The 72,089-nt window shown below is 38.2% G+C and overlaps 3 protein-coding genes across 4 annotated transcripts; 1 reads left to right on the forward strand and 2 right to left on the reverse strand.

Moving 5' to 3' along the window:
• Positions 1–12,685: 12,685 nt before the first annotated feature.
• LOC149812556 (guanine nucleotide-binding protein alpha-2 subunit-like) lies at positions 12,686–25,207 on the reverse strand. The gene is made up of 15 exons (XM_089993080.1): positions 25,156–25,207; positions 20,043–20,094; positions 19,879–19,969; positions 19,614–19,686; positions 19,269–19,306; positions 19,085–19,174; positions 18,863–18,940; positions 17,135–17,242; positions 16,907–17,008; positions 15,070–15,125; positions 13,988–14,122; positions 13,818–13,911; positions 13,678–13,737; positions 13,525–13,604; positions 12,686–13,068 (listed from the first exon to the last, which is right to left on the reverse strand). Exons 1-15 carry the CDS (start codon positions 25,205–25,207, stop codon positions 12,891–12,893), a joined length of 1,287 nt encoding a protein of 428 aa, XP_089849206.1. The 3' UTR covers positions 12,686–12,890.
• Positions 25,208–33,276: 8,069 nt separating this feature from the next.
• On the reverse strand, positions 33,277–37,820 carry LOC149812557 (uncharacterized). 2 transcript variants are annotated; one of them, XM_089993419.1, is made up of 4 exons: positions 37,077–37,820; positions 34,489–34,584; positions 33,821–33,936; positions 33,277–33,673 (listed from the first exon to the last, which is right to left on the reverse strand). In XM_089993419.1, exons 1-4 carry the CDS (start codon positions 37,710–37,712, stop codon positions 33,508–33,510), a joined length of 1,014 nt encoding a protein of 337 aa, XP_089849545.1. In that variant the 5' UTR covers positions 37,713–37,820; the 3' UTR covers positions 33,277–33,507. The 2 variants fall into 2 exon arrangements, with proteins under 2 accessions (XP_089849545.1, XP_089849546.1); XM_089993420.1 differs by having other exon boundaries at positions 33,285–33,673; positions 33,821–33,888.
• A 32,265-nt stretch (positions 37,821–70,085) lies between these two features.
• Positions 70,086–71,332, forward strand: LOC149812558 (transcription factor bHLH30-like). Its single transcript, XM_089993081.1, has 2 exons — positions 70,086–70,220; positions 70,578–71,332. The coding sequence occupies exons 1-2, from the start codon at positions 70,086–70,088 to the stop codon at positions 70,995–70,997; spliced, it is 555 nt and encodes a 184-aa protein (XP_089849207.1). The 3' UTR covers positions 70,998–71,332.
• Positions 71,333–72,089: the final 757 nt, after the last annotated feature.

The raw sequence follows: 72,089 nt of genomic DNA on the forward strand, positions 1-72,089 counted from the left end.
CGCAGCGCGCGTGGCTGTGTGCTACCGCGTGCGATGGCATGCGGCAACATGCTTTTGCACTTGTGGGCATGCGGTTGCGGTGAGCACGGCAGGGGCATGACACGTGCAGCAACGTGCGTGGCGCGCGCACGGTTACGTGCGCAATCTTTTGAGACAATAATTCAGCGTGCACTTGGAGTTGTTTGGGGCTAAGATCAAAGATTCACCGTGTAAATGGACTATGGGGAACACATGGGTGAAGCCAGATTCGAAGAATTTTGAAGTTGAAAAATGTATGGTTTCCCAAGTGGTTTTCAGGTTCCTCCTACTGGTGGAGGCTCAGTTCCCAAAACACCTATATAGAGAACCTCATGTTTGAGCGGTTTGGCACGTCTTAGCATAGGCACCCCTTATATCGCACGGGCAGCACTGAGAGTGCATGGGGGTGTCTATGTGTAGTGCAAATCCCCAATGGGACGTAGGCAAAGGCTTTGGGTGCGCGGATAGGCGGCCCTTGGTGCGGCGGTGCGGTCCCAATCATGCATGGTGGCACGATGCAAGTGAGTGCACGGCACCCGCGAACGAGTTTGGGTGGTGATGTTAAATATGGCATGTAATAATCAACTGGTCTTCCGACCGTTAGTCGAAAGACCTTGTCCTTTTAGTGGTGAGGTTCTGCTTGGAACGTTCCCATGAGGTCGCTATCTGCTCCATGGCATGCGAGGATAAGACATTTATGCGTTGTTAGCTTGAGTGACCGAAATTAAGGAAAGGTAGCTCGGAATGATACTTGGAGGCTTGGCATGTGTCGGTAAAGGCTTTGGGATGCGCCATGCTCCTCATGACCCGCATTGGATGTTGGTTAAGTTGGCGGTGCTGCGAAGGCACGTTTCAGCCTATGTCAACGTACACTTGCTTGTGTGAACGGCAAGGCACATTTGACCCTCCGGTATGGGACGGCTATGCATGTAAGTGGTCATCGAATGCGCAATGACCATGTTACGAAAGGATTTCTTGAAAAGAAAGTTTGCTAAGTTGAAGTTTCACTGTGTACGTGTGGGAAAAACACATGCTTGACTAGGCTGTGAGGCCTAGTGCCACACAGGCGGGGTTCCTTGGCTTGAAAGGCGAAAATATTGCCCTTGAATTTAGCCTATGACGCATGTATTATAATGTATTATCATTTTCTTGGATATCAACGTAAGCTAGTAGTTGAAAAGTCCAAAAGAAAAAGCAACTTAAATGCAGTACTTACAAATTGTCAAATGGCGGTACAACAGCAGCAGCTACTGAAAACAAGGGAAATGGCTGAAACTGTTCACATTCACTCCACAGATGTTTAGCAGCAACACCAGCAATCTTACCAACATATACCGGAGTTGAATTTGATGCTGGTCTAAGATTGTTATGAGATCTAGAAAGACCGCCTCTACAAGATGTAGGGGGTTTCACTTCTGTACAAGATTGATTACTACCGGACCTTGAACTATGTGGGTGATTGGAGACATTACGGTGGAAAGTAGAATTAGGTTTTGACAACAAAAGGAAAAGAGCCCCAGCAAACTTAGATATGCAACCAAAGGCTTCCTTAATGGACAAACTTCCGGGAATACGTAAATATCCAGAAGGAAGGAGAGATAGATGGGACTCTGATGGAAGGATGAAAAGATAGTCACCATACGGATCCCAAATAGAGAATAACCGGCCGTTCCACATGTTTGTTTATGCGCAGATCCACCGCTGAAGCATTACACTACAACACCTTCAACCAGGAACAGACTGAATTATTGAAACAACCAGCGTAATTTGTGTGCCTAACCACAAAAACAATATGAAATTCCAAAGAGAAAGGAAAGGATGAGAAATACAAAAGGAACCGAACCCAGAAGGGTCTTTGATTTCAGATCGTTCAAAACTTTGAAAAGAAAAGATTAAGAGAGAGAGAGAGTAGAATTACAGAGAAGGGATAGATGCAAAGACCAAAGGGTAGCTGAAGGAGCTTCCAGAGAAGATGAAGACGTGCCTTGAACGTGAACAACGAGTCCCGAGTCGTTATGAAGGCAAAGAATGAGAGAGAGGTAAAAGAGTTGATGGTTTGATTTGTTGGGGGGCAAGAGAAGACGCACCAAACGTGGAAAATGGGGTGAGTCGATTTCCTTCTTCTTTTCCCAATGTCGGCGATAGAAGACGAGGGGAAGAAGGAGGAAATGGTGCGATTTTTCCCACCGATTACGAGAGGAAGAGAGAAAGGGAGGAAGCCGCCCGGAAGGCAAAAGGAGCAAAGGATATTCCAACCTTTGATTTGTCTCTCTTTTTATATCGCTTCGTGTTGGGACTCGAAGTATATCAGGTCATGTTGAATCTATGTTCGCCCCCCCATGATTCACTGAATCCCACGTCTATGTTCGGGGCTTTGAATGAGCACTACTTGTACAAGCATGGGACTTGTATTCCCGTGTATGTTGACATAACTTTGCATCGGACTTTAGTGTTGTTGCAAAGACTTAAGTACCCTTTCTTGCTATTCTTTTCATAAAGTGATGATTTGAGAAAATGACAAAAATGTCTTTTATTCAAAAAAAAAAACAAACAGTTCAAAAAAAGGACAAACATGTCCATCCAGAAAGTCGAGGATGATGTTGACTCTTCAAAGTCTTCTTTTTCTTTCTTTGTTCAAAAAAAGGACAAACATGTCCTCCATCCAGAAAGTCGATGATGATGTTGACTCTTCAAAGTCTTCTTCTTTCTCTGTTCAAAAAAATGACAAACATATCCTTTATCCAGAAAGTCGAGGATGATGTTGACTCTTCAAAGTCTTCTTCTTCTTTCTCCGTAAAACACTGTAAAACCCCCTCTCTCTCTCTCTAAAGAAGAAATCAAGAGAGGCAAAGAGTTCTTCTTGGAGAAGGTCATGAACATCAACCCTCTCACTCTCTCTTTGCCTTCTCTCTCTACTTCTGTGCACATCCAACAGACGATCTTACATTGCTTGATCGTCATCTTCTTCTTCTTTCTTCTCCGTAAAACACTGTAAAACCCTCTCTCTATTTCTAAAGAAGAAATCAAGGGAGGCAAAGAGTTCTTCCTGGAGAAGGCTATGAACATCAACCCTCTCACTCTCTCTCTTATCTCTCTAGTTCTGTGTCTGATTTAGAGTTTTTGCCCTTACAGGAGGGGGGTCCGGGGGCTCCCCCCCCGGCGCGGATTCCGCTGCGCAGTCAGCGAGCGGGGGTCCAGGGGGGGCGCCCCTGGCGGGGGGCTCGGAGGGCAGCGCCCTCCGGACCAAATTTTTTTGGGCCTTCTAACAATGATTTGTAGTATTATCGGGCTTTCTTACAACAATTTTTAGTATTTTCGGGTCTCCAACGAAACACTATAGTGATTTGCGGAAGACACTACAAATCGCAAATCGCTATAGCGATTCGTAGTGTCTTCCGTAAATCGCTATAGCGATTTATAAATTCTTCCGCAAATCGCTATAGCGATTTGTAGTGTCTTCCGCAAATCGCTATAACGATTTTTAGTGTTATTCAGTAAGCAAATCGTTGTAAATCGCTACCCGAATTAGGACCAACTTGTCAGGGTCATATCTCCCTAACCGGAGATCATATTTCAAATCCGTAAAAAGTGGTGTCTTCGTTATTAAGTCTATTTTATTTATGTAAATTTTCAGTGATTTCTATTATCATTTCATTCCCCATTTTAACTTCAATGATACATTACAACCACAATCATCAAAAGAAAGATTGTCCAAGTTAAGAGTCTTGAGAGAGTAGAGGAGGGCGTCACCACCCACCGAACAACAAAAAATACAACGACTCAACTTCAAGTGCAGTAAGGACCCAGAGTCGAATAAATTTAGAGGCAGCTCATCAGTAAGGACCCACAATAGTCAATGTGCAGGTCAGTCGGTACTTGATGGAGCAATGTAGGATCTTCTGATGGATGTGCACAGAAGCAGAAATAGAAGGGAGAGAGAGAGTGAGAGGGTTGATGAGCCCCCGGACCCTCCTCCTGTAAGGGCAAAAGGCCATGAACACGCTGGGAGGAGCCCTCAGACCCCCCTTCTGTAAGGGTAAAAACTCTAAATCAGACTCCATAACTCTTTAAGTTGAATGATGCTACCCACACTGGGAGGAGCTCTCAAACCCCCCTTTCTGTAAGGGTAAATACTTTAAATCAGACTCCACAACTCTTCAAGTTGAATGATGCTACCCACGTTGGGAGGAGCCCTCAAACCCCTCTCCTGTAAAGGTAAAAACTCTGAATCAGGATCTATAACTCATTTAGTTAAATGATGCTACCCACGCTGGGATGAGCCCCCAAACCCTCCTCCTGTAAGGGTAAAAACTCTGAATGAGGCTCCATAACAGTCAATGTGCAGATCAGTCGGTGCTTGATAGAACAATGTATGATCTTCTAATGGATGTGCACAGAAGCAGAAATAGAAGGGAGAGAGAGAGTGAGAGGGTTGATGTTCATGGCCTCCTCCACGGGAGATTTCTTTCTTGGATAATCTTGCAGTGAAGAGACTGGGTCTTAAATAATCATCTTCGGGGCACTTAAGTCTTTACAACCACTCCTTTTCAAGAATCGTCATTTTTTTTTTCACCAATGGAGGAGAGGGTACTTAAGTCTTTGCAATCGCATCAAACTCCAATGCTAATTAATGCTAACAAACATGGGGATACGAGACGCACATGCTTACATACGTGGTGCTCTTTGGGATCCCGAACATGAGATGTAGCTAACTGCCCTGTTCGGAGGGAACATATAACCTGCTTTGCTGAACATGAACTTTTTACTCATGCCAACATCTGCTTGCATTTTGGATGAACGCCACGTAGCATATAAGTGTTCTATTGACTTTTTTTAACTTTTTTCAAAATACAAAACGGACAGCCAAGCTCATGTTCAGCCTGACCTGATCCGCTTCCGTTGAGAACGCTTTTCCTCTGCTGGCATGATGCAGCGGCAGTTATTTTTTTTTACGCATGTGAGAATGGATCGCTTGTCTAAAAACCAGTCTGACAGGTGTAAAGCCCCGGCAGGGATTCGTTGCCACGTGTCACAAAAGTTTCTTTTGTCTCCTCCAAAGTCTAAGCACCGTCCGCCAGTTACGGTAAACCGGACCAGAGCCTATATCCGGGTCTAGGGTGGGATGGTAAAAATACAGACCCAGTAAAATCTTTTCATTTTTTTGTTTTTAATAGTGCATACACTAGCTAAGGCTGTCATACTAACTAACTGTAGCTTTCCTAACCGTGTAAAACCCGTGGGGGCCACACCTCTTTGTCCTATAAAGTGGTTCACTTTTGGCTTTATCCCTATGCAAGGAAGGCCCTCCCCTGTGCCAAACCCATTGGCCTAATGTCGGTATCATGATTGACTTTGCAATCTAAAATATAGGGGATAAATTAAGATTTTTTTAGAAAAAAAATAATAATTAAAAAACCATAAAATAAAAAAATTATGAAAAGCATTACAAAGTTTTAAAGTGTTGACAGCACAGGTCGGGTTCTTTCTTGGGTTAGGGTTAGGGTTAGGGTTAGGGTCAGGCTGGGCAGGCCCTTTTAAGCCCGACTAGCTAAGCGTGTTGCGCGGGGTCCAAAAGATTGGGCCCATTTAGGTAAGTCAGGCCAGTTCAAGCTCTACTCTTTCCAGGCTTGGGTCCGGCCCCTTTTGGGCTGAGCACCTGAAAGCTCGATAAGTACCTCGTCCACTCTATTGGGCACTCCATAGAATAGACGGAACCGTTATGGGAAAGAACCTCCCCAAGTGCTAATTGTTTCTTTTTTTATGAAAGGCAAGCTAAGCTGGGTTAGGCAGAACCCCTACCAGAGCCCCCATGTGGCGGATTCGAACTGGGCCTTCAGCTTGGCACAGAACCCGGCTTACCACATGGGATACCCTCAAGTTCTGATTGTTTTACCACCAAGGTCATGTGTCAAGCTGATGATGGCCCAGGATCGAATCCTTCTGCCACATGGGGCGGCTGTTGTTCCGGTAGGGGTACGCTTAACCCCAGCTTGCCTTTAAAAAAAAAAAAAAGTTCTGATTGTTTCACGGTGGATCAGCAAGTCGAGGACCAGTAATCTGGCTCGGTAGTCATGTATGACATAACAATTATAATTTTGTTTTTTTAGACAGAAAAAGGCAGACCCCTACTAGTTATAAGACCATACAACTGGGATTCGAACTTGCAACGTCCCAACACCGTTTCTAACACAATGGGTGGTGGTACAGTTGGTTAGCGCATAGGTCTCATAGCAACAATTATAATTTTCTTACAAATGCATAACGTGACTCCTGTTTATTAGCTCGTAAGTGGTGATTATGGAGAGAGGATTATGTCCAAGGGACGTGTAAAGGTATAAGCACGGGTAATGGCAAACACTATACAGCAAGAAAACAATCACACGTGGTTCGGTTAACTTGCCTACATCCAAATAAAGGTAATTATCTTTCTATAAACCACATAATTTCAGACGGTTTATATTTTTTCAAGCACCCTTTTATTTGGTGGGTTTCTGAATGCATTTTTATGTCGGTGACAGACTTGGACACTGACCCTCTCGTGATTGTGATTATGAACGGAGGTAGAGAGTAACACAAAGCATGCCCGCAATTATGATTGAAACAATAGACGCAATAGCCCATAAGCGCACACACATATGTACGTGAAGGCCCAACTGACAGTCGGGTATGTTTATAGCTTTCAGTGGGGCAGGGTAGTCGTAGGGCCCACCCAAGGTTTTCCTCTCTTCGGTGAGAGTTCCTTGTCATCACCATTAGAAAAACAAACAAACGTCCAAACAGTTTGTCAGCTGGACAGTCAACCACGCCAAAATAGGGGTCTTACACTCCCGTTGATGTCTGACATTAGTTTTGGAGAACAAAAATCAGCCCCAACTCACAAGGTTTTTCAAAAAGGAAAAAAAAAAAAAAAAACAACGCAACTACAAGCGATCAGATAAAGACACAGGGTAACAACCAATAACAGTTTTGAGTTTAGCTTCACGCGCAGAGTACACTGTGATAAGAGTTCCAGGGAGTCCGAGTTCTTCATGAGCTAAGAGTCCCTGATCAAATATAAGATATACCAAGAGGAGTTCACGATAACCAGAGTCCTGGTCAAATACAGGATATACCAAGAGAAGTCCATGATAATGAGAGACTTGATCAAATACCAAGAGGACTTCAGGATAAGCTCAAGAATAGAGACTCCAAATACGTCATTTGTTTTATAAAAAAACTATATAAAGGCTGTCAATAGAACCTGCTCAATCATCAAATTGAGTAGTGACTTTGCACCATGGATGTCAGTGTTCATAAACACCGAACCACCACGTAAATCATGTTTCTCTTTCTTCTTGCTTCTTCTTGATTTTTTGTTTTCATGGTATCAAAGCACGTTGCCTGGTGAGGGGTTTTTCTTTGTCTTATTGCTTTCTTCTTGTTTATTATGGCTGTCATTTCATTTGAGTCAACCTCTTCAGTAAAATACATATATCCTTTTAACCTAAATGTCACTAACTTTGTGACAATCAAACTCAACCATAACACTTTTCTGTTATGACAAACTCAGTTCCTTGGTCTTGTTGAAAGCCAAGATATGACAAGCTTTCTTGACGAAGAATACCCTATGCCACCTCAATTCATGTAGACTCCTATGGGTGCTGCTTTGAATCATGAATACTTGGCATGGAAGAAATCAAACTGTCTGTTGCGATGATGGATTACTGGTACTTTTGCAGAAGAAGTTCTTGACATTGCTGTCGGCCTTCAAACTTCTCGAGAGGTATGAAACGCCTTAATAACCTCCTTAATTCATGTTTCTAAAGAACGAGAATTTCTACTCGTTTAAAAATTGCAACTTCATCGGAATAATGAAGTGCCAATGGTTGATTATATCAAAAACTTTAAAAATATATGTGATGAGTTGGCTGCCATAGGCAAGCCTATTGATGACGACACCAAGGTGTTTTGGTTATTGAATGGTCTTGGAGCTGGTTATGAATCATTTGTTACTATCATGCTCAAATCGCCAATTTCGTCTTACGAACAAGTTGTCGAGTTATTGCAAAGTCATCAAACCAAATGCGATTTATATGAAGGAGTGAACAATCACTCAACCTTTTTTAATCAAAAGACTTGAAACCAAAAAAACCGATTTTTCAACAAAAGGCAACAGTTTTCTTCAAAAGGGTGTGAGTTTACTCAGACAGGTCAAACTATAAACCGTGAAAATAATTTTGTTCAGAAGAAACCTTCCGGTCAGATAGAAAATCAGGCTTAAGCAAAAAATAAGGAAAAGGGTGTGATTTGTCAGATTTGTTCAAAATCGAATCACAATGCTATAAATTGTTGGCATCTGTTCAATCAGGCATTTCAGGCTGAAGACGTTCTTCAAGCTTTTGCAGCGTTGAAGCTTTCTAATAATCAAGATGATGCAAGCTTCCCAAACACAGAAGCAACTGCTCACGTCACTTCAGATGCAGGTAAACTTAACAATCCTTGTAAGTATCATGGGCCAGAAAAAAATTATGATTGGTGATGGATCCAAACTTGCTATTACTCACACGGAAACAACCAACTTAAAAGTTGGAAGAAAAAATTTGGTTCTTGAGAATGTTATTGTTGTTCCTGAAATTAAAAAGAATATGATCTTTGTTAGTCAGTTAACCTTTGATATGCCTTGTTTATTTGAGTTTTCATCTAATGGTTTCTTAGTGAAGGACAAAACCAACAAAAAAATGCTAGTGACAAGCAATATGGTTGACAACCTACATGAAGTCATGCAAGAAAAAAGTAGATCTTCTTCTCTACACCGTTTTGGTTTGTTAGTAGGGATGTCTGGCATGCGAGACTCGGTCATCCTAATATGCAGCTAGTAAATTTTTTAATAAAAAATAGGTCTATCAAGGTAACTGCACAAAATAAGTTTTCTTTGTCTGCCCAAGCTGTCAAATGGGCAAAATGTGTAGGTTACTGTTTCTTCAAGTTGATGAACATTGCTCTCAGTTGTTTGATAAGGTTCATTGTGATCCATGGGGACCATCACCCATAACTTCTTTCCAACAGTTTAAATTTTATGCAATTTTTTTTATGAATATTCTAGATTCATATGGTTTTATCAATTAAAAGCTAAATCCGAACTCACAGAAAAGTTTATTGAATTTCATAATTTGGTGGTGACTCAATTTGAGAAAAAATTAAAAAGTTTCAAACTAATGAAGGAGGTGAGTTCCATAGTCATATGCTAGAAAAGTTTCTAAAAGAAAAAGACATTAAGCATGTGAAAGTTTGTCTTAAGACTCCTGGACAAAATGGTATGGCAGAGCGTAAACACTGCTCTATTACTGAACTGAGATTAACTATGATCTTTCATAATAATATTTCTACATGGTTTTAGGTTGAAGCCTTCTCTATAGCAGTATGGCTGATTAACAAGCTTTCATCTCCAAATCTCCACATGAAGTCACCATTTGAGTTGTTAACTAGAAAACAACTAGACTTTTCTTGTCTCAGATCATTTGGTTGCAGATGCTTTTCATATATCAGAGAATATAACAAGAATAAGTTTGAACCACGATCTCTACCATGTGTATTCATGGGATACAGTAAGTTTCATAAATGATACAGTTGTCTCTGCCCACCTACTGGTCGTGTGTTTATATCTCGACATGTGTTTGATGAGCTTTTTTTTCCTTACCGATCTCTTGGTAAACTATTTGCATTCATAGCAGACAATAAAGAGTTAATCAACTTTATTGACTCTAACTACGGTCATCAGGATGCTAGTTTCAAGGAAGTGGGCGACAATGATAATTGTCCAAACAATACTTCCTCAGATAATATGATTAGCCCTTCTGTTGAATATTACAATGACTCTCAAACTCTAGATAATTATGAGACTCCCGAAACTATGATGCCTCCCGAGCCTGATTCTCAACCAGAAGAAGATTCTATTCAAGTCATGAATCCTGATTCTATCAACACAGATGTCCAAAACACTCACCCTATGGTTACTCAATCAAAAGAAACGATAATTAAACATAATCCCAAATATTGTTTATCTCTAATTGTTCTCCTTGAACAAAAAATGGTTAATGAAACCTTGAAAAATCCAGAGTGGCATCAAGCTATGGAAGAAGAGTTGCTTGCCTTGAAACAAAATGACACGTGGGTTTTAGTTCCTCGCAAACCTAGTATGAATGTGATTGGAAGCCGATGGGTGTTTAAAACAAAAATTAAAAGTGATGAAATTGTAGAACGACTTAAGGCACGTCTTGTAGCTAAAGAGTTCAGTCAAATACTAGAAGTCAATTTTGTTGAGACCTTTTCTCCTGTCATAAAACCTCCATCTATTAGAATAGTTCTGACAGTTGCTCTTGCCTATAATTGGGATATCAGACAGTTAGACGTTAAGAATGTGTTTTTGCATGGGTTCTTGACTCAAGATGTCTATATTGATCAACCCCTAGATACCATGTTAAAGACAATCCGGATTTTGTGTGCAAGCTAAATAGAGCCTTATACGGCTTAAAACAAGCTCCACGAGCCTTGTATGACAGGTTTGGAACATTCTTGTTTTCTATGGGTTTTTATTTCAGTGTTGCTCACTCATCCTTGTTTATCTATCAAAGTCATCATGGAATAATGCTTCTCCTACTCTATGTTGATGATATTATTCTCACATGAAGTAATCTCACTATGATAAATGAGTTTGTTACAAGAGTCAGTCATGTTCGCCATGAAATATCTGAGATATCTTCACTATTTCTTAGGAGTTGAGGTTCATCGTTTCTCTAAGGGATTATTTCTAAATAAAAAAAGGTATGCATATGCCTTATTGGATAGTGCTCAAACGCTTGGTGCCAAACTTGTCTCTGCTCCGATGGTGTCTAATCTTCGCCCCATCAAAGGAAGTGAAAAACTATTTTATGACTACACGTTGTACAAAAGTCTAGTTGGAGGCCTGCAATATTTGATGTTCACACGACCAAATATTTCTTTTAGCGTCAATTATGTTAGTCAATTCATGCAAAATCCCACTAAGTTTCACTTTCAAATGGTAAAAAGAATTTTGCGATATATTCATGGCACTATTGACTATGGTACTCATCTATTGGCCAACACTCCAATTATATGCTTTCTCTAATGCCGACTGGGCAAGATGTCTGCTTACTAGAAGGTCTACCACCGATTTTTGTACTTTTTTTGTGCCAATAGCATATCGTGGAGTACCAAGAAACAACATACAGTTGCCCGCTCCAGCACTGAGGCTGAATACAAGGCTATGGCTTCAACAACAGTTGAACTCACATGGTTATCGTTTATTCTTCGAGATATTAGGATATATTTGTCTAAACTGCCCATCATTTTTTGTAATAATCTTTCAGCTCTGCAAGTCACCATTAAACCGGTTTTTCATTCTCGCATGAAGCATGTTGATATTAACTTTCATTTCATTCGAGAAAAGGTAGCTCGTGGGAGTCTCATCACCAAACTTGTATCGTCATCTCAACGGGTTGTAGATATCTTAACTAAAGCCCTTCCTCATACTATTTTTGATCGACTTAGAAGCAAACTCGAGTTGTGGATTCACCCCAACTCGAGTTTGAGGGAGGAATGATAATAGTTCTAACTTGGAGAGTCTAGTTTGTCTTGGTCAAATGATGGAGCTTGAGAGTCCTGGTCAAATACAGGATATACCAAGAGGAGTCCACGATAATGAGAGTCCTGGTCAAATACAAGATATACCAAGAGGAGTCCATGATAAGCTCAAGAATAGAGAGAGTCCAAATACGTCATTTGTTTATAAAAAACTATATAAAGGCTCTCAATGGAACCTGCTCAATCATTGAATTGACTAGTGACTTGGGACCGTGGATGTAGGTGTTCATAAACACTGAACCACATAAATTGAATTCCCCTTCTGGCTTCTTCTCGATTTTTTGTTTTCATATTGTTCAGAACATTCTCCACAGCATGGTCGATCACATTACACCTCATTCAGGGCCAGAGGATGGGGCCCATGTCTCTCTAAGGGATGGCTTAAATGATGTGTGTGGCACCAACGTCAACACCACCATCAATCTCTCAAACTGACAATGCTGCTCACGTCCTAGACGATCTTGCACACACCATTATGAATAAAAACATGTCACAAGGTTTAATCTCCTGACAATTTGTTTTATTTCAGGAAACATTAGGAATCTCGGTACATTTATAGTGAAAAAAATTACAAGAACGAATAATAAAAACATGCAAGGCTATTAAAAAATTAGAAAATATGTAGAAACTGCACAAAATATTGTGATACACTAGAAATAGGAGGGATTTTGTCAATCAGGTGATCTGTAATTTTCAAATTGTTCGAACCAAGAAAGAATCATCTTTAGAAAAGACAACCATCTTACAGAAGCAACACAACCTTCAACTAGCCACGAATAGTGACTCGCCCAAACAGTCCGAGCGGCACAATTTGTGAAGGATTCAAGAAGGTTGACAGCGTAATCAACTGTCTCTTCAAAACTAGTAGAAATATACGGAAATCCAACAAAATATAAATTAACCTTTTAAGACTTTCCAACCTAAGTTCACTCAAATAAAAGCAAGCAGAAAACCAAAACACTTCAAAAACCTATTTATGCTTTGTAAGAACATAAAAGTCACATCCCTCACAGCAGAAAACAACAGGTTAAGAAGGAATTTCTGACATCTTTCATTTAGCAGAGTTCATTTACAGAACTATAAAGATCCCACCACAAAATTTGAAAATGAGAAAACAGAAAAAACAACAGAAATATGACCATAAACCAGTCGTCATTGCACATTGCACTATGCTCCTGGTGGAAATGACAGTTTTACAATGGATTTTGCATGTATATGTGCTCAATTCAATTTCATAGTAAACCTGCCTCGATTAAGTTCCTCCTCCTCAAAGTCTCATCCACCAATTTGAAAGTTTTCTTCACAAGCTTTTGATCCAGTGCTGTTGTCCTGTATATCTTAAAAATCCGATCCACACGGTCTGGGGTGCTACTCTGGAAGTACAACTCTTCGAATTTCTTCTTCACAAACCTAAGTAGAAGCCTAGCTCAGATATAAAAGCTCATCATAGAGACTGAAAATGGCAACAAGCATTTTCTTATCATATTGTCACTGTTTTACTTAATAAATTATTATAAAATGTAACAAGTCAACAGCCAACTTAATAAATTAAGCATCAGTTAATGTGAAATAGGATATTCACATATACAGCATGGTTTATCTTCATTTCTTTCTTCTTTTTCACTATTTATGGAATTGTTTGCTTAACTTTAAGAATTAATTAATGCAGGATCCCGAAACTTCATGGTGAGTTTTTCCATTCAGTTTTTGCAGAAACAAATTCATACATCAGCAAAATGGTTTCCAGAAAACAGGAGGCAGGCTTGTGCGGTTTCAAGACAAGTCCATCTCATATAATGCCATAGACTGACTCAACTATAAATAAAAGTTGATCAATGACTTTAGAAACATTAAGAATGCACTCACTCGTATGCATGTTCAATCTCTTGCTTCCCTGATGTAACGGGTCGATAATCTTTGAACCACTCACAAACGTTTAGAGGCACCTGCATAACATGAAAAATCAGTGAACTTGCATTGGCAGTACACATAATGAAACGTCTGAACAATAGAACTTACTTTTAAAATCTTCTTCTCAAATATATCTAGTTTGTTCAGGAATAATAAGAAGCATGTTTTCTGCACAAAAAGATGGGAGTTAAGTCAGAAGATTAAAATTCTCAAAGCTACAATATTGAAACTTGTTGTCTGAAGAAAACCTCAAAGCATGGCTGCTTCATAGCCCAATCAAAAAGTTCCTTTGTTTCCATCATACAGTTCTTATTTTCATCCTCAAAAAGTACCTGATCATACCTGGACCATCAAACAGACAAAATCAATAAAATGCAGCAATTTCAGATCTACATTACTTTTTGCATGAGATATTTACTCGCTAATAGCTGCACAAAAAATGACAGCTTTGACGCCTTCAAACAGATGAATCCACTTCCTTCTTTCATTTCTCTGTCCTCCAACATCAAAAAGCCGATAAACCTGACCACTCTTTTTATTCTCACCCACAGGACTGCAAAGAGACATTCTCATCAGCATTTTACATTTTCTGGCAAATCTCATGGACTTGCGAAGAATAAGAAGACAAGACGATGAAGACATAAACTTTGGTGCTGCAAAACACAAGGTTGAGTCTGAACATTCCAAGAATTGTTCAAAAAGGATTCCTAGCATGCCATTGAATATAAAATCACTAAGAAAAACACATTTCTCTACCAAATACACAATTTCAAGAATAACTCGAACAGCCTTTCTAGTTTATGGCATTGAATAGAAAACAAAGGAAAAAACTATAGAATATTCTACATCATATTAACCAGGAGAGAGAGATTTATCATTTTAAGGAAAAGAATCACAAATCATGAATGCAAAGTGCACCAAATAAGCCACACAAAGAAGAAGATTGACCAAGACATTCACTTCATGCAATCAGTTATCGACTAGCAAGGAAATTTCCTGTTATTCCTTCATTATTTGTGATACAACCATCCTCACCATATAATTTTGGACACATGAAATATGCCTTGTCCAGCGTGCAACTAACCTCATGTCATTGCAAAACCTTGTAGGTAAAAGCAAAGAACAAAACGAGTTTATTCCGACAATCCCTTTAAGCAAGCACCTATAGCAATACACTATTTTTTATTCTACAGTAGTAAAAAAGCCATTTGCCTTTACTTCTTCAAGTAAACCAATCTCATGCTGTTGAAGATTTACATTCAAGCAAACATATGTGGCAAATGGAGGCAAGCTCTTGTTCTGAAGAATGAATCATGCACTCTCGTAGCTACCTTGCAAGCCATGAATGCACTTCACATAATTGGTGAACTCCCAGTTGTTAGTGATGCATAACATGTTCAATTCCAAAAGTGATATTATAAGGCAATAGAAGGATAAATCAGAACGAATTTAAACCAATAAATAGAAATGGACCTGGAATGGTGCCAACTAGAAACTTACCTGAATTGTATTTCCACAACCCCTGTAGTTCGAACTCTAGCATGAAGAACATCCTCCTGCAAAGATAAAAAAAGTAGAGCCAAAAAGCTTAATATGACATGGTCACTAAGAGACATTATGCAATGGGAAGAAGAAACTAGTGGTTCTACATATGTTCACACACACTTTTGTATTATTATTGAGCATAAGCATTAACCAAGTGGAAATTTAATAACCTGGGAAACCAATATTTTTTTTACTGCATCTCTTAAAAACAAAATATGTGAGCTACATATCAGAAATATGAGTAACAAACTACTTTCTTATGTGGTAACACATGTTACAGTAAAATCTGCGAAGATAAAGTATGAAGGCTATGACATAAAAAAATAGAAAGTTCGCTGAATGAGAAAAACAGTAAGTTATGTAGTGTTCAAAGGTGAATTATTCCTACTTAAGTGTGTGCATGTGTGCATAAGGATTTTTTGCATGCCCATGCTAGCATATCATTGAGGATAAGAACTAGGTGGTCTCCAATGCTTAACATGGTCAGGTCCATGTTTGAGAACCTAAAGATCCAATATGTGATCATAGTTACAAATATTAGCACTAAATTGAATTTATCATCACTATTAATGCTTGTACGAGGTCACACACAGTCTGCAACAGGTTTCTATTTCCAAACAAAACCGCTTCTTTTTCTAGTCTCTTTTATGATGTTTTTCCCTTGCCCATTACTCTTTTGTTTTCCTTTTGATGAATAGAAAGCAAAAGAGAAAATGGTTAGCATGGCAAGAATTCTAGGATATTCAACCTGACAATCCCACAGGAAAGAAAGATTAATAACTTATATCTTTTGTTAAAACAAAAAGAAATATTGAGCATGTGGAAAGGAAAAGAAGACTTTGGATGTCAAGAATCTGTTTCATTGCAAAATGATTAGAGAACATGTTGAAGACAAAAAGGATATCAGAAGCATCCTTCATGCATAGGGGTGTTTAATGGTACTAGCATATATTCAGGTTGGATACCGCTCTGAGATAAATACATTTAGCTGGATTTGGCAAACCATCGCCATATCTGATGAGATAAATGATGAGATCCATTACAAGCTATGTCACATGGGTGCGGGTGCGGGTGCGGGTGCGGGTGCGGCGCAATTTAAAAAATTTTGGACATGGGGACTCGGCTATATATATATATATATAAAGACTCAGTCAAAGTTGTGCCCATTAGGAGACAGGTGATGAGTTGTGAAGCCTGATTCAGGGTTTTTTTTCCTTACAGGAGGGGGGGGGGGTTCCCCCCGGCGCCCCCCCCCCCCCAAGAATTTTTTTTTTTAAATTCTGTAGCCCAGAAAATTTCTTTAAAAAAATCCAAAAAATGGACCAAAATGACCCTGGGTGCGTTGACCGCACCCAGGGTCGGGTTGACCGAGCCGCACCCGTGTCGGTGCGTGTCAATGCGGGTGCATCGACCTTGGAGCCGAGTCCGTGTGACATAGATTACAAGGTGCTCAAATCCAAAAAACAAACTAAAATAAAAACAATACAAATCTAAATCAGATTAAGTTATTTTACATGTAAATTAGATCAACAAAAGGATTGGGAGTGAATCAAATTAGATACAGTAATAAGAATTGGCTTTGTGTACATCCAAACTGGACCCAGACCACTTACAGTCCTATTAAATAACCTGTCCTTATGCTACAACAGTTCTCGACAAATTGTTTTATCAGCCTAGGCACCACATTTCTATGCAAGCCACCTCATTGTAAACATACAAGAGTATCACTATTCATGCATTAAGCTCAAGCAAAAAATATTCAAGTTGGCAAGAAAGTTTTGATGACTGAAACCTTTGTTGGCACGTAATTAGCATCAGATAACCTCTGCAAGTTCTCCATAAAATATAATGTGCAATCTGGAACTTGAAGTTCATTTGCTCGGGCATAAGTTTCCTATAAAAATGTGACAGTAATAGTTAAAAGCAAAGACCCACTGTGAGAGAGCATGATTGGTGAAACGTGATTTGCATTGGCAGATTTCCAAAAACTGAAGCTAATTTAACGGGAAAAAATAGGAACCTGAATTGCAGAATCCTTCCATAAAGTCTCTATCTCCTGGGCAAGTTCCTTTGTCAAGAGAGGATAATCTAGCCTGCCACCAACTTCAGATAGTTTTTCTCCAAACTCCTATTCAACATTAAAAGCCCAATTTAGTACATAAACCAAAGGAAAAATAAATAAGTAAAATAAAATGAATCCAAAGATTCAAACTACAATGATTTAACCTCAAAAGCATTAAACTATGTAAGTAATCTAGAAGCATATGCACGGCACACTGATGAAAGTCAAACCAACCAAAAAAAAGGACAAAAACACCATTGACACATAATACATGTCTAACAAATAAAATTAGGCATGAAATCAAAAGCACATAAACTGCAAACTCAAGTAAAAAGCATTTGAAGTTCAGGACAAACCACATCGGACATTAATAAACTACAACATTCTGGACAGGCACCTAGAATTCTTGGGTATTCAAACTTCGATCTCAATTGCCCTATCTCAGAAATGATACTTCATGGTTTTGTTACTAATCACAAATATCACTCTTGTGATATGGCAAGGAGTTCTCTCGATTGAAATTAAAAATTACAAAAAATAATGGAAATTTGAAAAACTTAAAAAAAGTTGAAACGGAATCTCTTAAAATATCAAAAACCACAAAATTATAGAATGATTTTTTAATGTATTGTGATATTTTGGAGTTTTATCTTTCCTAAAGAAAGGGCCTTAGAAAGCAATCATTCAAAATATTGGAAATTATTGTGACCATAAAGACAGACACACATTCAATAGGGAATGTGTGAATATATGGTAGCACCTAGAAGCACTCAGTACCTGTGCAGAGGGGTACCATCATAGACACGAGTATGCTGCACTTGTGCAACTGGGTGTTGCCATATGTGCATATTACAAAATGTGCAGAGCCTTTATGCGATTAAACAAACAAAACACCGGCAAACCAAAATAATAATTTTGCAGCCCAGACACATCCATGTGACTGGATTCAAAATCAAATCAAATCAAAACAGTAGAAATTTTGAAAGAGAAATTTAAGTTGGACATAGATAAGCAACAAAGAGCATCAAAGATAAAAATCTGTGAAAGGAAGCTAAAAATCTAAATGAATGTGACTAGGTAGTTTTCTGAATCCAATAATGAAGTCCCTTGTCCCATAATAAGTCTGAAAGTCTCCAGCAATCTCATAGAGAAATCAAGCTGTTCTCAATTTCAAAAAAGATAAAGATGAATAACGAGAAACAAGGAGCAAAGCACTTCTTCTTTTCATTCTTTATGCACTCCACCATCCACCCAACCACTTCCCCATGAAAAATAAAAATTAAAATGCATGAATTACCAATAAAGAATCACTATGAATGCAGCAATCACCACCAAGAGGCATGCACCTCTCACCTATATGTGAGTCAGACCAACTATCACACAACCCGTCTAACTATTTAGCCATGAAGGTGTTGCAGCAGTAATTTTAATAACAATAAAGCACATAAGCATCAAAGCAATTTTGGGCAGGGAATATAGCAAAATAGAAAAGAATCAAAGGTAAATATGCCAAAAGCCATAGGATAATGCAGTTCGTGTGAATGACCATTCCAAGAATCAAATCACAAATAAATCAACACAAAGGATACCGAATAATTCACAAAATAAAAGGAGAAAGCATTTCCAAAGTAAACAAGGACATAAATGAGTAAAGGAGAAGAAGAGAAAAAGATAAGGCATCATAACCTTCTTTTCAAGAGGCAAATCATACTTTGAGGGGTCCTCAGTGCTCTGAGCAAATTCTTTTGAGCTCTCATACAATATCTGTGCAGAAGATCCCTGGTTAAACTATGATGGGAAGCTCATAGCTCATACCACAACAGGGAAAATTTTCCCACTTGGAACAGATACTAAAGTTATCACTTGTAAAAGGGAAACAACCAACAGACCCTTTTTAGTATTGCGTACTTTAATTGCCTGATATACATTTGCATGGATAACTGGTATATAACTCCTAAGTTCTGCCTCATCGAACCCTGTTTGAAACAAAAGCCTAATCTGCATGTAATAAAGATGTATTAAGGGATTGCTAATAATGGCCCTTTTATGTAACTTTACAACTTTTGAGGCAAAGAAGTGAAGCCTATCCAACCTGCTTGAAAATTGTAGACTTTCCTGACTCTCCAGCACCTGAAATCCAATATGTTTCTTCATCTTTAACATAAGTAACATTGTACTTTCAATAGAATGATAAAAACATGAACAAAGATTTTGGGGGAAAAAAATACTTAACAATCTACCACAGCCCTCACAAAACATAACCCCTTAAAGACTACGGCAGGTGGATAATGAAGTTTCAATATCTTTTGGGCACCACAACCATGATTACCAAGGTTCTGGGTCTCTAGGCATCCAGACACCGACAAAGCTGGTGTGTATGTGCCTGATGCACTACATTTCAATAGAAAAAGGGCATGGAAATGTCATATAATCTCACCTAGTAGTAGAATCTTCTGGATGTGCTTCTCAGCTTTTGTTTCCAGAGCAATCCGACGCTCTATTTCTGCAGCCTGAAGAAAGAACTCATTGTTCATCAAGAATACCAATTGGCATCAAATATACACACGCTAACATATAGAAGCATTCACAACTTAAAACCGCATCAGTCTGCTCAAGTAATCAAGATTTGAGATATCATCTTCCATTGCTTATAGACAAAAAGAAATACTGGATACATTTAGATACCGGATTCACAGTTAAACCTGAGCATTTTCTTCCACATCAGCTTCGGTGAGAGGTCGTTGTCTGCTGCAGAGTAGGCCCATATTCTCAATTGCAGTGGAAAGCATGGAACTATTACAGTCCGAAGCCACAGAACAGAAGAAGAGCACACAGAGAAGCCGGATAAATCTATTTTGAATCCCACCAATTCAGGATCACGTAACAATGGAGATTCATGCTGCCCTCACTGCAATAACCTGGAGAAACCCAAAAAGTAAGAATCATATGTAAACAATATACATTAGCGTGAGTTCAAAGGTGTGCATGTGTGTGTGAGCATATGGAAAGAGTTTGGCATACTATTAGTTCACAAGATAGATTACATATGAAATGTTTACTTTCGAAATAAAGATAGATTACATGTGAAATGTTTACTTTCGAAAAAAAGACAGATTACATATCATAATGCCATCTCTCTGTTTGCTAAAAAGAAGGGACCAATAGGATCCCAATTTCATTCTCAGTCCATTAAGTGACCCACATGCGGCTGAGTAAGCCATCCTGATGTCAAGGTACTTTCTAATGAATGACAGAATTTGGTGGTCCACATTGCACCAACATCAGCCCACCAATGAAATTGATAACCACCACCAACTACACATCCAACGTATATATACATGGACAATATGAGCCACCGAAATCGCGTGCTATGGGTGGGTCCAATCTGATACTTTATGACTACACCGATTGCTTCCTCAAGTGGGACGCAAATGCCGTGGCCTATTCAGCACACGCCGCGATCTCCATCAATTGAAATTGATGAGTCTTCATATTCGACTTAAAAAGACAATGGATTAGGTGAAAACGATACAAAACAACTTTTAAATTCATCAACGAATGCAACGGATACTGAAAAGTAGCTGAAAGCGATTGACCAAACTAGTCTACAAACAAAGATCAACTAATCAATCGAACAGAAACATGAGTCCCACAATTGACATCTATTTTCACACATTAATGACCACAAAAAACACGTTGTGCAGTTAAAGAATATTATACAAACAAATGCACTATAAATACACCTAAAAACAACACAGAAATCTTACGGCATTTTTCAACTTTGAAAAAAAAAAAACACAGAGAGAGAGTGAGGGTATAGGGTATGAAATCGCAAGCATCAAATCCGAATGACAGCAAGAGATGTTAAGATAAAAAACGCCGATAGTTCAGCGAAGGAAAAAAAAGTGAAACGAGGAAGAAGAAGACCTACATACAGCAGATGATGCGAAGGAGGAGAATAAGAATCAGATACCTGCGATAGAGCAACGACGCAGAGAAGTGTGTGTGAGAGAGAGAGAGAGAGAGATAGATGAAAGAGCGAACTTGCCCCTCGGCAGCCCTGGACCATCGAATTGAATCCAAGAGCTCCCCCCTCTTGTATATATATATATATATATATATATATATATATATATATATATATATATATATATATATATATATATATATATATATAAATATATGGGGAATGGTGGTGCTGGTGCTACTAAACACTAATCGAATGGAGAGAGGGAGAGGTCAGCCAAAACCAAAAGAGGTTCAGTCAGTCAAAGCTAAAAAGGGAGGCGGGGTCGTGCATTTCGATGTTTTGCAAAACCTGGAGAGAGAGAAGGGTCAAGGTCTCTATTGGGGGGCGTAATGTTTTGGGAGCAGATGTGCAGAAGCAGAAATACGAGCGCAGAGGGGTGTGTTTGTGCCACGTGGCGGCGTGATGCGGAGGGGAGCAGGCTTGCTGATGGGGGACCGTGCCACGTTTGATTGGTCGGGGCTGCCCTGTGAACAGGACAACCCCAGAATAGTCATGCGGCCCACCCGGAGTTTTCCGAGCTTCGAAAAGGGTTTCTGGTCATCAAAAAATCATATTTTACACCTAATAAACTAAAAACAAAGGTTTCCAATAATTTGAGCTTCTTGTCTTTTGTGGCACCATCAATACCAGCAGGTGAAACCTCTCTTCACCGTTAACCAAGTCAAGTTACCACGCCACCAACCGGGGCTCCGCTTGTCTGGTAGGAGCAGCTATGGGACGTTACATCTTCAAAACCCAATGGTAACTGGTAAGGGTCTGCCTAACCCAGCTTGCCTTTCAAAAAAAGTCAAGCCAGCGCTAGAAAAGATAGGTTGAGAGGTTACTCTTGGTGACGTGCTAGTTCACTTGTCTCCACAAAAATGTTCATTCATGTTGCTTCCAATGCCGAAAAGTTATAATTTAATAGCCTAAGAACACATTTGAAAGTAAGACAGATATAGAAAAAGTGATGCAAAATAAATAAAAAAACTTTTTACATCCTCTTCTAAGCGATAAACTTTTTTTTAGTACCCTTTTTTATAGGAAACATTCTTTCATAAAAAGTAGAAAAGTATTTTCTACCAAGAATTTTTTTTTTTTTACATTCCCTACTACCCCAAAGATGTTGGCTACGTATGATCAAGTTAATTTGTCATCCATATTTGATATTCTTGTTGAAATCAGATTACTTCTCATAGCACATATGATAAGGCTCAAGAAGATCACGTATTGATTCAGTACAAATCTCCTTCTGTTTTAAATATTCATAACAATAGGAAAGTTGCCTATATCATTTCTAATATTAAGAGACCATATCTACAAAACAAAGATCCTATAATTAGCAAGGCAGACACACATAACGTGTATAAAACATGCACTCAAGATCAAGAATTAATGGAGAATAAAGAAAGGCACAGGTTGATAACCTGTTTACAGTAGACGTAGGTCTACATTAATACCGAACCACTATAAAACTTTGAGTTTTGTGTTTGTGTTCCTGGTTTCTCTCTAGCTTATTACGTTTATGATATCAGAGCAAGGACAAAAATCTGTCGACATGGCTACTTCCTCACCAGTTGATTCAAAGACTCAATCGTTGGAATCAAGTGTGCATTCTTCAAGTGCATCTTCGTTATTTCAGTTCCCAAATACATTACAACATTTTCTCTCGATTAAATTAAGTATGAATAATTATTTACTATAGGAGTCTCAATTTCTCCTTATTCTTCATTCCTATGATCTTTTGAGGTACGCGGACATATCAAAGTCTTGTCCACCAAAGTTCATAACTATTGAAAAGGAAACGAAGCTCAACCCCGCATATATTACCTGGCATAAACATGACCAACTCTTATTGAGTTAGATCTTATCATCCTTAACAGAATCTGTTCACAACCAGGTAATAGGTTTGAGGACCTCCTACAATGTTTGGCAGAGCCGCAAATCTGCCTATGCAGCTCATTCCAGATCTCGTATTCTTCAGTTGAAATCTCAACTACAAGAATTAAAAAAAGGGGACAGGTCAATCGATGAATATGTACTGTCTATCAAGCTTATTGCTCATCAACTGGCTGTGGCTGCTAAACCAGTTGATGATGATTTGGTCATGCACATTTTGCATGGATTACCGTATGAATATTATGCCTTCAAGACTTCAATAAGTACTTATGTTGAACCAGTGAATCTTAGTGATCTTTATGGAATGTTGCTTATTCAATAGTCTCATTTGTCTGACAAAGATAAATTTGAAGAGATGTTATTACCAACTGCATTTTTTTCTCAAAAGAAGAACGATAACAATCAGAAATATCAGAACAAAGACAAATTTTCATGCTAGAGGTCATCAAAATCAATACAAAAAGGGCAGTTATAAGAATTATAGCAATCAACATAACTCAAAAAATTACAACTCTGGACAACGACCTGTTTGCCAATTATGTGATAAAGTTGAGCATGTTGCAAAGCAATGCAGGCAACTATCTAGTTATGCACAGACCAGTGCATCGGCTCCTCAAGCTTATTCTGCTGACACGTCTTCCTCTAAAGAAATTGAATGGTACCCTGACACTGGGGCCACCCACCACATTACTAGTGACTTGAGGAATTTGTCTCTGCACTCATCATATTAAGGCCAAGACCAAGTTCCCATAGGTAATGACACAAGTTTGAATATTTCTCATACTAAGAATATTGTTTTGAAACATAGTGATCATATATTTTATCTGAAAGACATTCTTCATGTGCTTCACATTACAACGAATCTCTTGTCTGTCCAGAAATTTGTTAGAGATAACAATGTTAGTTTTGAATTTTTTTCGTCATATTGTGTTGTTTAGGATTTCAAGACAGGGAAAACTCTTCAAGGATCGAGTAAGCATGGTCTCTATCAACTTCTGCAAATGAAGAACATTGATTTAAAGACATCAGGTATAGGACAAAAAACATCTATCTCTACATGGCATCAATGCATGGGGCATCCATCTTTTCACGTGGTTCAGCAAGTGATAAATAAACATGGACTTCCTTTCAGTTATATTCGGCATAAGGAAATATGTGAATTTTGCCAATTAGGGAAAAGTCATAAATTACCCTTTACTTTGTTTGATCATAAAGCATCTAGACCCCTTGAACTTATTTTTTCTGATGTGTGGGGACCTGCCCCTGTGACTAGTGCAAACCAATTTCATTATTATGTGACATTTATTGATGCATTTTCATATTTTTCATGATCTACTTAAGCATAAATCTGAAGTCATCTCTATGTTTCAAAAGTTTAAAGTACATGTTGAAAATTTGTTGAATACTAAAATTAGACAATTGCAGTCAGATTGGGGTGAAGAGTATCAGGCAATGCAAACATATCTATAAAAGAATGGGATTGGGCATCGTGTTAGCTGCCCATATACCCATGAGCAAAATGGCTTAGTCGAGAGGAAACATCGGCATATTGTTGACACAGGATTGACTCTAATGTCTCAAGCTAGCATTCCTTAAAAGTACAGGGCATATGCCTTTCATGCATCTGTATACTTGATTAATCGTATGCCCACCAAAGTACTTCAATATAAATCGCCATTGGAAGAATTGTTCAAAGAAAAGCCTGATTATTCATTTCTCAAAGTTTTTGGTTGTAGGTGTTACCCTTGTCTTCGAGCTTATAGGCCACATAAGCTCGCCTTTAAATCACAATTGTGTGTCTTCCTTGGATATGCAACAAAACGAAAAGGCTATTACTGTTTGAGTTCCACTACAGAATTTTTTTTTATTTCAAGAGATGTTGTATTTGATGAATCGTGCTTCCCCTTTACTTTCGTTTTGCGTCCTCCATCTCAACCTATCATTGAACGAAACACACCCATACTCATTCACTTACCAGCCTATCATTCCCCAAACCCATCTGATATGAGCATCTTAGCTTCTCCTTCTAGGACGAACATGAATTCCCCCCCTTCACCGATTTCCATTTTACCTTCTCCTCCTAACGATAATGCTTCCCTACCTGGCACTGAGCCAATTCCCATCCTTGTCCCCTCAATCCCTACTCGAACTCATCACATGGTAACTCATTTTCAAACTAGATCCCTTAAACCAAAAACCCTTCAAGTACATCATTATCCTATTTCGGAAGCCTATCTTGCTACCTCACTTATGGACGTTGAACCCACTTCTTATCGTCAAGCTTCATCAGATCTCTGATGGCAGGCTGCTATGCAGACTGAATATGATGCTCTTGCTCGCAATAACACGTGGACTCTTGTTCCACCGGAACCCACCTACAATGTGGTCAGCTACAAATGGATCTACAAGATTAAAAGAAAGGCAGATGAAACTCTGGAGTGCTTCAAAGCTCGTCTAGTTGCTCGGGGTTACACTCAAGTTGAAGGAGTTGACTACTTTGAAACCTTTAGCCCAGTTGTTAAACCTGTTACTATTCACACAGTTCTCTCCCTTGCAACCCTGCGAAACTGGATCGTTCATCAACTTGATGTCAACAATGCGTTTCTACACGAGCGGATATCTGAAACTGTGTACATGACTCAGCCTCCTGGGTTCACAGATACATCTCATCACAATTATGTATGCCACCTTCACAAAGCTCTCTACGGCCTAAAATAGGCCTTTAGAGCGTGGTATTTTCGCCTAAGTACCTTTTTCAGACATCTGGGTTTTCAGGCATCTCATGTTGATACATCCTTATTTGTGCTTACTCAAGGTCCTTTCAAACTGTATGTTCTTATATATGTGGATGACATTTTGGTGACTGGCAGTTCTGCTCGCCATGTTTAACAACTTATTCAACACCTTGGGAAAGAGTTCTCTCTTAAAGATCTTGGCGAACTTCATTACTTCTTGGGCGTTGAAGTTACTCGGTCCAACAATGACATTTTTTTATCTCAACAAAAATATACTATTGATATGATTCTTAGGGCATCCATGAGCACGTGCAAACCTTGTTCCACACCCACGAGCACATCTACAGTGTTACGAACCAATTCTGTGAATAACATGGAAAATCCCACTCTTTATAGGAGCGTTGTTGAAGCTCTTCAATATCTTATATTAACTCGCCCAGACTTGGCCTTTGCAGTGAATCGAGTTTCCCAATACATGCATTGCCCAATGATTGACCATTGGACTGTTGTTAAACACTTCTTATGCTATCTAAAAGGTACTCAAGACTATGGTTTACATTTTTTTCGGTCATCCTCCCTTCATGTTCAGATTTTCACTTATGTTGATTGGGCTGGTTCTCCTGATGATCGTAAGTCTACGGGAGCTTATACCGTCTTTCTTGGTCGCAATCTTATTTCTTGGAGTTCTCGTAAACAATCTACAGTGGCCCAATCGAGCACGGAGGCAGACTATCGGGCATTGGTTGACGGTGCTGCGGAGTTCACCTGGAGCATGTATCTTCTTCGTGATCTTGGCATCCACACACGCGGTACTACTCTCCTCTGGTGTGACAATCTTGGGGCAACACTAATGGTTGTCAATTCTGTTATACATAAATGCTCTAAACATGTGGAGATTGACATATAATTTGTTCGAGACAAACTTGCCAGGTGAGAATTTATGGTCAAACATCTTCTGACTGTTGATCAGGTTGCAGATCTCTTGACCAAACCTCTTTCCCATGATCGCTTTGCTGCTCTCCGATCAAAGCTTCACGTCCATTCTGGCCAACTTTGCTTGAGGGGTGATGATAGCACACATGATAAAGCTCAAGAAGATCACGTTCAACCAGAATTGATTCAGTCCAAATCTCCTTCTGTTTTAAATATTTATAACAATAGGAAAGTTGCCTATATCATTCCTAATGTTAAGAGACCAGATCCACAAACACTACAAGAAATCTACGGATTAGCGACGGAAGTAATCCATCACCAATCCATCGTAAAACAGTTTAGCGACGAATAACTTTTATCGTAATTTCCTAGTCGCTAATTAGCGATGGAACATATTTGTCGCTACTTTCACCACTAATTTGTGACAGATTAGCGAACGCCATGATTTGTCATGAGGCCATCGCTAATCCATAGAGATTTGGTTTTACGATAGATACACATCTGTTGCTAATTCTGTCGCTATTGTAGCGACAGATTTGCGACAGATTGCAATCTGTCGCAAAACATCGGCCGATTCAGTTTTACAACAGATAAATACTCATCCCTAATCCATCACTAAATTAAAGGCCGATACTAATTAGCGATGAATATTATTCGTTGCTAAGCCGTCGCAAAAATTTAAAAAATTTAAAAAATTGTTTAAAATATAAATATCGAAATAAGTTCTTGTTATACAATTTATATATCCTGTATATAAAAAATAAAGTACGCATAAAAATACAAATACAAAGTAGGTGAAGCAAATTTAACACAAGTTATAAGTGAAACAAAATTAACAACCCAGTATAATCCTCGCCAAGTTCTAATTTGTTACAAGTGAACATATACAAAGAGTTTCGTTTGAAACAAATTCAACAGATGAAGCTAATTCTTGCCAAGATTCGGATCATCGTCCTCTTCATTGTCTCAATCTGTCCCTCCATCCATGCCTCCATCAGCTCCTCTACGCTGATCATCTCCAGCATCCTACAAGAGAACCGAAATATTAGTATTGATAAATAAAAAATAATAAAATAAATTATATACAATGCACCTAATCTAATACAATCAAAATAACATGGTTGAATGATACATAAACTAGCAATAAAGTGAAGGACATTAACTGAATTCATAGGTTGTCAAAAAATTTTCATAGTGATGAAATCATGCTTATATGTGTTCTAAGGTTGTCAAAAAACTTCTATAGTAATTCAATCATGCATATATGTGTTATAAGGCAGTAAAAAAAATTCATACTGATTCAATCATTTATATATCTGTTCTAATGAAGGCTGACTAAAACAATTCATAGTGATTCAATCATGCAATTATGTGTTCTAAGGTTGTCAAAAGAATGTCATAGTGATTCAAGCATGTGTATATGTGCTCTAAGGTTATCAAAAAAACTTTCATAGTGATTCAATCATAATATATGTGTTATAAGGCAGTAAAAAAACTTTCATAGTGATGAAATCATGCATACATGTGTTCTAATGTTAGCAATAAAAATTCATAGTGATTCAATCATGCATATATGTGTTTTAAGGCAATCACAATTTTTTATAGTGATTCAATCATGCATACATGTGTTCTAATGCTAGCAATAAAAATTCATAGTGTTTCAATCATTCATACCTGACGAGCACCAGAGCTCATGTTGAATGCAAACAAAGTTCTCCTATAAAAAAAAAATTGCATAACTCATTATGAACAACGTTGGAAATGACTTCATATAAAAAGTCACGCACTGTGTCCTTAACAAGTTGGCGGACACCATCTCAAGAATTAATAGAGTCAATCGGACGCTAGGAGTTGATGCTAGCGGGAGAATTCTGAGAGCCCTGACTGAAAGAGGCAACGACTGGTGTGGTGTTCATATTACTCTCAAACCCGAACATACAATCCTTTTTGGGTTCACCAGTTGCAGTCACCTATGATGCAGGATCAAAAGAAAGATGCTGAGTGGAGTCATCGCCGTATCTCTCTACCATCTGTTGCTTGTATGACTCCTACAAAGTAATTATTACAATATGAATTAATAATTAAGAATTACAATGTTTATGATAATGTAATTCATGGTAACTTGTATATTACAATGTTTATTAATACAATAAATGTATACCATTGTCGCTCTCGTCTTCTCTGATACGAACTCTCCCATGATCTTACATTTATGTGTTTCAATAAACACATCATTGTAAGACACAATGTCTCCTTTTTTGGCTTCCTGCATGGTTAAATGATAAAAAAATCAATTAGAAAGTATCAAAGAAATACTTATAAATTTGATAATATATATATATATATATATATATATATATATATATATTGATGAGTTACCATTTTCTTCTGGTGGCTCCCAAAAGTCCTACAACCACCTGTGTGTAGATGGGCATCGGGCATCTTCGCTCAGTTTTGTGCATCCTTTGTTGAGTGGTTTTGAAATTCATGACTCACCTACTTATCGCACATTGCATCCCAATAATCTATCCTGATAACAGAAGAGTCATGACCCTTCCAATGCAGTGGATCATCTATCCCACCAACTGCTTTTATTGTTGCGGTCTTCATATTGTGAAGCATGTCGACAAATCGACCGGCAGCCACCTTCTGCCATACTATCCTCGCAACCTGCTCCTCCTTCGTAGTCACAAAGCGATTTGAAGCCTACAAATAATTTCAGAAAGTTACTGCACATGACTATAACAAAAAATTAAATATGAAACACATTAGCTATGATAAACGATTGTATACCATGAATGATGATCATAATCTCTCCAACACCTCCTTCAGGTATTCTTTCCATTAAGCAACCGATCTTGGTAGATGCTGAAGTAGTGACTTCTTAATTTCTTGTATTATTTCTTGTGGCTCAAACCTCGCACTGCACATGAATTGGTATACATTAACAATCGACTATCGATACACACTATTTATAAGATAAGTATTAGACAAGTGACAATGTAATACTTACGATCGACTATCGATATACACTATTTGAATGAGTCATTGTGTGTTAGACTGAGAAGACTCTGTATCCGGTGTTGTCGCGTGATGTGTATGAGTAGCTGGTGTAAGTGGGTCATGTGCAAACAAAATATCCTCTACATAACAATGAGTTAGAAATTTACACAATGCATATATAAACTAATCAATTGTTCATTTATTTAAATGATATACCTATTGAAGCATTACGTGAAGACGAAGGCTGAGACTGTTTATCACTGAGCTGAGATCCTATACAGACGATTAACAAGTAACAATTTTTATATCAATATATAAGTAAAAATATAATGCATTTCTATATTAAAATATAACACAAAGACATCTACTTAATGATGTCCCAAGGCCTCCACTTGGTCCTCAACCACTGGGTGTTCGACCACTGTGACCTCCACGAACCATATTCTAACAAATAAAAATATTATTTGGATCAGTTACATAACTCTTGATCTTAGCATAAACATGACATATGCATAAAATGTAAAGATTTAATGGTTCTACATGAATCCTCATCACTTAGTATGTATTACAAGATGTATTTCACTAGCTCGAGTATGCTTCCTTATCACTTGTTTGAATTTCTGTATAGGTGATGTCTAACGCCATGAGGTTCTACAAATCGATTGTTCTTACATATCATGCAGGGGCACCTGATCCGACCGATGGGATCCACTATACTGATACTTTATATTGTAAATTCAATAAAACTGTCAACATCATTCATATATTCGAGCGACACCTTATTATCAACTATCATATGGTACATCCATTCACGGTTTGCGACCATTTTATCCTATGATGTTACAGATATTATCTTCACCAGTTAAAAGAGAATCATAATAATGCTATGATGAAGAAAATATCTAATTTATCATGCATTGATGGTAGATGTAATGATTTGATATATATATATATATATATATATATATATATATATATCACACACACACATATATATATATATGATGTCATTTAATCACAAGAACTATGATGCATGCATTAATAACTTAATATTTTCATATGCAAAACCATCATATCATATTTACATTCATCATAAGGATATTTAGAATGATGAAATCATATTCATCAATATGATACATTCATTTGAAGCATGTTTTCATGATACAATTTCACATGGAAGGCATAATCAAATTGAAAATAACTTCATGCAAGCATGAATACAGTCACATCAAACATGACAATATAACCACTCATTCATATCACAATAATGTCAAACATGTATCTATTGTAAACACACTCCAATATCCCGCTAATTACTACTATCAAGACTAGCATGAAATCCGAACTCTAAAAATAAAAACACTTTTATTTTCATACATTCAAATCACGCTGAGCATGATCTCCGAACTCTAGCAAAGCAGTCCTAGATATCCACAACTAAGTGAGTGTGTGAACAAAAAAATGTTACATCCAAGAAAGTAAATAATCTGTGATGCACCTGAATCACTTACTCACCACAGGTATTTACCCAATTTGCATGCTTTTGCCTTTGCATTTTTTTTATTTCTTTTTGTATGACATTTTTAGCCGCACGCAATGCTTGGTACTAAGCATCACACAATTAGCTCAGCTACACACCTGAAAAGCACAAATATACAAACAGGAACTTGGTTTCTCTAAATCAAACGGAAAACTGATCTCACAAATCAAAGGGAAACATGGACTCTATTTGGAGACAGAAAGGAGGCCAAGCACCTCGTGGCAAAAGCATAACGCATAGCCATGACGGTGCTGGGTACCAAAGCCAACCCCACTCATGCCCAAAGCATGCACAACAGGCCTGAAGCTCCCCCTACTAGCCGACACAACCGTCGAACGAGTGAGCAATCAAGCCGGGGGCACAGGCACGCTGCACGCGAGAGAGGGGCAGCGTAGGGAGCAGGGAGGGTCTTGCCCTCCTCTACTGCAATAGGGGGACAGAGAATACTGGCAAGGGCTTTAGCCCCTGCCGAACTGCCATGGTTGCCGACCTGATGGAATACTTGCAGGGGCTTCAGCCCCTACCGTGGCTGCCGAGAAAGACAGACAGGCAGGGCTTTAACCACTGTCGGTCGGCAGGAAAGAAAAAAGAGGATAAGAAGAAGAAGACATGCAAAGGGGAAAGAGGTTACTTGCGAAGGCGGCTGGCATCGCGGGTTACCCGGCAAGGGTAGCCGGTGAGAGCACACGAGGGAAGCAAGGAGGCAGCCAAGAGGGTTGCCTGCATCGATCCTGGTAAACAAAAGAAGAGGATGAAGGAGCAGAAAGCAATGGTGGTGGCATTGTCGCCTGGCGGCGGTGCTCACCGATGACGGCAGGTCAGGAAAGGCGACGAGAGGGAGAGTGCTCGGGGGTCGACGGCGGCACACGACGACGAGAGAGATGGAGTGAGGGAAGAAGGAGGAGGTGAAGGAAAGGGCGACGGGCGACGGACGACAGACGACGGGCAACAGGATAAAACAGAAAGGAAAAAGAAAGGGGCTCGCATTAGGGTTTTACGAGAAATTTAGCGACAGAAAAATTCTGTTGCAAACGCCGTCGCAAATTTGCGATGGAGTAGCGACAGAAAAATGTTGTCGCTCATCCATCACGAAGTTGCGACAGAGTTTGAGACAAAAATTTTTTGTCGCTAATCCGTCGCAAATTTGCAATGACGTTTGCAACGGAATTTTTCCGTCGCTAATTCTGCAACTAATTCCAATTTTAGGGATGAATAGTTTTCTCTCGCTAATCCATCACAACTTTACGATGGATTATTTTCATCGTAAATTTTCGTCGCTAAATAAATTTTTTTTTTAGTCAAAACAAGGATCTTGTACTTAGCAAGGTAGACACACATAACGTGTATAAAACATGTACTCAAGATCAAGAATGGAGAATAAAGAGAGACGCAGGTTGATAACCTATTTACAATGGGCGTAGGTCAACCTGTTTACAATGGACATAGGTCTACATTAAGACCGAACCACTATAAAACTTTGAGTTTTGTGTTTGTGTTCCTGGTTGCTCTCTAGCTTATTGCGTTTAACTTCATGTCGATGCTGCTAGTTGTACAAAATCAAGGCCGTTTTTTATTTAACAAAATAACACAGTTTTAGAACTTCACAGGTGGCAGCAAATAGTGATGCAGGAGCAGAGCGAAATGATTCCTTGTATCACCTGAGATTCATATTTTTAATTTAGGTATTTTCATTTTAGGCTGATGTAATAGATATTGAATCCAAGATGCAATTGATCTGTAATTCATTTTAGCATTTTAGTAGGACTAGGATTTGCTTTTTTTAGTTAGGTGTTTATCTTGATAGAAAACTTTAATCATCTATAATTTAAATCTCTCGTCTATATATATAGATGAGTGATGAAAGCAATAAATAGCAGAGAAGAGTTAGTTGGATTTTCGGAACTTGTTATTTTTATTTTATTGCAGTTATTTTATGTTTTACATTAATTTCTAAACATTTTTCTTTATTTATTATTATTTTCTGATTTTCTTACATCAATCGTAGGAACAGCCGTAGTTTGGTAGTTTTCTCATAAATCCGCGATGGGTTTACATCATGGAGCCACCTTATAACACCGTTATGCCAGCAAAATTTCTTTTCTCTATATCTAAAAATGAAGCAAAAAAAATGAAAAAAAATTATTCTGTCAAGGAGTGATTGATCATAACGTGTGACCATTCATGGCTTTTATTCATTCCGGCCTTTTACAAATTACAACCATCCACATTGATCTATAGTTTCTTCCGAAGCTCCTGCTGCTGCTGCTGCTGCTTCGAGGAAATGTTTCATAGTCGCATTGAAGACGCTTGGTTTCTCCAACTGTGGTACGTGAGAGGCGTTGTCAATAACTTCCAGCCTTACGTTCTCCCCGATAAGCCTGCATCCACACACACTATATTCTCAACAGGCAAAATAAAAGAGACGCCATATTGTGGCTACTGGATAGGTACATAGCTGTAAGATATCATTGAAGTGTGGCACCATTGCACAGATATAGATGATTTGGATAAAGCAGGTGTCTTACTTTTGAAGCTCGTATGCCTTCTCCAGCGGAAATACTTGGTCAAACTTTCCCCATATGATCAACACTTCCTGCATTATTGATATGAATTCTTTTAGGTCGCTATGCATTTCTTCCACCTACTACCCAAATGCAAACGCTCTATATATCTCAAAAAAGGCAAACCAACAAATAATGATTATAATTTGTAATTATTATGCAATGAAGGAAAACACTAGTATTATAGACCGACGAACTCTGACCCACCGAATGCCATGGGGCCATAAACTGTCATCAATTGGTCCTCAGATAAGGGGAACGGTTCATCCATGTGATGAATGAATGGCAGCCAGCCAGTACCCAAATACCATCTTATTTGCTTGTCTTGGAAATACTTGTTGGAGAGGTATTCCAAATATCAAGGGATAACTTGGAGGTTCCCAAATAATTTCTATTAAAGGATTCAGGCCCAAAATGTTAAGGGATAACTTGCTCTTTATGAAGGACTCGAAAATAAAGAAATGGGTGGATTGAGGGCAGCCTTCTCGGTTTCTGTGGTTCCTCCAAATCGTCTCTCCCAAACTACTACTGCGTGTGGATTTGGAAATACTTGAATCCCACAAACTAATTCACCATGATAAAAAATAATAGGTGAAAGGACTTGGCGACAAGGATTATGGAAGGAATTTTACCTGACGAAGCGGGGTAATATTACGCTGGCCATCTTTTCCGAGCGTGAGTCCTTTCAAAAGTTGCAGCTTTTCCTTCCTGCCTTCAGTAAAAAGCGTCTGTCCACCACCACCACCACCCATTTCCATTTCAAACATTGTCAGTAGCTCAAAAAGAGTAACACATTCAATGGCAAACCATCCTTGAAAGAGAAAGAGTCGGTAATATAAAAAATATGCGTAAACTGGTTATGATTTGACAGGCTCTCTGGTTTAGAATTTTCTTCCTCCACACATTGTTGACCAAAACTTGAGAACTACAGCACCCATATACGGACCGACCACCCGTACAAGCCTAGCCTCTGTGACTGGAGCTAGTCCAATTGGGCCGCGTCACTCGTTTTCTCTTGTTAGAAAAAAGTGCAACGCCGATGTACATTGGTACAAACAACTCCAACTAGTGACACTACTTGTTCTGTGTTGTTCATAATACATCAAACCAAGCCAAGAGAACAAAAACTGTGAACACCATGTTATAATTGGGCCTAACAGAGCAAACTTTGTGGGGGGCTCCAGTAATTAAAGCCATACTCATCAAGTGCTAAGTTACCCAAAAAACTTCAGCGGTCCCTCATCCTTTCAGAGAGTAGATTCAGTGATCAGCCGAGTAATTTGCAAAAGCAATCATTGAGTGAGTGCCACGCCACATCCATGCACCTTCAAAAGAAACTGGGTTCCCACACCTCGCCCCCCTTTTCAAAGAAAAGAAAAGGAACAAATACCTTGCAAAGTACTAGCCGGTATGAACACTGGATCCTCCATCGTGGTTCTTGGACACAAGTAGTGGGTGGGCAATGGGCCCGGCAGCAGCCCTGTGGGCCAAGCCTACCCTGCCCCAAGGCCACATATGCACCCACACAGCCATCCAATGGTCGGAATGAAAACAAAAGTTAGGCCATACAATAAGAAGGCGGACGGTAGCTAGCGCTGGATTCTAGTGGGTGGGTGGCATTAGTTTTATAGCCGCACATGTTATCCCCAAGCATATGATTTTTACCAGAGCAAGGGGCTTTTACCAAAAATACACATATCTGAATTTTACCAGAGCAAGGGTCTTAAAAGGAGTTGGCTACCTGCCAAAACTGAGTTCTTCCTCCCCAACCCACATACATTGGTAAAAACCACAGAGTCAAATTCATATGGGGAAGTAAGGCCTGGTTTGAGCTGGGGATGCACCAACTCCAGCCTTCTTCACTCTTCATCGTGGGCAGCAAATCAATAGTTAGTGTCAACACAACACTTGGAGACCTCCTTCACCAACCAAGTGCAAGACTCTCTCCCCTTTCTGTTTCCAACTACATTGCAAGTAGCAAAATGTGCGGCAACGTTCTTGCTCACTTTTTTTTTTTTATTTTATTATTAGAGCTAGGGTCGCTTTCTTTTTCTCTTCCTTTTAATAAAGGTTTTCTGCCTCTTCAGCCAAGAGGTATGACTACCGGACAAAAAGCAAAACCAATAAAGGAGAAATAGGGTCGGATATAATCTGGATCACGTAGATCCAAGTTTTGTACAGTAAGTTCGAATAAGTTTCAATATCCGAACTAGGCATGGACATGGTCGATGTAATAGAATTCATCACGGAACCAAATTCTATATGGCAGCACTGTATATGGTAAAAGGGTTAGAAACCGCAGTCCCAAATATCAAGGAAATTTATGAAAAATATAGCAATCTTTATTGCAAATTTTTAAAATGCAATCTATTTCAAAAAATATTTTTTTTCATACACATGATAAGAAGACATTTTTCCTGGTATTTTTTACTTATGAATAATTCATGATATTTTTCCCAAATTCTGTGAGATTTTCCCGTTGTGAGGTTTAGATCCATAATCATCCAGCAAACCTAAAACCATCATTCTCAAAATGTAAGAATGATTTGGAAAATCAAATAAGGTAGGGGATATTTTTGGGTATCATCCATAAAGTAGGGACGATATTCAGAAAAGGAAAAAAAAACTGCTTTTCAAACTAACTTGACAGCCAAATCTTTAACGAGATAAAAGTAGGGATGTGGATTTTATCCAAAATCTAACCGAATTCCATTTCATTTAATTGCATTTGGTAGGCCAAAACCATATCCAATTATAAACAGATAGGGATGTGGTTTTGATTTTTCGCTTCCGAATCCAACAAAAGTCTGAACTTGATGGTTTACATCTGGTATGAGCATTCACCATCCCAATTCAAACCTAAATCCAAATTTGAATCCGTTTAGCCAACATCCCATTGGTCGAATATGGTGTTGGCCACATCCGAACCGTTTACTTCCCTAGATAAAAGTATAAAAATGAGTTGGATTTGATTCAGATCTGAATGCAACTCCAACCCGAAAAGATTGATGCCAATCTGAGAAAGATCCGATCGTATTAAATTTAGCCCGAATGTGATCAGAATACAGCTTCGAATCATTTTTTCCAGTCCGTACGTAGTATCCGAAAAACCTGTACCGTATTCGGATCGTGTATAAGACTAAATCCGATGCATGTGCACCCCTAGAGTTTGAATGATGGGTAGGAGGAGGACGGGGTTGGGAAAAAGGAGGCGACTTACGTGGATGAAATCGTTGAGCACGAAGTTGGGCATCAGGAGGGAGGGCGGCCTTAAGAAGACGATCCGTAGCAACCACCGCAACCGGTCCGGCGTGGTCGGCAGCAGGATATCCGAGACGTCGTCCACGCCGGCCTTCCTCACCATCTCGTCGTCGTCGCCGGCCCTCCTGTTGACGGCCGAGCTCGCGATGACCACGCGCTCCACCGCCTCCGGGTACAGACGGGCCATGTGGTAGGCCACGAATCCCCCGTAGCTCGTCCCCGCGACGGAGAACCTCACCACGCCGAGCTTCCTCATCAGCCTCGCGACGGACTCCGCCTGGAACACCTCCGATCGCTCCGGTAACGCCGTCGTCGACTCGCCGAAGAAGACGAGGTCCGGGACGTAGAGGTCGAAGTGTGCGGAGAGGAAAGAGGCCTGGGGGTACCATTGCCAGACGGGCGGAGGGCCGAACCCGTGGAGGAGCACCAGGGCCGGCTTGGAGCTGGCACCGGCGGCTCTCTGCTTGGGGACCCAGCAGTGGAGGGTGGTCTCCTCGTCGACCTGGAAGGTCGCGGGTTCGAGCCCCGACGACACGAAGATCTTGCGGAGACGGCCGTCACCGAAGGCGGCGAGGCTGAAGCACGAACCAGCCATCGAACGTCGAACCCACCCGCGCCGAGCCCAGGACGGGACCTCCTTCGCACCTCTCTACTAGAGAGAACGGTTCAAGTTCAAGTGACCCCCTCCGTTTGAGCAACTATCTCATCTCGAGACTCGGTTGTTTTATAGTGACGTAAATGGATCGGGTTGGGTCGTGGTTGGTTTGCACCCGAATCCAAACCAGAGCTGATGCGATAATTTGAATCCCGATCCAAATTTCCTTCCGCAACATTACGATCCGCCAGGTAACAATCAGGGGCCTTCTGTCCATTTTGAGATTTTAGGCCACCGCCTCTAAATTTTGGAGTCCTGACACATGGCAGGTCTTCAAACTTTGGAGTCCACATAAGGTTAATAGGGTTTATTCATCTTGTCGATTGTGATCGGAAATCGCTTTCGGATGATCTGCGTTTTGTTGGATTTGGATACTCATCGGTAGGGTTGCTGTTTTCTTCCCCTGACATTTGGTGTTTTTTCCATCCCAAAGATGTGGTTTCTCGTGTGATGATCTGTGAAGGTCGAGTTTTGCGTCGCAATTGGCTTAGGCCTTGCGCGGTTATGGATGTGGAGAATTGTGGTTATCTCGCTTCTGCTCTTGGGTATATGCTGTTTTGTGTTTTTCATGGAAGTTTTATGCGTACTTGTGAGTATCATTGTTTTTTTTTTGTTGCCCTCTCATTGTTTGATGTTTTGATTCTTGTCATTTGGTTTCTTATTCTTTCTCGTCTCATTCCTGCAAAAAGCTTATACTTTGGCTATCTTTGCATCTATTATAGTTATTATTTTTTTTTGGAGAATTTTGCTTCTCATGCCAAACTCCTCTTGTTGTATCAGTATTCAGTTAGTGTCATAGGATCACAGGGCAACTGGGTAACTGTCATCGACAACTTACCTGGTTGATTACTTTTATTCATCAATTGGTAGTGTCATATGGAGTTAAACTTTCTATCTCCTTTTTTCCTTCAATCTTTTCTATCCTCCTTCTTTTGTGAGAATTTTGAGAGGTTAACGAGTATCATCAACTTGTATATTCTTAAATCTGCAGTTTTTTTTTTCTCCTTTCTTTTTTGAGTGCTAAGTGTTGGCTCAATTTCAGCTAAAATGAGCTGAAATGGGCTAAAATAATTTCCTAAACACTGAAAAGTGAATTTGAACTGAAACTGGAGCACTTGAACTCCTGGTGAGCTCGAGCTAGACTCAGAGGAATAGGATTGATTAGGAATGACTGACTCGGAGATAATTGACTTCGATTCGAGTGAGAAATGAGTTTCTTTCTAAGGAAATGAACCCATTTTGGCAGGAATGATCAGAAATGAACATGGTCTGCTCATTGTGAGCTCTAATGAGCTAGAGATGACTGACATTCTAACTGTTCTAAGCTTAAGAATGAGCTTGACCGACTCTAACTGACAGGGGTCTAAGATGACCTATGGGTAAAATGATAATTTTTCTAGTAAAAGGGGTAAAATGACACATAAACTGAGACAAACTTGGGGTTAGACTCATACACTGATCTACCAGGGTTGACATCTGCAAGAGGGAGGTGTTTGAGAATGGATGAGAAAAATTTGGGGTGTTAACAATTATGCTCTCAAGGGCCGCAACATATGGAATAGTCTTCATTTTCTGCTTCTCAATCTCATTTTGTGGACATTGATGGGAACTAAATTTATGACCTATAAAGATTGACACTTCACATGATGAGAAACTCAACATGTTAAACCTTTCTAAGATCTTAGCAATATAGGCTCTTTGTGATAAACCAAGCAGTCTTTTAGTTCTATCACGATGGATTTTAATGCCAATAACACATGATGCATTCCCCATATCTTTCATATCGAAATGATTAGAAAGAAAGTTCTTAGTCTCACTTAGAAGACTCAAATCATTTGTAGCAAATAATATATCATCCACAAATAGAATAAAAAAAATAAACTTGCTCTCACTGACCTTTAGGTATATACATTGATCAACAATGTTCTCACTAAACCCAAAGGACAAAACGACTTCATTAAATTTTAAGTACCACTGACAGGAAGTCTGTTTAAGCCCATATATGGATTTCTTTAATTTGCATACTAATTTTTCATTTTCTTTCATTTCAAAACCTTCAAGTTGCATCATGTATACTTCTTCATGTAGATCCTCATTCAGAAAGATTGTTTTTACATCCATTTGATGTAACTCTAAATCATAGTAAGTCACTAATGCCATGATAATTCTAAATGAATCCTTTCGAGAAACAGGAGAAAATGTTTCTCTATAATCGATGCCTTCCTTTTGAGTGAATCATTTTGCTACAAGTCTGGCCTTGTACCTTTCTATATTACCTTTGGGATCACATTTGGTCTTGAAAATCTATTTACAACCAACTGATTTATATCTCTTAGGTAATGTAATAAGTTCACAGACTTCATTCTTTTGCATGAATTCAATCTTCTCATTCATGACATTAAACCATAAATCATATTTTTCACTTTTAGTGGCTTCTATGAATGAGAATGGATCATTATCAGTACCAATATCATAATCACACTCTTGTAAATATATAATATAGTCATCTAAAATAGCAGGCCTCCTAACCCTTTGAGACCTTCTAGGTGCAGGAGTATGGACTATATTATCAGTATCATTATGCATGTTATTTTGCAGTGGTACATGATCAACATCAACCTCTATAGTCGGTAATGTGATATGGTCTGACTGTTGATCTATCATATCATGATCAATGGGTTCAGACCTCACATCTGTCATAGAGGTAGTAGGTAAAGGATCCCTAACTTCCTCAAATTCCACATTGCGTGGAATACTACACATACTCTCAATATTTTTATCATTCTCAATAAACTGAGCAGTGTTAGTTTCAACAATCTTAATGGTGTGTGATGGACTATAAAATCTATATCCTTTTGACCATTCTGGATACTCAATAAAATAACAAGTAATAGTTCTTGGGTCCAATTTCTTTTCTTGTGGATTATATAATCTAGCATCTGCTTGACAACCCCAAATATGCATATGCCTTAAGCTGGGTCTCCTTCCTGTCTATAACTCAAAAGGAGTTTTGGTAACAGCCTTACTAGGAACTCAGTTTAGGATATACATAGCAGTTTTTAAGGCTTCATTCCAAAAATTTAAGGGTAAAGATGAATTGCTCATCATACTCCTCACCATGTCCATGAGAGTACGATTTTGCCTTTCAGCCACACCATTTTGTTGAGGTTTTCCTGGCATAGTGTATTGAGGTTCTATGCCCTTCTCTTTAAGGAATCTAGCAAAAGGTTCAGGAGTAAGACCCAATTGACCATGTCTACCATAATATTCTTCACCCCTGTCAGATCTCACAATTTTGATTTTCTTATTCAATTTATTTTCTACCAAGTCTTTGTAAATTTTAGACATTTTCAAAGACTCATATTTTTCATGCAATAAGAAAATAAAACCATAACGTGAGAAATCATCAATGAATGTGATAAAGTATTGTTCTCCACTTATACATTGTGAAAATGGACCACAAATGTTAGTGTGAACCAATTCTAAGAGTTCTTCACGTCTACAACCTTGTTTATTCTAGGCCTTGGTTTGTTTTCCTTTTATACAATCGATGCAAGTGTCAAAATTAGTGAAATCAAGATTATGTAATATTCCATCTTTCACCAATCTTAACATTCTTGCTTTTGATATGTGACCCAATCTTTTATGCCATAGCATAGAGGAACTTTCATCAATCAAGCAACGCTTAACACCAATATTCACATTCAAAGTAGAAACATTATTGGAGAATGAGCAATCTGCATTTAATTTATAAAGACCATCACATAAAGTTCCAGTACCTACTAAAACAGAATTCTTAAACAAACTAAACTTTAAGTTCCCAAAATTGACTGAATAACCCATTGCATCAAGTTTTGATAAGGAAATCAAATTCCTAGATACTGATGGAACATAAAAAATGTTATAAAGATCTAAATAATATCCAGTATCAAGATAAAGCCTACAAGTCTCTATAGCCTTGACTTTAGATTTTGTCAGATTGCCCATTAAGATGGAGGATTTACTCTCATTTGGTTTTTTGTTGGAAAGGAATGCCTGCAAAGAATTTGTAACATGAATAGCAGCACCAGGATCAATCCACCAAGAATTAGAGGATACATTCATAAAATTGGTTTCAAAATAAACACATAAATGAGAATTACCTCTTTTCTCAAACCAATTTTTTGCGCTTTAGACAGTCTACCTTAAAGTGTCCCTTCTTATGATAGAAGTGACACCTATCATCAAGCTTTCTTTCCTCTTGACCTTTCTTTGGTTGGAATTTCTTTCCTTTTCCTTTTCCTTTTCCTTTTTGAGACTTATAGTGCTTTGATGATGAAGCTAAACTGAAAACCAGTGATCCTTCATGTTTCAATCTCTCTTCCTCTTGCACACACATGGATATCAATTCATTCAATGTACATGTTTCCTTATGTGTGTTATAAGATATTTTAAACAGTGAAAACTGTGATGGAAGAGAGTTGAGTACAAACATAACCAGAAAAGATTCAGAGATTGTCATCCCCAATGCTTTAAGTTTCCCAGCTATGTCAGACATTTCCATAATGTGCTTTCGCACTCCACTGATACCATCATATTTCATGGAGGTCAATTTATTAGTGAGCATTCCTGCCATTGTTTTGTCTGATCTACTAAACTGTTGTTTAATGGAATCAAGATATTCTTTAGCATTCTCATTATCATGAACAAAATCCTTGATATTCTTTGCTATCGAACTCTTGATTATCATTAAGGACAATCTATTAGAACGCTCCCACCTTTTAAAGTTGACATTTTCTTCATCTGTATTGTTATCAGTAGTGTCATTAGGTTTTTTAGTTCGTAGAGCTAAATCAAGATCTAAAAAACCCAATGTGATGAGAAGCTGCTCATGCCAATCATTATAATTTGATTCGTTCAATGCAGAAACATGAGATAAATGAGAATGCAGGGAAGTCAGAGTCATAGCTGAACAATCAAAGTTAAGCTCATATTACTATCATGATGCAGATAAATCATTATGTGCAATTCCAATAATCATTAATACAATCACAACTAATTATTCATAATTACATGAATATAAATTACGAACAATGTTAATAACGCTATGATAATGTCATTAATATTTAATAACCAATCTAAATACTTAAAGGCGAAGATATCTCTCCTTTGGGATAAGATTCTGCGTTAAGTATTTTTCAATCGATTATTAAATTTCAAGTGATACATCAAATTATAGTTACCTTTGGGCAAAACTAAAATTCAACACACTCTAATGCAATTTTTATTTCAAGAGAAATATCCAAAATTTTCTCTAAAATTGACAACCCTATATATTAACACATTCTAGACCCTTTGGGGCAACTAGAATAGTGAAAATAAAATAGGATTGGTAAATATAAAATTGTTGACAATTAATATTCATAAATATTTTACGCACCTTTAAATAAAATAAGAGCATAAATATTTAGTCCAAATCTTGATCCAATTATGAGATCCATTAATTATGACTTTAAGTCTTTAATTAGATACCATTTCCATTCATGCTAAGATTAATGTACGGATCCAGTTAAAACATGACCCAGATCCATCTCATAACACAACATTTCATGAATACGGTTAGCAATGGTAAATAGGAAAGTCATAAAGATATGAGGGCAAAATAGTCAATCATGAGGAGGCAAAACAATTAATTCCAATAAAGTAGGGCCATTCAGTTTCCTCTTTATTTCCCTCTCTACATGCATACGGTAATTGAGGGAGTGGAAGAAAAAACGTCCAACTGGCTGATGTCATCATTTGTAATCGCAGCAATGCAGTTACCATCAATGGATGGCAGTCATCATCTGACCCTCTTTACATGACCATGGTGAAGGTTCTTTAATGGTGGTCACAGAGAGGTCAAAATGAGTTTCAAACCCAATACATCCCTCTGGATCTAACTTAGATCACGACAACATCGCTCCTGCGATCAATTGAGCAGAACGATGGTAACTCTAATGGTTGTATATTGATATTTAAATAACTTAAATACAACCCTCGCAGCCGATTCAACAAGGCTAGCATTGTAATTTACAGTAAATGAACTGCAAATATTTTATTCAACAAGATCGATTCACAATAAATACGATTAAAAGAAAAAATAGTTAGTTTTAATCCATTATAGTCAATGGCTATAATCATTCGATCATCTTAAACAAGAAGGTCATCAACATAAACCAAGATACTAACTTGTGACTTTGATACCATTTGTTAGATTTCGGGCAACAGAAGCGTACCGAAATTCATATCGATGATCACAATATGTTGCCTTGTATGTGACAGATGATAATTCAGTTCATACGATCATGATTCACACAATAGAAAAATCATGATCCACGATAGATTGTGTGAGTACAAAGCCTTCTCTACGTTGTCTTTTCTCCCTCTTATTCTTGATGATGATGGGTCTCTTCAAGAAATATTAGACAGTCCAGAGGGACTAAGACTCCTCTTTATATTGGGTGTACCCATCAAGACCCAAAAAGAAAATCCATTTTTTTTACTTGACTTGAATTGTAAAATGCTCTCAAAGGTTGGGTCTAAATGAAAATAGATCCAATATTATTTTTTTTACTTTATTTTATGTCACCTTAATGAAAATTCTAACAGTAAGTGCCTTTTTTGTGCAGATGGTTTCTTGAGTGTGATAAGCTACTTTGATATAGCTTTTCACTTCACGTTCTATCGTATGCTACTCCTAAAGACTATCAGTTGATTGACATCTCTGAAGATGGCTTGTAAGTTACCTTTCCCCTTCTTGGCAAATGGGCAACTTAGCCGACTGTCTTTTACTGACTTCTCTAAGATAAATATATTACATCTAACAGGTGAGTTTTTTTTTACTCAAACTGGAGGCACCAAGGATGATCTTAGACTCCCATCTGATGAGCCTCTGCTTTCCATTTGTCTCTGGCCTAGCCATCTTATTATAGATGCAGTGCAGTGACAGAAACTTTTGCCTCTGTTATCACACTCTCACCACCATGTTCCTGCTGGAAGTGGTGTTTTCTGCCGTTTGTGTTTCATTTGAGGCATACGGCTAGGTTGTAAAGTGAAAGCTAGCTAGGTTAATATTTTTTTTGTTAATTTGTCTCAACATGACACCCAAGATGATATTGGATTTATATAGATGCCCAAGCATGTGTTGGACATGATCAGTGACATGTTTATGACCTGATTCATTACTTGATTTTGTTGCTAGTTATTGTTTTTAATACCTTTGGTTGTCTATGCGATGGTTTGTATTGTATTTCTTGTAGAACGTTTTTATGTGGTTTTAGGATCCTCCTCGACTATATATAAGATGTGACATATGGCTAATTTCATGTCAAAATAATATATGGGTGTAAAAATTGGAGCATGATTGACATGTTATATAAGTGCTATGTAAACTTCACAATTGAATTTATAAATGTAAAATAAGCTCGGGGTCCTGTGAAATTACTGTCCAAATCCCGATGTGTTACATCCCATCACTATGCCATTGAAGTTGAATTTCATGTACAAGATAGGTCTATACCGTTTTCGTTTGGAGGCTTCGCCTAGGGCCTCAACCTCTCTTTGACCAGCCCCTGGTAACAATAGGTTGAAAACATAGGACAATCAAACCATGAAAATCCCAATAAACATTGTGTGATTTTCAAAAATTTCAGACTTGCAATATATCATGATATTACCGGATCGAACATTGTCTAAAGACAGATCGCAAATAAAATGCCAAATCGAAATCCAAGCCGGTATCCAGCAATCTACGTCCATATCAGATCCAAATTCAGTATCCGATTTTGTCTTAAGATCCATATCAATGTATCAGGTTCACACTGGAATCCCGATCAAATCTGAATTATTTGCACATTGGGTCACAGGCCGGGTGCGTAGGCATGACAAGCTCATAAGCACCTAAGCTACCTCTCTACTCTATAATTAATAATCTAGTTTATTAATCAAAATGGACATGCTTACCTGTTGATTCCTCTTCTTCTTCTTTTATTTACAAATACCTGCCTAACTTCAAACCCAATTATAAATATCTGCCTAACTTTTGGGATCGTACATAGGGGTGTAACTGGGTCGGGTATACCCAACCCAATCCAATGTCCGCCTAACTAACCCCATTTTAGTGAACCCATGGGTTCAGGTTGGGTCCAAAATATAGACCCATAATGAAAACAGGTTGGTCAAAAATATAGTGGCATAATGAAAACTGGTCAGGTCTTGAGTATTGCAAATGAAGACCCGACCCTTTCTCACATCCGACCCATATGGTTCTCCATATTATAAAACCGAACCTACCCGGATCTGATTTATTCTTAAACTGATCTGAACCCAAACCCATTTGGTACCTGAACTGGCCTGAAGTCGAACCGATTATGTACCCAAACCAGTTTTATAATTGGTAGTCATGGAAAATAATTAGAATAATCGATAGATATTTGTCTTTTTATTTCAACTTGAAATGATTAGTTGGTATGCAAATATTTTTTAATTAAAATTTAACATTATACAAAATAGTTAATAAACTTCTCATGTGTTAGTATATAGACTTCTTAATGAATAGTTAATTCTATTAATTTATATATATTTTAGTGCCTTTAACTGGTAGGCTTGCGAGGCCTTGGGTGTCGGTGACCTCACTCGGGGTTTCCCTCGTACGGGGAAGGGCCCATTAAGTGACCCGGTTCTCAGCAAGGGTTCCTTGTCATAAAAAAAAAGGGTCTAGAATACCAATCATATCAAGACCTAAGCTAAAACTCGAACAAGTAAAGACTCAAATCGATCATACCCGATACCCTTGATCTGTATGGGTCTAGTTTTTCTCAAGCCATAAACAGAGTCGAGCCCGACCCAAATAAAAACAGGTATGTTAAGGACCATACATACCTGAACCTGTTAACCCATATGGGTCCACAATTTCTAGCTATACCCAAACTCGAATCTGGACCCCAATTAGATCGGGTTGGGTTTGGGTCTTAATTTTAGACCTGATTTAGAATCGAGTCTGATAAGACCCAACCCAAACTCAGCCTGGTGACACCCCCTAATCGTATAAATAGGCACCTAACTTAACAAAATAATTGCCAAATACCTACCTCCCTTAGATCAGACGACCCTACCAAGGTCAAACCATGCTAAGTTTAGTAAATTTATGAGATTATCTATCGTCTATCTGATTTTTCCATTAACCATCTTTTACTTTCCATTGCCATGGGTTCCTCAAACTTGGGGACCGTGCTTATCACCAATCCAATATGTTTTACTTTACGATAACAACTTTTCTAACTATAAGATCTGCACATTTTGTGAATTTTTAATCAATATAAAGAGAAATTTTATGTGGCAAATTCAATTTAAATTTAACTGACAATTTTAGTTAATTACAGTGGCATAATAATTATTTTGCTAATTAGGATAAATTAGCATGTATTTGTTAAATATTAAGCATTCATTTTACTAATTATAATTAATTAGTGTTTAATTATAAACTATGCTTAATCAATATTAAGTAGATTATTACACTTGATTTATAAATTAAATTTAAAATTTAATTAAATATGATTTTTTTACAAACATTTAAAAAGAATTTGAGAGTTGGATCCAAGTTGGGTTGGATTGGACCCAACCAGAATTGGATCCAAATGGGGGACCCACAAGGAACATCAACATCTGTAGAGTGGACCAAGTCAACAAGTCAAACAAAATAATTAATAAAAATGATAAGAAAAAAAAGAGGAAAAAAGGAGGTGTCTTTTTGAAGTTCCAAGAAGCCTTGCTTCTTCCCGAGGCTTGTCCAAAAATAGACCACCCAAAGCCCTTGTTTTTAAGGGATGTTTTTTCTATTTTGGTGAAAGAGAAAAATTTGGAAATTGGAAAAATAGAGGGATTTGACCCGGCCCTACATCCACTCTCCACCACCCATCTCACCCCCAACCCCCTCTATGAAAATCGATTTTTGGAAGAAGGGTTCAAGCATCCCCCTTCCCGTTTTTGAATTTGCTCTCTCTCTCTCTCTCTCTCTCTCTCTCTCTCTCTCTCTCTCACTCTCTCTCTCTCTCTCAAAAACGTGTAAGCTATGTTTTTTTATTATTTTCATATGCATCCATAAATATACATATATGCATATGGTTATAGTAATGAAATGCTTATGTTAATGCTTCATGTGTAAGTTAGGCTTTCTTTTAATATTCATATGCATCTTCATCAAGAGCACACTCATATAACTTTTGTTCCATGTGCATCATATGAGATATTTATGACCAAATCGATTTTTGGTATGTTAGAAATGCTTATGTTAATAACTATTTTGGGTTGCTTAAAATGTGTTGTCAAAACTGAGTTTTGAGTTGGTATGCTTAAGTCAAAATCAATTTTCAGATTTACTTAAAATACTTATGCTCAAACGACTTTCGGTTTTGTATGAACCGGTTTTGATGTTTTTTAAAAAATCAGATTGCATATATATGGGTTAAGTTTCAAGAATTGCTTGCATATTTATGTGTTAATTTTTATATGATCCAATGCTTTTGTATGTGTTTAATTTTATCAAATCTGGACCATGTGAACATATTTATGAATGTTCTAAAATTTGGGCCATGAATCTATGCATGTAAATGTTCTAAAATATGGACTATGAAAGTACATGTGTGCATGTTTGTAAACACCCCAATTTTTCTAAATCCATTTTTGAACTTACTCTGCCACTGAGCCCACCCTCTGAGCCATTTAGAGGGGTAGTCTGGTCGATTCATGAGCCAAGGTCATTTCTAGCTCGAACTCGGATCAATTTTGGTGTTTGATATCTTGTATATATCTGAGATCCAATTCATTGATCTAGTACTGGATCCGATGTCCAGTATCCAATTTTTATCCTGGACATGAACCTTTCTATTCAATCCAATCCATTGTTCATATCCAGAGTCTGATCATCATACTCCTAATTCGGGACTCGTTCCCTTCATTTCATCCCTCATTCAAGGTCCAGATCCATTTTTTTATTTATTTCAAAGTTTTGGATCCAGATCTGAATTCAAATCTTTTCATCTAATCTCAAAAACTATGTTTAAAATTTGATCTTCACATTTTAATCTAAACCCAGTGTTTTATATTTGACATTTTGAAATATCTTTTTTCAGAAAAACATCTTTTGCAATGTGTCAGATCTGGATCCATGTCAAATTTTTTATTTGGATTTTTATCAGGCTCGAATTTCAAATTGGATCTTAGATCTGATCCATTTCACATTAGATGGAACCCACCTAGGCGGCGTCACATTTTACTTTCTCTTTTTTTGTTTTTCTAGTTTTGCTATTTCAGAAACCTATTTGAGTTAGGACTCCATTTTCGTTTTTATCTTTTTGTTTTTATCCTTTTGTTTTTAACTTTGTTTTGAACATTTTTATTTTATTTTAAAAACAAACATGGACCTCACTTAGGTGGCGTCTTATTTGGATTTCCTTATTTAGAATTTTAATTAGGTTAAAATAGAAAAAGCTAAAAAAATATGCTTTCAATAGGACTCTATTAGGAAAATCGCCTCCCCCTAATGTGTGCTAATTAATTGTTGATTAATCAAAGTCAATCTAGAACCCCTAGAGTCCCTATCCTCAGCCAAGATTTTATTATAAATAGAGCTCTAGGGGGGGGGGGGGGGCATCCAGCATGTTTTCCTCCCTCAGCCCTTCTTCTTCTTTCCCCTTTCTTTCTCTCCTTCTTCCTCCCCAAGTGCCACCCTTCTCCTCTAGCTCTTCCTCTTCCTTTTCGTTTTCACTTTCTTTTTCGGCTACAGCGAAGGAGAAGCTTCAGATATATCTTCTCCATCTCTTTTTATTTCTTTCACTGCTTTTAATTTGCTGTGTTTTTATTCTTTACAGCCATAAGAAAGAGGAACACAGTTTCTCGTAAACAGAGCTCCCTTTTTAATTAGCTACATTAAATTGATCCCATGCATTCATTGTTTTTATTTATTTCTTTATTTTATGCATCTTAGATTTAGATTTACGTTATTGTTTTCATTCATACAACATCAAGATCATCTAGCTTTGTATCTTTTCTTTCTTTATGCATGTTTAGATTAGGGTTTTGAATCTTCTTTAACAATTATGTATAAATCTTGATTTTGGCCTTGCATTAGCATCGTTATTTTATGTGAGTATTTGCATCGTTTCGATCTAAATTTTTTATGAGAGATATATTCATATGCTTTTAAAAATCTGGCAAAATTTTATAATTTTTAGGCATCTGCTGATCCATTTTTAAAGTCAAGAACCGAAACCTATTTTCTGCACCATCAAAACATTGTGTAGAACCTGAATCAACTTGTCGGAGTCATATCTCCCTAACCAGAGATCTTTTTTCAAATTCGTAAAAAATGACTTCTTTGTCTGCATGTCTAGTTTCTTTCGTGTGATTTTGGTGATTTTTGACGATAGTCTGCTATTTTATTTTATCCCGAAACCAGAACCTATTCTTCATGAATCATCAGGCATTGTTTAGATCTAGGATCATCTTTCCGAAATTATATCTCCCTAACCGAAGATGTTTTTTTAGCTTCATAAAAAGTAGCTTCTTTGCCTCATGTCTAGTTTTTTTCGTGTGATTTTGGTGATTTTTTATACCCATTTGATATTTTATTTTGGCCCAAAACCAGAACCTACTTTTCTTGCATCGTCAAGCATTGTTCAGAATCTGGGTCATCTTGCCAGAGTTGTATCTCCCTAACCGGAGATGATTTTTCCGATCTATAAAAAAGAATCTCTTTATTATCATATCTAGTTTATATTTGTCAAATTTTGTGATTTTTTATCTCTCTTTGCTATTTTATTCTGATTTAAAACCATGACAGGTACATAATAGCCTGTTATGCACCCTGTTTCCACTTTTTAATTTAATATCCATTGCTCGCATGTTTAATAAATTTATTTTTCGATTACATGCTGTATTTAGGATTGTTAACATTGTCTATGTCGATTTTCAGATTTTTTAGAGGTCATTTGATATTTTATCTCATTGTTTTTCAAAAATTGGTTTCTTGCAAAACCCTATTATGCAGAAACACAGGCATATTCAGTATTTTCTCATTTATTTTCTCATTTTCATAAATAGTTTTGATAATTTTAGCATCTGATTATTTTCTTGATCATGTTCGGGTGCACTCGAAACTATTTGACATTGTTTCAAGTTTGTTTGATCTTCGGATTATGCATATTTCAAAACTGTTTTCTAAAAACCTAATTTTCAACACTATTTTGCAATTAATATCAATCTTTAGAGGTATTTTAGTTGTTTTGCCTTCAATTTTGAAATTCTTATTTTATAATCAGTTTATTTTTATAGTTTATTAAATCATGAACCATCCTTTATTTTATTTAGTTTATTTTATTTTATGAATGAATGGGAAAAAACTTATTTTAGGATAATATCTCTCAATTTTCAGATATTGTAAGATAAATCCTGAAAAGCCTATATATTTCTACTAACATGTTTGTTGATTTTGCAGGAAAGTTCAAGACTGTATTTTCCATTTTATTTCTTTATTTTATTGTTTAATTTCTCAATGTAATTCGTAATCAAATATCAAAAATAGTAAAAATTTACTTTTCTGCATAGTTTAGGATTGTATAAGCATATAGTTTAATTTTCCAATATTAATTGCTATGGTTTATCTTGCATATGCATATTTCAAACTCTATAATGGTAAAATATGAATAGAGCGTGAACTTTCTTTTAAGAAATTAATAAACTTAGTGGAATTTGTATTTATGATCATAGTCAGGATACGACTGAAATTCAGGCTTTATTAGTATTTTTTAAGTTACAAAGGCATAAACACTTGGGTTACTTTAAAAAATCATTGCATATTTCCAAAGACTTTCAAGATATTTTCCAAAACCCTCCTTTTAGAAATAAATGAGATATATTTAAAATATATTTGTGGCCATAGTCATGGATATGCGATGAATTTATCTCACTTGAAATCTCTAAGGTACAAAAAACTCTTTTTGTCAAAAGAATTTTAAAAAACAAAAGGATTTTTCAATGATTTTTCTCAAATCTTTCAAAAAGTATTTTCACAAATTGCATTCATGCATCATTTAGATTTAGGTTGCATCATTGTGGAGGCTCACAAGTCCACACGACTAATCATTTTCTCAAAAATTCAATTTTAAAATATTTCTTCAAATCTTTTCAATGCATTCTTCAACAATTCCAGACATGTATCATGTTTTTTAATAAAACCTTTTCAAAATCATATCATATGCATTTGATTCTTTCTGCATTCTAGGATCTAGAATAATTTTTGAGATATTTGAACAAAATAAGGCATATCATTCAATCCTTGGTTCGATTACCCCTGGTTAAGGCGCAAGGAATGGTTGAATCTCATATCGACAGACGAGTCCCAATCTTTCAAAATTTTCCCATATTTTTCAAAACAGAGGCAAGTTTTCTAAAATATTTTCAAAAGGTCAGTTAAAGTGCAAAAGTAAAATTTTGCATGATAACAATGTTCAAAATTTGGATAGAATAAACATATGAATGGCTATATTTTGTTTCATAAAAGCATGTGATTGTAAAAGTGATTTGTGGTCTAGTATGGATCACATGTAAATATGGCTATTTGACTGTTCAATCTTGATAGCATGTATGAATGGGCATAAGAATTATATGCATCCAAGATTTTGATTGCATTATGTATGAGATTTTATGCAAGAGTATGTAGCATAAAAAATATAGATTTTGTGTTCCATTATTATTGAAAGTATGCTTGAGCATATCATGGCCATAAAACCTTATGACATGGCCATAAAACCTTGTTGAACATTATTTCCTATTGTTATGAAATGTCATATGACATTAAGGTTATATGCATACATTTGCTTGATTACTCAAAAATACAGTAATGTGGTCAATGTAATGTATGATGCTTTGATATATTTGTGTTATGTGTAGCATGAGGTTATGTTTCTTTTATCGTACTATAAGCCATCAAGAGCATACTTGTACTTGTAGTAGCTCATATACGAGCTTGGGTCTAATGAGAACCTTGTGGTGTGAAGAGATGCACTATAATATGAATAATACATACCTACATCTACACACTTAACTTGGGATCTGCCTTCACAAGTGAAGTGCTCATATGGCCTAAAGGCGCCAGAGCAACACTGAATTGGGTTGGGTGCATATGAATGCATTCTAATATGATTGCTATCCTAAAGGGGTATTTGGGCTACTGAGCCTTGATTTTCTTAATAGTTTAAGGCACACATGATTATGAATCACTTAATAAGAACCCAATAACCCATTCAGATATTTATGGTCTACCTTAAAAAGAGTAAGATGATACAAGCCTTGAGTGACATGTTATGTTTTATGAGAGCAACAATGTCTCAAATGATTTTCAATCACTTGTTCACATGTCCTAAGTGATAGATTTCAACTACTGCAACTGGTCCTTTATTGCAATCTTATTCTAAATGTTGCATTTACATAAACTACTCCTGATCATGGACCACTCACTTTAGATATCTTGTCAGTTAGATACTTTGGGCAATAAAAGAACACATTGCATAATAAACACTCGTGGTAATCGTGATATTTCCAATGATGGATCCCCAAGTGCCCAGGATCAGTAATTAAGAGAAACTATGACTTATTGGTACAACTTTAATAATCGTTATTGAATAATGAGTTACATGTTTAAGTTATCTCATGATATGTCATTTGTTGAATTATGATATCATGAATGTAATGTACCTGAATGCATTGTATATGAATGAGATGTACATGAATGTGTTGTACATAAATGTGTTGTACATGAATGTGATGTATATAAATGTAATATACATGAATGTGTTGTATTTGAAGGTAATGTATGTTCCAACTTGTATAGTCTTTATGTGTTTGATATATACACCTACCAGGCTTTTATGAGTCTGACCCTTTAAAGAGATATTTTAAGGTGACAATTGAGTTGTGTGATGATGCGATGCGATCGATCTTAGAAAATTTGGATCTCAATTGAACCGAGACATTTGCACTCTTTATATTTTGGACATGTTATCGTTAAGTTCAAAACTTTGATACATTCTGATTTAGGAATGACATTACTCCTAGTTCTTTATTTATGTGGAGTTAGATTCCCCAATGAAATCATTTGGTGTACGGACTTGGATCAAAGTTCAATTTAGTTTGCTAGTTTCTGTAACTCGCCCAGAGTTGTCTAATTCAAAACCAAAAACGATTTTCATTGTTTGCCTATTCTCTCATTTTAATTGGATTATATTTAAAAACAAAAATTAAGTTGAAAATCTATACTAATTTTCAGGTTAGAAAATCTGGAGTGTTACACCGACTCTAAAAAGTCAAAAATCTTAATAATACTTCTTGCATTAAAAGAAACCTAACCCATTTAATTACTTGATCCACTTTGTTCACGAACCAATTGAATTGTGCAGGCCTATATCTTAGTAATACCCGGGCTCAACCTAGGCAAGAATCAAATTATGATCCAACCCATTTAGAATTGGATCATTTGTAGGTCCACAAATTTCAGCCATAGCAGACCCAAACGCAAGCCCAAATTAAATTGGGTCCGGCTTGGGCATAATTGTTAGACCAAATTGAAAATTAGGTCTATTTATATAAGACCCGAACCATTTAAACCCAACCACAGTTACAGCAATTTAAAACGGTAAAATATCAGCAGCCAAAAACTCATGAGAAATAGATTTTTTTTTTTGTTTGAAAAACTTGCACTTTTTGGTAAAATATTGGCGCACCCATTTTGGAATTATGATTTGATTGCACCGACGCTGCCCATCTTTTGTTTTTGATAGTGTATAAGAGCACGCAAACAAGCCCAACCACCGGCACAACAACAAATGCTTGCGTTTAAATTGTTTGGGTGTTGGAAGCTTCAACCAAAAAAAAAAAAAGGTGAGTGGAATGAAGCCATTATATTATCAATGATTCAAAGAATGATGAGCCAACTGCCACGAATGAAGCTATTCGATTGTTAACTTCACTTTACAAAGAATCTTTATATACATCCTACAATAGTGGTAAGTGGGGGAACTGAATAAAATTCCCATATTTTGTAGGTAGGGTAGGAAAACAAAAACAGATGGAGCGGTTGTCCGGACGGATTTATATCCTCATGGCGTCGTGGGAAGAAATAGATGGAGCTGGTTTAACACTTTTTTCCCTTTTCTCTAACGTGAAACGTGATGGCACAGCTTTACTTTTTTCATAGCCAACAGCACAACAAGAATATTTTAAGTGGGCTCATTGGTTTGTTAATTTCAAAATGGGGCTCATTAATGCCTAAATCCAACCTCAGCCTGACCCATTTACATTCCTATCCACCAAACACGGACCGTGGCCTCCAATTCCTCTTTGGACCCGGTTTGATCAGAGTTTAGATCCGAATCGGACACTTATTCTTGGACCTAGAATAAGATCTGAATCTCAAATTGGATCGGATTTGGATTGATCCAACCAGCTATTTTGGTTGTAGATTTGGATTCAGATAATGCAATAGGGTAGATTATATAGCGCTGGATTCTGCTTGATATGAATTTGAATCCAAGCTTTGTGTGCTTTATCTGAATCAGAAAAAGAAGATCCGATGATCTTAGATTGAATTGGGGTCCAAGATATATGTTGCAATACTGGATCTGGTGAAAACATATCCATAACATGCTCCTTACATGTAAAAGAATGCAATCATATTGGATCTTGATTAGGGGTGGCAATCGGGTCGGGTTGGCGTGTCAGCATACCTCAACCCGAACCCGACCTGTTTATTAAACGGGTCGGCTGTGGCAAACACGAACCCGACCCGTTTAATAAACAGGTAACCCGACACGACCCGCCAAACCATTTAATAAATGGGTTGGGTCGGGTAAACGGGTTTTCAGGTTCGCGGGTCAGGTTGGCAGGTCGGGTTGGCGGGTTGACGGGTCGGGTTGGCGGGTTGGCGGGTTGACCCACCCGCCTAACCCGTTTATTAAACGGGTCAGCCGGGTTGGCGGGTTGGCATACCCCCAACCCGAACCCGACCTGTTTAATAAACGGGTTACGCGGGTTGACCCGTTTATTAAACGGGTTGGCTTAAGCCCAACCCGAACCCGCCTAAGAGGCGGGTTGGCGGGTCGTGTCAGAAATTGCCACCCCTAATCTTGATCTTAAACTGAATTAGTTCTTACCTAAAATACTGATCCGAATTCAAACTAAAAATTAAGCGAATCCAAGTTTAATCCCAATGCACATTTGGATCTTGTTTGAAGGATCAATATGCCAGGTCTGGTTTGAATATCCGATCCATTTGCAACCCTGATCTTCGTTTTACATCACACAAAGTCAAATATTACACGTAAAAAAATCAGTATATTCCAAACCTCTTTCGGTGCCCATTTTTCTGTATAGAATTTGGGACCGGAAATTCATTTGATTCTGAATTCAGGTTCAGACCAACCATGATCTAGCCTGTATCTGATCCGTTTGTACAGTAAGCATCACATCAGACAGGAGAGGTAGAGATGGAAAACTGCATTGGGATACCCAAAGGCTTTGGATACGGGTCCAGTCATGCTTAACATGATACCTTATCTTATTTTTGTAAACCAGGTCTAGTTATAGGTCCAGATGTAACTTAAATCTCATCAAGGGCTGTCAACGGGTTGGGTGATCAGGGTCAGGTCAGGTTTGATCCGGACCCACCAATATAACTAATAACCAGGTTTGGGTTCAGGATCGGGTTTTGTCAGGTTATGAAAATAGAATCCCAAACCCAGATCCAGATAATATTTTTTTATGAAAAATACATATCAAATATAAAAATGACCATATTGTCCTTCCAAAACAGTGTGATTTCTCAAATACCTACTAGTTTGACAAAATCTCCTGCATATTCAAAATCGCTGATTCTAGACTTTTTAAGGATATTTTTGCCCTTCGCACATGCGAACCAGCAAAGGTTCGCGTAATATGTAGTCACGTTGTAGAAAGTTTGCAACCTTTTAATAATAAAGGAGATTATGTGCACATTCTTAAATACAGTGCGATATTCGCGAATATAATTAACTTGCAAATCTCACTTAAATAAATACTCCTCAAGGGGCTTTATAGGTGTATGTGACATTTGCAAATACCTGTTGCGAATGTTCACTATTTTCGCACTCTAATTCGACCTCCACAAATACAATATGACATTCACAAATACAATATGACATTAACGAATAAAACATGCAAACCTCCTTTAACTAAATACTGCTCGAGGAGGTCCGCAAATGTTTGTTGACATTCACAAATACCTGTTGTGAATGCCCTCGTGACGTTCGAAAGATGATTCATGAACATCCTCTGTATATGTGAATCTTGTGCTTTATTTGCGAGCTTTCCAAACATTCACACCTGACAAATTTTTTCAAAACTTTTATCCCCACTTCCTTTTTCCCCACCTTATTTTCCTTAAAAAAAATTGGTGAGTATTTTCAGCGACTATTTTTTTTTGACAAAATTCTCCAACGCTATTACTTGCTCTTTGTCCCCCGACGACACTTCATCGATGACGTTTGAGCGTTCGAAACATCATCGACAATGTGATATTTCTGTAAGCACATCTTTAAGGGTTGAAATAATTTTTTTTTTATTTTTTTTGCATGAATCAATTATCTTAATTGAATATTGGTATGAATTAATTATTTTGTAAAAGAAAGGCATGGTTCTCAAGTTATATTTGCATGTTCAATAGTCTATTCTATTTTTTGTTTGTTTAATTCATTCTCATGCGAGTCTATGTTTGTCACTTTGTTGTCGTAATTTGGTATGCCTTTATTTTCATATGATTATTTATCTGATGTGATCATGATCTTTACGTTACAAAAAACTTCTATTTAATGCATTAATCGTTAAATTTGTTATTTTCGATCAGTGTATTGATTAGATTTTTAATCATTAAATTTGTTGAATATAGTTGTTTATGAGAAGTGATTGATAAATTCTGAATGTCTTCATGCTTATGAGCCTTTACTTTTTCATAGATCCCTTATGAAAAAATTTACATAAAGAAGAGCTTATGAAAGGTGGCAAATTGTTCTTGGTCCTATCATGTTTTAAATAATTAGAACCATAGTGAACAAATAAATGCGATATTTTTTTTGTTTTTCATTATTTTTTAGTATTTAGTTTTCTATTTAGTATAAATTATTTTTGTAACGGCCCGAAATTTTAACCCAAATTTTTGAGGATTTTTTTTTTTATAACAGCGGAAACAAGAAATAAAAATAAGGTTAAACATTTCGAGACATTACGGTGAAGAGAAACCCAAGACATTTATTTCATTTCAGTATTAATGAAAATCATCAGAGTTTTAAATGATATGAACAGTTAAAATTTACAATAAACTCAAGCGATCCCTGGAACAATAAATCCAAAAATCTCGATCCGATGCCTCATCCCGCAGCCGCTCATAAACCCTATTCTTTACCTGAAAAATAGTAGATTGATTGGAATTAGACTACCACGTCTAAGTAGGAATTACTGTAAATTTAGCAAATATACTAAGTAACAAGTATGCAAGGGATTTGTTTAATTATGGACAATAAAACATAGCATGAGAATATAAACATTACTAAACTACTGCACATTGTTAATTTAAGTTTCTAGCTAGGATATATGAACACTACCAAGACCAAATCAACCATTGAAGGAGTACAGAATTCATCTCATGATAAGGTAATATCATTTGCAGCATTTAAATATATCATGGCCACCGATTCCATTGAATGCTTAAAAGTAAGTGAAGCAGACTATGCAATAACTATGACAGACATATACATAAGCAAGTAAAGCGGATTATGCAACAACAGCAACATGCATAACAGTCATGTAACAACCACAATATGAATTCAATTATCTCATATCTACACCTTTTAGTATTTCATTTCATCATAAGCTCAGAACATGCTGGAAGAATATAAACATGTCTCCCTAGAACTCCACTCACTGTGATACCTAGAATGTTCTAATTGATGTTTATCTTTTCTTATCCCGCGGGTACACACGGGCCGAGGCAACCATCACAGAAGAGAACGTTCGAGGTTATATTATTGAAAGTTGTTTTATTAACCCGAACATTCTAACTGTGACTGAAATCTCAAGGGAGCGGCCAGTGACCGAGAGAAACTCCCAAAGGCCAAAACCAAAACAGGATGCATCCCTAACTTCTGCAGAAGAACATGGAGCTACCACCTAGGATACATTTGGTAGTCCGGGTCTCCAAACTCTGAGGACTGGGACCAACGAGTCGCTTTACGCTCGAAACTAGACACATGTCCCCAGAGTTTTGTACCACCTACCCTCTCCAAGGTAAGCCCGAATCTGAGTGGGTTAATCTATTCATTTAATTATTTTCCCGAAGTATGGGGCATTTCCCCAACTTCTTTTTACTATCATAGTAGTAGAATTCTCAACCTTAGTCATTTTACCAAAGTGCATAGAACAGTCACAATCCTTGGTCATATTAATTTCATAACCCACCCAAAGTGCTCTGGTGCCTTTAAACCAGTCAAGCATCAAAAGTCATTATTTAATTTCCTTACCAATATACTTGAACCAGACCACTTACCTACATTAGGTACTTAACCCGTATCGCCCCTTGGGCAAGGTTTCCCCAAACAATTAAATTTAAGTTTCTTATCAGTATGATCATTATTCTAAATGCTTTGGTACCTTTAAACTGTAAAGTACCAAGACCCCGGTACCTTTAAACCAGTCGGTCGCACAACCCTTATGATTAAGTTTTCATCATTTTTTCTTGCCATAACACACAGGCTAATAGCCCAAATACTCGTATCGGGTATTCAACCCATATTGCCCATTAGGCAGGGTTTCCCAAACAACTCAAGACATATACTTATACCAACCCTGAAACGGAAATATATTCAGAGATATTTATTTACATGTTGATCACTAATCAAGGTTAAACATAATGAGCATGGACTACGACATAATCAGAACCCTTGTATATGCAGTACATAATGTAACTTGTAACTAGAAACATTTTCATGCATGTATAAGTACCATTTGTTACAACATGATTTTGGTACAATATAAAAGCATGTATTATGCAAAAGAAAATCTGTAAGAAATCCATACTCATAGCTCTAGTTTCTGTTGGGTATTCCCACTTTTCTGGACTAGGAATTCAGCAATTTACATAATATTGATAAACATCCTACACAACTTTAAAGATATAGCATCTCATAAAAATCAACATATGAGTTTAATGAATGCAATAATAAACCGATACAGGAATATATTTTTATGCAACAGTTTATGTGGCAGTATATAGTTCAGACACAGTCTATCATGAATCCTCCATGCTTATTATGCAGTATGCATAGGTATCCTCAATGTACTAATAGTTGTGACTTAACTCAAACAAAACTTAATACTCATCAACTGTGAAAAAAAAGAACAACCGCAGGTAAATCTCAAAAACCTACATAGGGTCAGAACCTCTAAGCATAAATTCAGAGTTTTGAATCTAAGTCAAACAAAGAAAAAATTTGGAATGAAAGAAAAGATAAATTTCATCTTATCACAGGATTTCACATCTATTTCCATTTAGTATAGGACCAACATAGAATGTGAAATGACTAAACACACTAATTGGCTCTCTGTTATGAAAGATCAGGTTCAAAAAAAGTTCACAAATCATGTTTTCGGAGGATATACAATTCACTGATTTTAGCCATTAGATTATCACACCGAAAACCATTAAAACAACGTGTTATGTGAACCTTCCGGTGAGTGATATGTTTTTTTTTTCTTTTCTTTTGAATTTACATAGAAGATACTAGCTACTTGTAACATGAAAATTCTGTTATATATATATATATATATATATATATATATATATATATATATATATATATATATATATATATATACATGAAAACACCGAAAACATGAAGTATTTGTAAAAGAACACAAACATGCATTGTTGTTATCGATACTTCACAAAAACTTTTAATAATGTATGCACACAGACCCTGTTTTAGGAGTATACACAACAGTCGGTTTTATTGCCATAAATCTCAATACTGAAAATCAACAAATACAACAATGTAACCATCTGTTCTTGTTGTCAGTTAACACAAAACAACAAAAAAAAAGGAATTCACAATAACGATAGGGGTTCGTCGATGTTAACCTAAGGGAATTCTCTTCTCTTTTTTTTCACTGAGTGTACGAATGCAACAATTACACAAGAGTCATACATAATACAACCCGTCCCCTATATTTATATATATTTTATAGCAGCCTCAACATTTTAAAACACTATAACATCTACACAAGCTCAATCCATGTTGCTGGGCTATTACAATATAGAAATGCAATTCAAATGATCATTAAAAGAAATAAAAACATCCCGTAGACAGCCGATAATCATGCAAAACATGGAAAACTTGCCTCCTAATCGAAAATCCTCAAAATAAACATTGATAGCTTTAACAATAACACATGTCATGCTTGAAAACAGGATACTCCTATGAAGATCATAAGAAAACCTACTTTCAGAAATCCGAAATCCACAAATCGAAGATCTGGGATTTTCGGCAAACCTAACCCCATTTTTTTGTTTTTCTTGATTTGGGGCTCACGGCAAGCTCACTACATACCCGGAATTTAGGGCATCCACTAAAATCACAGTGAAACCCACATTGCATGCTTGAAACGTAGTACCCATGCAAAAACACAGTAAAACCCTACCCTAAATCCCAAATTTTTGATTTGGGAATTCACGGCAACCCAAAACCCCCAATTTTTTTCGAGTTAGGAGTTACGGCGAATCCAAAGCACGCTTGAAAACTCAGTAGATATGTGAATTCACAGCAAAACCTACCTTGTTTGCTGATTTCCCCTCTCAATCTGCCGTGAATCTGGGTGCAGCCGAACTCCTGCTCACCGACGAATGTGAGAATGGAATGTAACGAGAGGAGGGTCATCGTTGGGTGGTTCTGCCGGAAAAAGAAGAAGCGAAGGTGGCGGCGATGTTACCCGAGCTCGAACAGGGGAGAATGTTGCAGGGAGGTCGCTGGCGGTGACAGCGATGACGAGAGAGGAAGAGTGCGGGAGGTAGAGAGGAGCGAGAGAGGGATGGAAGAGGAGTCCAGGATCCCTCTTTAGTAGGAGGGTGGCCTCCCAAAAATGGAGGAGGCCGATACTCTCGCCCCCGGCGGCTGCTCTCCGGCCCACCCCCTCCCCATGCGATATCAGTTAGGGTTCACACTGAACCCTAACTTTCTTTTTTTCTTTTTGTTTTATCGGGCAACCCATATCGGGTTGCCTTTTTCTTTCTTTTTTTTTTCATTATGCAGGGTGCGGGCCGGGGTCCAAATCCGAGACTCGGGATCCAACCACGTGTTGGATCCGTGTCCCTCAAGCGATGTGGATCCGTGACAACTTTACGAAGTGGATCCGAAGGTCGGATCCAAATAGATCCAACTATGGATCCACGCGATATGTTTATTTATATATATATACATATATATATACTATTATACATATATATATGGTTCCTTTATGGATCCTTATTCGACTTATCCGGATCCGTTCGTGGATCTGGATCTCTTTCTTAGGCGGTAAAGTATTATATTCTTAATACATTTGGTTTATTCTTCAATACGATCTTGTGGGTCTTTCATAGGTTAATATAGATCCATTTACGTTATCCAAAAATTAACATAAATTAATACAGATCCAAGATCCATTGTGCTTCGTCAATCCTTTTAATAAATTTGGATTCAGAAATCTAAAGTTTTGATCATACTCTGATTTAGAACTACGGATCCAAATGAATTATTATGGATCCAGCTAAATGTACATTGATCTCTATGATTTAAATTCAAGGATCCAGATTAATATTTGAAGTTCTAACATCGAAGATCCAATGCAATATGGTGGATCCGAACCTCGCCTCAATTCCCACTAAAGTGTTATAGAAATTGTCTCGTAAAAATCCGATTTACTTCAAGGATCCAAATAGGTTATCTAAGATCCAATTACGAATAAATAATTAAAACCATAAAATATTCGTGTATTACCTTAATGACTCAAAGTCTACATTTATTTAGCTGATAAAAATCATGGTTATTACAATTTTTATCTCTGTCGTTTTATGATCATGATATGTTATACATATTGATATTAAGACTAATCTTCTCTTTAAATAATTGCATTATATCTAAAAGGAAAAACATAAAAAAAATATAAAGATGAACATTTTGTATACATTTTAATGGATATCTATTGTTTGCTTCATCCTCCTTGTGAGCTTTCATTTTTTTTTATTTTCAGCTGATGAATATAAGAGAAAAAATTAACTAAAAAGATATTTTATTGCAATGCATATGATTAGGCATATGCAATACACTGAAAAGTCACTGATGAAAGGGTCGTTGTATGACAGATTTAGGCTAGGCAAAAATGTGTGTCTGGCAAGGGTGGTGCAAAAAACAAGAACGCTGAAGAAAGGGCAATGGAGCGAGAAGACGCAGGTTTTGTTAGTGGTGGTGGTGGTGGTGTGTGTTAAATTAAAAAAAAAAATTGGTAGGAAATATTCTTCCACCTCTCCAAGTGGATGAATGTTTCCTATGAAAAACTGTACTTTATAGAAAAACTCTCTGAGAGAGAAATTCTTTCTCATTTAGAAGTTTCAAAAAATTCATACATTTTTTCTTCTTACCTTCACTTTTTCACTTCCAAACGTGCCCTAAAGACCACTGTAGCCACTTGGTAGAATTGATTTAATACGTTATACGATATGAAGTTATCTTGCACTTGACAGGATTTAATGACTCCATCAAAGGATAGCCGTAGTCGCTTGGTTTATTTATTATATCGTAAAAAGTTCACATTCCTAATACATGATTAGAATTTTAGTTTGGGTTGAGAGAGAGAGAGAGGGTTGGGTTGAACTATTTCAATAGCCCCATCGCGCTTGTGCCCATCCCATCTCAATAGAGATATTTTAATAATGAAGTTTTAAAATTTTAGATTAACTTCAAATTTTCAAATGCATATTTGGTTTATTTGGATAGTGGACTAGTGATATCCCAGACTGAGCCTTCAGAATGGGGCATGTGCAGTGCAGAGCTTTATTGAGTGGAAAATGCATCGAGTGCAGGAATGGGCGGCATGCGTTGGCTTGATTGGTGACGTGTGGTGATAGCATGGCATGCGATAAGCAACGATATCGTCGTTAGTGCATCATTGTGTGGCGGTATAAACGTTGAGCATTGTTTGATTAATTAGTGCCAACGGATCAGAGGATGTTGCCTTTAAAAATTTGATTAAGGACCTCTTGGCTTACAAGAGTTTCCCACGCATAGCGGTTGAACGCACGAGGTTGCATGTGGGTTAGGGCTAATTCCTCAAATGATCATATTAAGTGATTTCAATTGAGTATGGAGACTCGGAGCTAGGCGAGTGAATGCTTAGGCGTCGACGAATGAGTCTGGGTGGTGTTCTTCGCTATGGTGTTCAATCATCAACTGGTTTTTGGACTGGGTGTCGCAAGGTCTTGTTCCTTCAGTGGCGAGATTTTGCTGTAGAGTGCGCATGGAATTGCAATACTCTCTATGACATGCAAGGTTAAGGCAAGTATATGTCATTTTCGTAAGTAATAGCTGGTATGAAACAACTATACACTAAGTGGCATGGACTATATAGAATACACATTTGAAAATGCGTTTGATCAACTTTTGCTAGTTAGCTGCGCATGAGGTGGTGCATAGAGCAAATGAAAATGATTCAACACATGAAAAAGTGTTGTTGTGCAACCTTTGGCCGTTAGGCGGGTCAGACTGGGCAGTCTGGCGAGTCGCGGGTTTGTGAAAAAATTTATGCCTGTAATAAATTGGCATCTGAGTAGAAAGATTCACAGAGATCTTGTTGTTCAATGTTTGTGGCACTGAAAAAGACAGTGATGGTTTATCTTGGTTATATAATTTTGCGCAGCTGAAGTGTGATTGACCAAACAAAGAAGCAAGATGTTGGCAGGTTGGTATGGGTTATCTTGTCGATGATAAGCAAAAGCGTAAGGTTATTGTTCAGTTGGCTAAGGAAATGTAGATAAGCTAAAGTTTCCTACCAGTTGTGCATTAGGCTCGCAGGTGGAGCATGACGTTTGCCTTGTGAATATAGAGAATGCATGTTGGATTTAGCTAGATGGATTTGCACCTTTGGGTATGAGATACTCAACTAAACTTCTATATTCTCTCCCAAGATTGTGGGTTAGTGGAGTGTCTATGTTGAGCATAATGCTCATTGTTTTGATTCATTGAGTTGACAGTTAATCTGTGGATTGTGTGTGTAGAAAAAGTTGTTGTTTGTGGCTCGTCGGCTGGTTTTTCTGCGAGAATATTTTGTTGGCTCTGGATGACAGTTGTAGCGTGCTGGCTCCAGATGAAAGTTGCAATGTTGGGTCATGTTGCCCTTTGTTTGGATGAGTGCCCATGAAGATGCTTTGAATGATCACTTTGGGGTGATACACAAGTAGGGGTCCCACACTTTAGGAGTAGTTTGGACCGTTGGAAACCCACAAGTTGGTGCTTAAGGGAGTTGATATCCCTGCGACACACATAGGTGGTCATCTTTTTTTTTTAGGACTACAAAGGGCTTGAAATTGCCATTGCTAGTGGTGGAAGGCACCCCAGCCATGAGCATGAAGATGATAAGCTTGTCGTGCGAGCGAGGATGACCCACTTGTGTATGAAACTGCATTGGGATCCCACAAGCAAATGATGCTCGATATTGATGGAGTCAAAGACCGTTGTCTAAGTGATTGGAGGTGCATTAAGGAATGAGACTTGGCGTGTTAAAGGTTGTGACAATGGTGCATAGAAACCAGAACAAGTTGAGTAGGGTGAAGAAAAGAATTAGACTAAAGATAAGTACAAAGAAAAACTGAAATATCAATTAAGACTTTGTTCTTATCTGCACTGACATTGTCGAGGACGACAATGGTTTGGGTGGGGGAGAATGTCCCGGTTCAAGCCTTTGGAATGGGGCATGTGTAGTGCGGATCTTTACTGAATGAAAATTGCATCAAGTGCAGGAACACGCAGCATGCGTTGGCTTGATTGGTGACGTGCGGTGATATCATGACACACAATAAACAATGATATCGGCGTTAGTACATTGTTGTGTGGCGGCACAGACGTGGAGCATTGTTTGATTAAGCAGTGCCAACAAATTAGATGATGTTGCCTTTAGAGATTTGGTTAAAGACCTCTCGGCTTGCAAGAGTTTCTCACGCGTAGTTATTGGATGCAGGGGGTGCATGTGGGTTAGGGCTAATTTTCTCAGAAATTACCTTAGGTGATTCCAACCGAGTATAGTGATTCGGGGCTAGGCGAGCTAATGCCTAGGCACCAGTGAATGAGTCTGGGTGGTGCTCTTTGATATGATGTTCAATCATCAACTGGTCTTCGGACTGGGGGGTGCAAGGTCTTGTTCCTTTAATGGTGAGGTTTTGCTGCAACGTGCATATGAAGTCGCAATACGCTCTATGACACGCAAAACTATGGTAAGCTTGTACCATTTTCGGAAGTGATAGCTATTATGGGATGACTATGCACTAAGTAACATGAATTATATAGAATACGCATTTAAAAATGTGCTTGATCAACTTTTGTTAGGCAGTTGTGCACGAGGTGGTGCGCAGGGCCAATAAAAATGATTCAATATTTGAAAAAGTGTTGGTACCCGGCCTTTGGCCGTTAACCTGATTAGATTGGGCAGTCTAACACATCACAGGATTGCAAAAATTTCTATGCCCATTACAAGTGGAGGGCCCTTTATTTTATGAGCGCGTTTATATCTAAATGTTCAGATCAATTACTAGAGACTATGACTGTGGAGTTACCAAGCCTGAGTTGCTCTTGTTAATTTTGGACCCCTTCTCAATGGCACTCACAAGGACACGGACACGTCCTTGTGGAGTAACATCTCATTTAGAGTGGGACACGTTGGAGGGCATGACACGAGATTATCTCTGCGACATAATCCCAACTTGAGCTGTCTTAACAGTATGGTGCAGAAAAGAAGCAAAATTCTAGTTTGTCTTTTTCAGATTTTATGAAGTGGGCCTAGCTATTAGCTCGAGTCTAGCTGGACTGCAGCTACCTAATCTTAAACACAGTCGCACAGACAGCCATTAAGGGGTTAATATGCTCATGCATATGATAAATGGTTAAAGTCCGATATTGGCGAGAGTTGTTACAGATGGGCGTTAGGAAAGTAGCTCGTGGTTCGACTCATGTTTGATTCCCAAGCAAAATGATTGCCAAACCGTCCTGGTGGTGTACATGGAAGAAGGAAAAAGAGAAGAAAGCTTTTATAGGGAAGGAAAATGATCAGAATAATTTGATTGGCACCATGAAGAACAAGTCCCAGCACCTGTCTGTCTGCTACTAGGCCTACAGTTTTTTCCTTTCACTTTACTTTGTTGTGATAATTCAAAAAGGACCTCGTTGCAAAATGTTTCAGAACGGTGGCATTGTTTTCGATTTACACATTCTGATGATGTTCATCGACCACTGCCACGATTTTTAACCCCACTATACCTGCAAAAAGAAACTTTTGCTTCTTCCCCATGTATGTTACCATACAACGGCCAATAATTTCGGGTTGATTTAATTTAGACGCGTTATCACTCATCACCAGCATTGCATCTCGAAACCCGATTCCTTCCTTTACGGCTTCCCACGAGAAAAAAGATGAGGAACTATGAGAGAGAGAGAGAGAGAGAGAGAGAGAGAGAGAATTTCAGACCATCGTACCGCAAGCCCAAGGGTCAGACTAACCCTAGCTTGCTAATTAAAAAACGAACAAACATCGTGTGTGCGATTCTCGAGGCAGGAAAATTTCACCGTCTGGTTGGGTTGGCTAAGCTGGCTCGGGCCAAGTACACCTCAAAATCCCCTGCCCGGTTTGCCCCCATCAACCCCACCCACTCTGCTCTCTCCCCCAAAACTTCCCAACGCTCACTGGAAAACAACAAAAGACCAGGAGGGTTTTGTAGCAACTTTCGGCAGCACACCCAACCAGCTTTTGGTAAAGCCGATCGCGCGAGAGAGAGTCTCTTGACTCTTGCGTCCTGGTAGTTTTGGTGTGCAGCTGCAGCAGGGTGGGTGGAACCTCAGGGTTTCCTGTCCAACATTGTTGCGTCTAGTCATATCATTGGGGACAACCGTAGCCTCTTTCCTTACAAGCACGCCCGAAGACCTTCTGCACCCCATACGTTATTTTAATAGCAAAAGATATATTCCCTAGATACGGAGGCTACCGTACTCGTCTCTCTGCTGTCACCTGCCTCGTTGTTCGATGCAATTAAAACAAAACGTTAAAGAGAGATTAGAGAAGCAAATGAAAAAAAAGAGATAGACAAAAGGGAGAGAGTTTAGTAGTAAAGGCCGTCTCAAGAAAGGTGTACGACGCCCTCAAATGATTGCGCCACACACCCTTTTCACACCTTGACGCTACGCCTTCCCAAAGAAATCGAAAAATTTATCCCGGGACTCTCAGATAACTCATCTCCTTCTTCTCGATCCTATATAAATTAACCTTCTTTGATCCGAAAGTGAAACGGTATTTATCCGACGGGAACAAACCCCAAAAGAAAGAGAGGGACTAAGAGATCATCTCCTTCTTCTCGATCCTATATAAATTAACCTTACACATTTCAGCCGTAGGGCCAAACCCGAAAGAGAGCCAGAGCTATTCCAGTTGAAACATTGAGGTTCGTGTTCGTCTTATTTTCCTTCCTTTACTGAGATATTTGGTTGGGTGTTTTTTTTTTTGTTTTATCTGCGAGATAGTGGATAGGATGATCCGATTTTTTTTTTTTAAATCTAGCTATGTTTTGCCTTCATTTATCAGAAATACGTAATGAGGGTGAACATAACAGTCCCTCTTGGAACTCATGCGCATTCGTATAATGCATGCGTTCATCGTTGAATGTCCGAGTACATCTTCCAGGAGATCCTGTCCGACGCACTCTTCTTCCCTCTCTCGTTGCTAGTTCTCGTCGGAGACGATATCAATCCTTGACTCCGTGTTAGCTTACAAGTACTTCTTCCCATTAGTTCACCCTATACAAACCGAAGCCCACTGAGGCATTTTATGTGAAACTATGTAATGCTACTCAGATTAGCTGGATATGTTTTCCAATCTGTTCGTTGTGCACACTGCCCAGTTTGGACTTCTCGTCCCTTTACTGTTCGTTGTGCATACTGCCCAGTTAGTCACTGACTCAGTGACACTTAATTTCGGTTGGAAGACGTTTAGTACTATTGAGGTGTACTCTTAGCTCGCAACAAAGATTTGGTTCCTCGACGAACAAGCTGTCCTTCCGCATGTGGTCTTGTCAAAAAAGAAAGTGGCGCTCTCTGAATTTTGAGCTTTTGAGCAATCTTCGCCTAAACGTCACTGTTGATCTATCTTCCGAATGCGCTCGCGTTATCGACTGTTGTTCTTCATTCTTCATCAAGAATAGGAAGATTTCCTTCCGCATGTGGTCTTGTCAAAAAGAAAATGGTGCTCTCTGAATTTTGAGCTTTTGAGCAATCTTCTCCGAAACGTCACTGTTGATCTATCTTCCGAATGCGCTCCTGTTGTCGACTGTTCTTCATCAAGAATAGGAAGATTTCCCGTCGTTATCGATATGCATGGTTGATTGGTTCGAAACCTTTGATGCAATGATTCCTTCTCTGTTAAGAGCAACCAAGCACAATACATGGGAGGCTTTATGACTGGGTCCGAAGTGTAGTGAAAGATGAGTTTTCGAGCCCTGTTAATTGTTGACGATTCGTCCGAGTCTCTTTTTCTTTTTCATGTTGAGTTCTAAACCGTCCGGTGGGCCCCGTCCTCACGGGGTGAACTTACCGCCACGGCTCTCGGCGCTACAATAAATGAATAAGTAAAGGGTAGAGGAACGGAGGAAGGAAAAAGTAGGTGTAGGAACGAGGAGTAGTTTGCAGTACCGTCCTTCATTCTTTTCTTTTCGGTTTCTTTTGTTTTGTCTTTGCAACGCTCTCTGGCTCACGTCACATGCACACCTTCTAAATGCACTTTGCAGGACCAGGGAGGCAACCATCCCGAGGAATAAAAGAAATTCCAAACGCGGGCTCCATGCTTCCTTTCTACCACCACCACACCACCATCGCCTACCGAGATGTCGAGCAAACGTCACCGTGGTCTTCGGTAGGCGCCACAAACAAGAGCATGGCCGAGTCGAGTTCGAGGGAAGGGAGGTCCATTTCAGCATCAAAGAGCCACAGCGAGGCCGAGAGACGACGCCGGGAGCGCATCAACACCCACCTGGCCACCCTCCGCTCCCTCCTCCCCAACACCAGGAAGGTACGTGTCAGTATAACCATCCCTACATTGAGGATGTTTTGGTAATTTTAGTTCCTTCGTCCAACTTATATATATATATATATATAAATATATATTCCCAAGTACTTCATTCCCCTCTTTCCCGTGTCCTCTTCACTTTTACGCATGACGAAAATGCCCCTCAAGGAATACCGTCAGAATGGTCTGACGTGACCGTTGTTCTCATCGGCCCTGCCTGATTCAGACTTTTTTGTTGGTCAGCTTCTTCCGTCGCTTCACTAAATTACCATTTTGTTCAACAATCTCTTCTTTTAAGGGGCGGGGGGTGTGATCACAATCATAAGGGCATTTAAGACATTTTGCTCAATGTGGGCACAGACGGACAAAGCGTCGTTGCTGGCTGAGGTTATTGCACACGTGAAGGAGCTGAAGCGGAACGCTGTGGACGTGGGTCTCGGGTCAGCGTCCGGACCCGTCCCGAGCGAGGCCGACGAGGTGACCGTCGACCCTGACCCGTGCTCGCCGCTGATCAAGGCGTCGTTGTGCTGCGACGATCGTCCGGACCTCCTCTCGGACCTGACCCGCACGCTGAGGGCCATGCGGGTCCGGGCCATCAAGGCCGAGATATCAACGGTCGGGGGCCGGGTCAAGAACGTGTTCCTGATCCAACCATCCGACTTCTCGCACCAGTCGCTTCCTTCCCTTCGCCACGCGCTTCGGTCCGTCATGGACAAACCCGCTCCGGGAAGCAAGAGGCCCCGCCTGGCCCACCTGATCCGTCCTCCTGATGGGTGTTAGTAATAACTGATCCACAGTAATGAGGTCGTCCGGTTTTGGACGTGCTGGGAATGTTGGTATGTATGTACATTGCAAGGTCATTGTCTTCTGGGTAAGTACTAGAACGGTAGGTCACGGGACTTGGGAGAGCAGCCCTTTTTCTTTCATGTAGACGTGATGATTTTGTCGGTGTATCAGAATCGTGATAATTCGTAAGGGTTATTATATTAGTGACTTTTTTGTTTTTTTGATATTTACACGATCATAGAGCTGGCAGCTCTGTCCTGTTGGGTAAAACTAAAACTGGCTTGCCTCGCCATTTAATGGGTTATTAGTGCCTGATGTGGTGTTATCTGAGTCTGGGGCTTTGGTTTAGTTATAAAGATACCAGGAGACGCTTGTTGCCGTGAACTTGGAAACTGCGGATCGTTGTTTTTTCTTTTTATGAAAAATTGTGGCGGATTTGTCCCTCTTTTTTCATCAAAAAGTTCAAGCAACCTCGCGAAGGGGGGGGGGGCGTCCATCCTTTCACATGAGATAATATCCTATTTTCTGTAAGCACGCACGATAGTGCATGACATAAAGTAGGGATGGGTTAAACTGATCGATATTGCACAAATCGATACAACTTGTGAAGAGTGTCATTCTAGCAATGTTCCTTCTTCTGCCTCCCTCCCCCATTTAGTTCTTCACCTTTTGCAGTTGTTGGTCTTTATGATTGTCCACAAAAATTGACAATCATGGTGATCAAGGTAAAAAGTGTTTTAAAATATGAATTAATGCTATGATTCGTCGCAAGGTCGTTGTTAATATGCAGAGATTTGGGTTTGCGACATATATGAATCAATTGCTAATTATGTCGCTATTGTAGCGGCAAAATTAAGATGAATTAAAATCCATCACACAACATCAGTCGATTCAGTTTTACGACAATTAAATGTCCATCCCTGATCCGTCGCTAAATTAAAGGCCGATACTAATTAACAACGAATAAAATCCATCGCTAATCCATCGCAAAAAATAAAAAAAATTAAAAAAAGTTGTTTTAAATATAAATATCAAGAAAAAAAATCTCGTGATACAATTTATATATCCTGTGAATAAAAAATAAAG

This window comes from Nuphar pumila, chromosome 17 (assembly GCF_984573655.1).
Source record: "Nuphar pumila chromosome 17, dmNupPumi1.hap1.1, whole genome shotgun sequence".
Classification (NCBI taxonomy): domain Eukaryota; kingdom Viridiplantae; phylum Streptophyta; class Magnoliopsida; order Nymphaeales; family Nymphaeaceae; genus Nuphar; species Nuphar pumila.

Excerpts from the sequence above, each read along its gene's own strand:
- LOC149812556 (XM_089993080.1), bottom strand. The coding sequence starts at position 25,207 with ATGGGAATTGGCTCAGTGCCAGGTAGGGAAGCATTATCGTTAGGAGGA. Across the intron at positions 19,687-19,878 it reads ATGTGGAAGAAAATGCTCAG|GCTGCAGAAATAGAGCGTCG; the intron begins GTTTAACTGTGA and ends TTCTTTCTTCAG. Across the intron at positions 13,738-13,817 it reads TGAAGCAGCCATGCTTTGAG|AAAACATGCTTCTTATTATT; the intron begins GTTTTCTTCAGA and ends CTTTTTGTGCAG.
- LOC149812557 (XM_089993419.1), bottom strand. The coding sequence starts at position 37,712 with ATGGCTGGTTCGTGCTTCAGCCTCGCCGCCTTCGGTGACGGCCGTCTC. Across the intron at positions 33,937-34,488 it reads ATATTACCCCGCTTCGTCAG|GTGGAAGAAATGCATAGCGA; the intron begins GTAAAATTCCTT and ends TTTGGGTAGTAG. Across the intron at positions 33,674-33,820 it reads AAGGCATACGAGCTTCAAAA|GCTTATCGGGGAGAACGTAA; the intron begins GTAAGACACCTG and ends GTGTGGATGCAG.
- LOC149812558 (XM_089993081.1), top strand. The coding sequence starts at position 70,086 with ATGGCCGAGTCGAGTTCGAGGGAAGGGAGGTCCATTTCAGCATCAAAG. Across the intron at positions 70,221-70,577 it reads TCCTCCCCAACACCAGGAAG|ACGGACAAAGCGTCGTTGCT; the intron begins GTACGTGTCAGT and ends ATGTGGGCACAG.